At 38.8% G+C, this 72,089-nt stretch overlaps 2 protein-coding genes across 3 annotated transcripts; both read left to right on the top strand.

Moving 5' to 3' along the window:
- Positions 1 to 5,077: 5,077 nt before the first annotated feature.
- On the top strand, positions 5,078 to 8,023 carry LOC110777431 (uncharacterized). The gene is made up of 3 exons (XM_056841807.1): positions 5,078 to 7,207; positions 7,286 to 7,642; positions 7,970 to 8,023. The coding sequence occupies exons 1-3, from the start codon at positions 5,078 to 5,080 to the stop codon at positions 8,021 to 8,023; spliced, it is 2,541 nt and encodes an 846-aa protein (XP_056697785.1).
- Positions 8,024 to 37,244: 29,221 nt separating this feature from the next.
- LOC110777549 (uncharacterized) lies at positions 37,245 to 61,256 on the top strand. Of its 2 annotated transcripts, none has more exons than XM_021982154.2 (9): positions 37,245 to 37,421; positions 40,432 to 40,885; positions 43,391 to 43,459; positions 44,989 to 45,104; positions 58,619 to 58,673; positions 58,810 to 58,930; positions 60,279 to 60,326; positions 60,410 to 60,504; positions 60,583 to 61,256. In XM_021982154.2, exons 2-9 carry the CDS (start codon positions 40,766 to 40,768, stop codon positions 60,682 to 60,684), a joined length of 726 nt encoding a protein of 241 aa, XP_021837846.1. In that variant the 5' UTR covers positions 37,245 to 37,421; positions 40,432 to 40,765; the 3' UTR covers positions 60,685 to 61,256. The 2 variants fall into 2 exon arrangements, with proteins under 2 accessions (XP_021837846.1, XP_056682405.1); XM_056826427.1 differs by lacking the exon at positions 37,245 to 37,421 and adding an exon at positions 37,656 to 39,165.
- Positions 61,257 to 72,089: the final 10,833 nt, after the last annotated feature.

Genomic DNA, 72,089 nt, shown 5'->3' with positions numbered 1-72,089 from the left:
TTGGAAATTACCAAAAATAGAAATGTTTAATTAAAATAATTCCTTACAAAAATTATCGTTAACGAAAAATAAATTAATTTTCGTTTATAAATTAATCGTTTAAAAATAAATCGTAAAACGTTTAAATTAACGAAATTCGATTATTCGTAATTATTTAAAACGAAATTAAGCTAATAAATATTCTTAATTTTAATAAATCATGTTTAAAATTTCGGGGTATTACAGTAAAAGTATATAACTTACTAAAAACATTTAATTAACTATTTAAATCTTAAAACATAAACTAGGTGGAAATTATTAAAGTGAAATCCTCGCCAATACTCGTTCCCATCGTTCCCAGCGGTACCTAAAACAGAAAACAAAATAACGGTGAGCCGAAGACTCAGTAACGAACTATTCTAGCAACGTAAATTCATTTCAATTCATTTTATTTAATAACACAGGGAGAATAGAATAATGTAAAACATTTTATAAAGTCCTTTATTTAATTCATTTATAACTTTAGGGTGCACATGCTAGCCGTGGCAAGTATATCATGGTGGAACGTCTTCCACGATGGAACGCTGTCCATTAAACATGGGGCCTTGGCCCGAAAACATGAGAGCCTTGGCTCAATGGGCGGATGCCCCATGGGTACATGCATGACCGAGAATCGTAACCTGTGAACATATACTGCCAAACGGACTAGGTCTTTCACTTTTATTTATCATGTTTCGTTTAATTTTACATTTTAGCCTTTTACTTCAGTTGAAGTAACATAATTCCTTTGGATCATGTGATCAAAATAAATCATCATTCCTGTCATGGATTCTTATAAACATTATTTTATAAGAACATTCAATTAATCATAATATAAGGAATAATTCCATCAACTCATATTATAATAAATAATTCAATAAACTCATATTTCATTTCCCGCAATTCATAAAACATGTCAAAACATTCATTTAATAAATCAATCATAACGTTGTAATTTCATAATCGCATTTATAAGGGAATTGCGGGTACTAGCAATAGCCGTTACCTCAGTTCCGCGATTTTTGCTAAGAATTTTCCTTGGTTCGTTCGTCCTGAGCTCCGAGTCCAATTTCTTTCAAGATATTGAATTAGTACTAAATCGATAAATAATTTAAAATCAATATTTTATAAGTAATAAATTTTATAAGTAATGGTTTTATAAATAAATATAATTTCATAATTTAATGAAAATATTATCAAACGAGATTTTAATCGAAATTCATTTATATATTTCATAAATCGATTTATATGAAAATATTATATAAATTCGATTTTTGTCAAATAAAGCTAGTAATTTATTTTATTAAAAATCGATAATTAAACCTGAAAAAAAATATTAAACAATTTTATTTAGTAAATAATTAATTAATCACTGTTTATTAAAGCATGCAAATTATAATTAGAAATCTGAAAATGCAATTCAGTTTTTAACTTACCAAAGAGCCCAAATTAGATTGGCCCAACTCGTTTAAAGGAAAACCAAAGTTTCAAAATGAAACTTGGTTTTGGTTTCCGGAAAAAGGAAGCCAAGAAACAGGGGAGGGGGCGCACGATGAGGAGCAGGGGAGGAAAGGAGGGAGGAAGGGAGGAGAGGACGGCTGAGTTGGGTGGCGCAGCAGCGCGAAACTGCGACGGAGGTGGTGGTTTCTGGGCGGTGCAACAGCGAGAGAGGAGGGTGATGTGGGTAAAAATACCCCCTACGTGGCATCAATGTCACGCGACACGTGGCACCTGATTACTGGTCAGCTGCATATCTTGGCTGCCACCCAAGGATCAGCCTATGCTGATGGAAAGAGTCCCTTTTGAGGCCCATGGCCCAACAGGAATGTTGTGATAGTGACACATGTCATCATCTAATGAACTAGCCAATCATGTGACATGATTCTAGGGTTTTCCCCTAAAAAGGGGGAGACTATAAATACCCCCAATTCCCAAGAAAGGGACACACAATTCTAGATCAAGAAACATTCTACTACTCACTTTAAATGCTTTCTGTTTATTAATTACATCTTCCTTAAAACCCGTGTCTTACTTAAGCATCAGAGGGAATATTCCTACGGGAATATTCTTGTTTTGTAGGTGCGCCGCCGACGTGGACTGGACTCAACGCTACGTGGAACCTGATACCTCCTCGTCATCATCCAAGGAAAAACTCCCACAACATTTGGCGCCGTCTGTGGGGAGGTAAGGTAACATGGTAGACGTCCAGCACTTCGGAGACGGGCCCATCAGTCGAAATGAAAACAATGAATCTGCAATCAATGGTGATCGTCCTCCTCGAGGGAGGGACGACAGAAGCAATCCGTCTGTAGGGCAAGGTGGCCGTCCTGAACCTCCTCCTGAGCCGCAACTTGAGCAGGTTCAAGTAGACGATGAGACGGGTCAACCTTTGCTTCCTCCAGGCGGCCATTTGAGAGCTGATGCCGACACAGTTATGGAAGAAAACCCAGACTTGCCGGTGTCTGCTGGGCAGCTTAAAGATATCCTCGCTGGATTCAAGGCGCAGATGGACACTCTACAAGATGAGATCAAAATTATCCGTTCTCAGTCTCAGGGGACGGGAATACCATTCTTTAATGGACTCACTCGGTCTAATGTCTGGCGGCAAGACCAAGCGCGAAATGACGATCATGTCAGACGCGTTGATAGAACTAGAACTTCCTTCCAGCCCATAGCTCCGCGTCGGGTTCTACCAGCGTTTCGGCCTGAACCCGAACCGTCCAGAAGAGTACCGATCATTCAGCTGGATAGGCCTCAAGAAAATGAGCTGTCAGATACTGGTTCCACTCCCGTCATGCAAGATTCACCCCTCGCTGCCCCTTCGCGCCGTCTCACCAAGACTCATGTCAGCCGTGCGGACAGCGAGCGGCGTAGGACATCCCAGAATAGGAGGCAGGATCCCATATGCCATATTCAGCAGGGAGTGGCCGGCATTATCCTTGATTACACCACTCCATTCTGTACTGATATCATGAACGCTCCCAAGGAGCCTAAAGTGAAGCCGCCAGCTATTGACGCCTATGACGGCACGTCTGACCCTGATGTGCATCTCTTGGCCTATCGGCACCATATGTATGTACAAGGAACCACCGATGCAACCTGGTGCAAATACTTCCCGTCCACTCTGAAAGGAGTTGCCTCAAAATGGTTCGAGAAGCTGCCCGCGGGAACGATCAATACTTATGCGGAGTTAGAGATGTTGTTTTCTGCAAGATTTATGGCTTATAAGGAGGAGAAGAAGACGAGCATGCATTTGGGCCGAATACAGCAAGGGAAAGATGAGTCCTTGCAAAGCTATGTTCGACGATTCAATTTGGAGTCTGGACAGATTCCAGACTTACCTGACGGTGTGGCCTTTGATAATTTCTTCAGAGGACTTAAGAAGGGGTCTTTTAAGTTTGACTTGGTTAAGAAAAGCGTTAGAACTATGGCCGACACTCTAGATGAGGCCGAATCCTTCATTCATGCCACTGAAATCTGCTCTGTCCCGAAAGAGTCCAAGGGAACAGAGACCACTGACCATCCGCAGCGAGAGGACAAATCGGACAAGAAGACCAGCCGTCCGAATGGAACATGGGCCATTGAAAAGAGAGGTTATCAGGCGACTCAGTCTCAAGGACTGAAGAGAGGACGTCCCTATGATAAAGAAAGATTCGAGTACAACACTGACCTGTACACAATACTGCTGGATGTCAGCGATAGATATGAGATTGACCGTCCGTTTCCCATGAAGTCGCCGGTGGAAACTAGGGACATCTCTCTTTATTGCAAGTTCCACTGTGATGTAGGGCACGAAACAAAAGATTGCAAGAGTTTGCGAAGGGCTCTTGATGGTTTAGCTGCCAAAGGATTCTTGAAGTCGTATCTCAGTTCAAGTGCAGGAGGAAGTGGTAAGAAATTCTACAAGAAAAGCAAGTCACCGTCATACCGCCGTGACGGCAATGATACTGATCCAGAAATTGTGGCCGTCATTTCTGGGGGTCTGGCCGCTGGTGGCCCAACAATGAGAGGTCAAAAGGACTATGCAAGCCGATTGGGACAGGTCATGTTGTCTGGAAAAGCCCCAATGGACCACTTCCCTAAAGTGGAGATTTGTGAATCAGACAGGGGCAAGATCGCCACTCCGCACGACGATGCCCTGGTTATTGAATTGAAGGTAGCAAACCTCAAGGTAAGGCGCATATTAGTAGATACGGGGAGTTCGTCTGACATTATCAGCACAGCTTGTCTAAATCGTCTTGACCATGACCCCAAGACCATTGAAAAGATACATTACCCGATCATTGGATTCGGAGGCGGCATAATTCATCCCCAAGGGATAATCACTTTGCCCCTACGAGTGGGAGGTCGGCATCAGAGCAGGAACCTGAACGTCCGATTTCTAATTGTGAAAGACCTCACAGCCTATAACATCATATTAGGGCGTCCAACTTTAAACCAGGCCAAAGCGGTGGTCGTCACTCATCTTATGCTTATGAAATATGTTTGCGATAAAGGCCAGGTCGGCACTATTCATGGTGATCAACAGCTAGCAAGAGACTGTTATCTCACTACGCTAAGCCCCAAGGCTTGGGGAAAAACCGACGAAGCACGAACAACCTCTAAAAGAAAGCTAGATGAGATAGAGGAGAACGTCAAGAAAGAAACCTTCACCATTGCCACTGCGCACATGGAAGCCAGACGACCTGAGCCGGTTGGTGGACATTATGAAATCATCCTCGATGAAGCACGTCCAGATAGGACGGTGCCAGTAGGGGTCTCTCCTGACGACCAGCTTGGGGCACATTTGGTCACTCTCCTGAGAGAATTCCAAGACATTTTTGCCTTTGCTATGGAAGAAATGTCGGGCATCGATCCAAGCATAGCAGTCCACAAGCTCAATGTAGATGAGTCTTTAAAACTTGTTCGTTAGAAGAAGAGAAATCATGGGGAGGCAAGAAACAAAGCCGCAGCGGAAGAAGTTCAGAAGTTGTTAGAAGCTGGGTTCATTCGGCCAAGTCAATATCCAGATTGGGTGGCAAACGTAGTGTTGGTGCCAAAACCCAACAAATCCTGGAGAATGTGTATGGATTATAAAGATCTAAACAAGGCTTGCCCAAAAGACAGCTTCCCTTTGCCCAAGATAGACCGGCTGGTAGATTCAACGGCAGGTCATGCTTTGATGTCCTTCATGGATGCATACTCGGGTTTTCACCAAATTCCCTTGTGGCCAGATGATCAAGAGAAAACGTCATTTGTTACTGAGCAAGGCCTCTATTGCTACAAAGTGATGCCATTCGGCTTAAAGAATGCGCCGGCCACATTTCAACGTCTGGTCAACACTGTCTTCTCTGGTCAGTTAGGGCGCAATATTGAAGCCTACATTGATGATATGATAGTAAAAAGTAAACAACGTGAAGAACACTTGGCTGACCTAAGAGAAACTTTTGAGACGCTCCGAAAATACCAGATGAGGTTGAATCCAAAGAAGTGTGTTTTTGGGGTAACGGCTGGAAAGTTCTTGGGATTTCTCATTGATGAAAGGGGAATCGAGGCCAATCCTGACAAAGTACAAGCAGTAATAGATATGACGTCGCCAAAATCAGTCAAGGAAGTCCAACGCCTGACGGGGTGTCTAGCAGCCCTAGGGCGGTTTTTATCAAGGGCGGGTGACAAGTGTCATTACTTCTTCGACACGATCAAGAAAAAGAGCAGATTTGAATGGACTGAGGCGGCAGAAACTGCCTTCGTCCGATTAAAGGAACACCTCCACACCTTACCTCGGCTTGTCAGTCCTCTCCAGGGGGAAACTTTGTATGTATATTTGGCCATTTCCGAGTGGTCCTTGAGTGCTGTCTTGCTGACTGAAAGGGAAGGAGTGCAACTCCCCGTCTATTTTGTGAGCCATGTCCTGCAGAACGCCGAATTAAGATATTCCCCAATTGAGAAGTTCGCACTTGCGCTGTTTATGGCCAGCAAGAAGCTGCGCCCTTATTTTCTGGCACACAAATTAGTGGTATACACAGACCAACCCTTGAAACAACCCCTTACTAAACTAGACGCTGCTGGGCGAATGCTGAAATGGGCAATTGAGCTAAATGCATTTGATATCTCATATGAGCCTCGAAAAGCTATCAAGGGACAAGCATTTGCTGATTTTATTGCAGAAATGACGAGGCCGAATTTTGAAAAGAATGTGGCGACTCGCTGGACAGTCTACGTAGATGGCTCGTCAACCCAGAGCGGGTGTGGAGCCGGCATAATATGTCAGTCTCCTGAAGGAGACAAGTATGAATATTCCATGAGATTCAACTTCCAAACGTCCAACAATGAAGCAGAATATGAGGCTTTATTAGCCAGTATAAAAATGTGCAAAGCCGCTGGAGCTCAAGAGATACTTGCCTTCTCTGACTCTCAGCTCATTGTGAGCCAAGTGAATGGGGACTATGAGGCAAGGGACCCTAACATGATCAAATATATGCAAGCTGTGCATCAAGAAGTAGAACATCTAAAGAGCTTTGAAGCTAAGCAGATTCCCAGAACGGAGAACAATCAGGCCGATGCCCTGTCGAAGCTGGCTAGCTCGGCTTCCTGTGATACTCCGCGTCACGTGTTTTGGGAAGTAAAGGATAAGCGAAGTATTGAGCAGGAATTGTGCGCTCCTACAGTAGCTGTCCTAGATCGGTCATCAACATGGATGGACCCTATCATTGCTTACAAAATGGACGGTACTCTTCCAGACGATTCAAGTCTGGCTGCCAAACTACAAAAAAAGAGTTCTTGGTTTGAATGGTGGAATGGAGTTTTGTACAAAAAGTCATTTTCCAGACCTCTCCTGCGGTGCGTCACTCCCGAGAAAGGAAAGGAAATTCTAGACGACTTGCACCAAGGATTATGTAGTTCCCACATTGGAGGACGAGCCCTAGCAGAGAAAGCTTTGCGAACTGGTTATTATTGGCCCACTTTGAGAGAAGACGCCCTAGTCATGGTGCAAAAATGTGACAAGTGCCAACGGTTTGCTCATCTCATCCACAGGCCGGCCCGCCCACTCACTCCTATTATGAGTCCCATTCCGTTTGCCAAGTGGGGGATGGATCTGTTAGGGCCATATACAGCGGCCCCTGGAGGTCGGCGTTATGTGATAATTGTTGTTGATTACTTCACCAAGTGGGTTGAAGCAGAAGCTCTCAAAAACATAAAGACAAGTGATGTGAGGGCGTTTATTTGGAAAAATATCATGACTCGCTTTGGAATACCACAAGCTATCGTCTTTGATAATGGGCCTCAGTTTGAGACGCCTAAACTGAAGGAGTGGTTAGCAGATCACGGCATACACAGCTGTTTTGCCTCAGTAGGACGACCTCATGCCAATGGCCAAGTCGAAGCATTTAACAAAATCATCTCCGAGGGGATAAAGAAGAAACTAGATGAGGCCAAGGGTCTATGGGCTGACGAGCTGCCAAACGTCTTGTGGTCCATCCGCACCACTGCCAAAAACTCAACCGGCGAAACCCCATTCCTGCTAGCCTATGGTGCAGAGGCCGTGTTGCCCATAGAAATGTGTGAACCTACACTAAGAGTCATGTTATATGACGAGAATGCCAACTGGGAAATGATGAAGCTGGCCCTTGATTTTTTACCTGAAGTAAGAGGAAATGCAGCGTTGAGGCAACAGCTGTACAAGATAAGGATGGCAAGGGAATACAACAAGAAAGTCTCTAAAAGAGTGCTCAAGGTAGGAGACTTTGTTCTCCGAAAAATGGAGTCTGTGGGACGAGCCAATGAACAGGGTAAACTGACGCCCACTTGGGAAGGACCCTATGAGATCTATGACGAAGTCAGAGATGGAACCTATCGCATTCAGGACATGCAGGGACGGCCTATTTTACGCACCTGGAATGCAGACAATCTCAAAAAATACTTTTTCTAGAGTTTATTCTGACTATCTTTTATGAAAGAATCTGTGGTCTAGACAACGGTTGCTAATGGTCCTAATGGAGTAGTAGTCTCTCTTGTAACCGACTAAATTTGCCTTACAAAGTATAAATAATACTACTCTTGTTTCGTCCTATTTATTACTCTCTACTAATCTAACATATGCATGCAAAAAGCCTAATCGAATAAGGGGCCTAAGAAGTGGCCCCAGATTAGCACAACATTTACAAGCCTAATCGATTGAAGCCTAAGAAGTGGCCCAGATTAGCATCAACATAGGCTGATCACCTATTAATTTGTAAAAACCGTTCCCGAAAACGCGAGCGTCTTAATTTTTAAGGAAAATAGGTTCATTCCTATACGCCGCGGCAACAAACATGCCGCTTCACAATTGACGGCGGCGCAAAACCCCCCATAATTCAAGTGCTGCGGCAACAAACATGCCGCCTCACATTGACGACGGGGGCAAAACCCCCACCTAAGTCATACGCTGCGGCATCAAATATGCCGCGCCCAATTTGCGACGGGGGCAAAACCCCCCATAATTCAAGTGCTGCGGCATCAAACGTGCCGCGCCCAATTTGCGATGGGGGCAAACCCCCCCATAATTCAAGTGTTGCGGCATCAAACGTGCCGCGCCCAATTTGCGACGGGGGCAAACCCCCCCATAATTCAAATGCTGCGGCATCAAACGTGCCGCGCCCAATTTGCGACGGGGCCAAACCCCCCCATAATTCAAATGCTGCGGCATCAAACAGGCCGCGCCCAATTTGTGACAGGGCCAAACCCCTCATCATTTGTTGTTTTTTCAGAAAACATGAATATTATCTAAGGCAAATAGGTTCATTCCTATATGCCGCGGCAACAAACATGCCGCCTCACATTGACGACGGGGGCAAAACCCCCACCTAAGTCATACGCTGCGGCATCAAATATGCCGCGCCCAATTTGCGACGGGGGCAAAACCCCCCATAATTCAAGTGCTGCGGCATCAAACGTGCCGCGCCCAATTTGTGACGGGGCCAAACCCCATACAATTTGTCGTTTTCCTAGAACAACGAATATTTTTCTAAGGCAAGTAGGATTACTCCTATATGCCGAAACAAAAAGTAACCCAGCTGTGAGAAAGCCGCACAATAATCCCCATACCCAAGTTCAGCGGAAATCATACTGATTGATTGACTTGCGTCAATCAATCAACTAAAATAAACTTAGGCATGGGAGTCTGATCTAGAGACTTGCAAACACCTGCTCTGGGGCATAAAATGGACGGATAATCATACAAGACATCAATAACAGAGAAGGCGTTTAAAAGTCTCAAAACGGAAAAAGATAATATAAAAAGGTGACGAATCACCACTGGTCCGCGCTCAAAACGGCGCCAAATTCAAACAAAAAATTAAAAATTATCCAGACAAACGCCCTAGGCGTTAAAACAGAATTAAAAATTATTCATTACAGACGCTCTAGTCGCCATAAAAACTGATTGATTTTGATAAGGGGGAGTGGAGTTAGGATCCAGCAGGACGAGCGGCGGCAGAATGAGCGGAAGTCGACGTGCCCACACCATCTGGACCGTCGACAGCAGGCTTTGAGGATGGCTGAGCTAAAATCTCCTCCTCCTGAGCCGGTGAGTTCACCTCCTCACTTTCGGCGTTGGAATCCTCGAAAACGGGAGGAGGAAGACCTTATCTCTCGGCCTCAATAATTGCACCCTGCTTTTGAATTTGCCGCTCAAACCAGGCGAATGAGAAGTCCTCCATGCAGGCGTCCCAGGCTCGGCGAGTTCTCTCTCTCACCTGCTCCGCGGCCAACTTGGCCAAGGCCTTCACCTGAGAAACCTCGGCCTGAGAAGCCGAGACCATCTCTTCAAGACTGGCCACTTGCTGGCGCAAGCTTGCAGCTTCCTTCACCTTGGCCTCGGCCTCCTGGAGGAACGACTGGGTAGAGAGTGCTTCGGCATTCAGGGTCTCAATAGCTAGAACTTGTTCATTAATCTTGACCAAGCACTGCTTCTTGTCACTCCTCAGGACGGCCAGCTCCTTACTCTGAGCTTCAATGGTCTCCTGCATCTCCAGCCGAACCTTCTCTACCGTCGCCATGGCATAATCACCAGCATTGGTGGCCTTATGCACCTGCCGCTGAAGCTGACTGGTGACGTCAGCTCGCCAGCGCTTAAAGCCCTCGGCCTTAATAAGCAGCTGCGAGAAAAATACAGGTAAGAAGGAATAAAATTGCTAAGTAAAAGGATGAAGAAGAAAGTAAGATGCTTACATCCAAAAGAACCGCCTGCATAGCCCCAAACTGGGCATCCGCCGCCGGAGGGAATTGGTCCACATATTCCTTCGGCACGGCCTTGATCACTGAAGAAATGATCTTAGCCTTATCTCGGGATGAGAAATGCCGAGACGGGGGAATATTGCGGACCTCCTCGTCCAAAGCTGCCTGCCGGCCAAAAGTTGTACGCAAGAAAGGCAAGAGTATTACACCAGTCCTTAACCCAGAAAACAACTAAGCCTAGAAGGGTACTGAGCATACCTGGATCGTCACCACCTCGCGGAGGAGGACGAGGCGCTTCTGGGGCTTGGGCTGCCTGAGCTGTTGGGTGATCATCCTCGCCGTCGAGGATCTCAACCGGCGTAGGAGACACAGCCCTCCTGCTGGGACCAACTCCTCCCCTAGCATCCCCCCGTTTGGCCGAGCCTTCTGGAGGGGGGTGCTGTCGAAGAGGAGTCACAGCCATGGGGACGACCTTGACCGGAGAATCCGTAGACTTCTCCGGCACGTCCTCCTTCTTGGGACGCCGGATCCCCGCCTTGACTTTAGGACGCTTCCCCGCTGCGGAAGCATCCCCCTCGTCGGCCTTGCGCTTTGAGCCAGCCGGACCCTTCTCACCCTTCTGCAAAAACAGACACAGGAACCATAAAGAAAATGACGAACCAATAAGACCAACCTCAGTGAAAGATAATTTACCTTCGCCGGGGCACCTCCGCCGAGTCCTCTCAGCTTCTGGTCCACCATCTGGGTTAACCACTCCTTGGTGTTAATGACCCCCTTCTCTTGCGGCGGAAGCTTGGACATGGCAACGGCTGCAAAAGGCGATTTTATAGAAGTTAGAAAATAAATAACATCCAATGCATAAAGACAGTAAGGCCAAGATACCTTGGTCCAACCCATGGTCTAGACCAGCCGCCGCCAGGAACACAGAGTCCCTGAGCTGAGAACTTGACGGAAGCCAGGATAGGGGAATGTTCAAGTTCTTGGCTTGGGCCGTCACGGCCTCAGCCTGGAAATGGACCGTGATTTGATCCCATTCCTGCGCCGTTAAGGCCGGCAACTCCTCGTTCCCGCCGGCAAAGTGTGGATTTAACTGCCAACGGCTAAACTTCAGCTCCGCCTCCTCATCGGCGGTCCACATCACCACCCACCTCATTCGCCAGAAATGGTGTTTTGACGGCTTGTCAAAGGTGGTGGCATACTCCCCTTTGTTAGCCAACTGGAACCAACCTTCAGCTCCCTTCACCTTCTGAAAGCGCACCAGCCTAAGAAAGGCATTGAAAGATGGCTTAAGGCCTAACAGCTCACACTTGGCAATATATCCAAGTACGTTCGTCCAAGAGTTGGGGGTCAGTTGGCAGATACCAATGCCGAACCCATCCAACACCTCCTCCACAAAAGGGTGGACGGGGAAGCGTAATCCACTCTTAAAAGCTCCGGCATACACACGGAACTCGCCTGGGCCCACGTCAAAAATAGTGGACGTCTCACTTTCAGGAAATCTCATTTCGTAGCCTGGGCCCGTATTCATACCAGCGGCATAATTTTCTTTATGCCTATCCAGCCATTTAAGCCACTTCGGGTCAGCCCCAATATAACCTGCATCGACTTGAGCATTCTCACCCTGGACGCCCCCGACAACAACCTGAGGCGCTCCAGCTATCTCTTCAGCTTCTTCATCCCCAGCCTCGCCGCCGCTCTCGTCTGGCTCCGACTCATCGAACGAGGCGGCAGGCTGTTCCGATGGACTGGCTTCCATCTCTTCCATCCAGAACTCGTCAAAGTAAGTACCCCCATGACGAGCACTACTAGTCTCACCTGGGGGGGTCCGGCTTATTTCCCCCGCCGGCACTTTGATGGATCTCCCCCTGAGAAAGAAGGGTCCATCTGCTGACCTCTAAGCCGCAAGTCAGCAATATTTGCCGTCTTTTTCGTCCTCGCCATCGTGTCCTACATAAAGACGCAATGGGAGGCCGAACTTAACGACGGGCTTAAAAGGAAACAATGATGGATATTGGTGCGGCGCAGATCAGACCACCATATCCAGGAGCTCCAACCTTAACGGCTCGAGAACCAAGAACCATTGTTCCGAAAAGAAAAAATAGACGACACCAACATTGACGAATACAAAACATACAAAAATAACTTATTGAAATCAGGACGTTACCTCAAAAAATAACGGAGATGATGGCGTCACAGGTGAACGTCACGAAAAGAAGACGAAAGGCTCGTACAGTCTTTCCTTCGTCTTAGGATATGGGCCGAATAGAAGGTTGCGTCAGAAATTTCTGTAGATTCTCTCCCAGAAAAGCACAGAGGTGAATTTTGCAAAGTGAAAAATGAAAAATTTTACCCCCCTCACCTATATATAGGTAGGACAGAATAGGAAAAGTCGCCACGTGGCGCACTCTCCCTGGTTCAAAGAATCTGATCAGAAGATCAGCGATCAAGAACGGGCATTAGGTAGGCCATCTTACCTTAATACCCTTCTTGAGGGGCAAATGATGTGGGTAAAAATACCCCCCTACGTGGCATCAATGTCACGCGACACGTGGCACCCGATCACTGGTCAGCTGCATATCTTGGCTGCCACCCAAGGATCAGCCTATGCTGATGGAAAGAGTCCCTTTTGAGGCCCATGGCCCAACAGGAATGTTGTGATAGTGACACATGTCATCATCTAATGAACTAGCCAATCATGTGACATGATTCTAGGGTTTTCCCCTAAAAAGGGGGAGACTATAAATACCCCCAATTCCCAAGAAAGGGACACACAATTCTAGATCAAGAAACATTCTACTACTCACTTTAAATGCTTTCTGTTTATTAATTACATCTTCCTTAAAACCCGTGTCTTACTTAAGCATCGGAGGGAATATTCCTACGGGAATATTCTTGTTTTGTAGGTGCGCCGCCGACGTGGACTGGACTCAACGCTACGTGGAACCTGATACCTCCTCGTCATCATCCAAGGAAAAACTCCCACAACAGAGGGGAATTAGGTTGAAGCCTTGGCTTCAACAATCGATAGGAGGCAATGGAAACAAAGGTTCACGGGGGTTCTTTCTGAGAAAGAGTTCGAGATCAGAGAGGGCAGACCGGCCACAACGTCTGGCATAGTAGGAAATGGTGCCCTTGGCTCAGTCCTGCCAGCAGTAGTTCTTTCGGCCTGAAAAAGCGCCCCCCTATCTTTCTTTACTATAAAGCGATGTGGTGTCAGACTTCTGAAATAGCTGGACCAGCTATTTCATCTTTCATGAAAAGATTAGGGGGTCTTCCCATAGGGATCGGGATTAGGCCAGGAAACATCAAGGGATGGATTTGTGATTGAGAAATACAATGCTGCATCCCTTCCGAGACCAGGACCTTTTATCATGACTTCTGTAGTTGTTTTATTTCTTCCTGTTTCTTTTGAGTTTTGTTAGTTTGTTTCTCTTTGGGGCTTTGCCCTAAGAATGCATTATTCAAGTCAGTTGGAAAGTCGCGACCATAGAGAACATTCATCACTGTTGTAAATTGTAATCACACTCTTGCTGGTCCGAGGGAATTAAGGTTGTCGAATCGAAACCTCGCTCTTCGGGATCGGTCAAAAGTAAGAAAGATAAGGTAACTCTTATAGTCTCTTCTGACAAGAGAGATCATAAGAAGACCGAACAAGCCACGGGCGAAGTTGCGCTCACGCGTTTTCTTGCTCCATAGCCGAATGCACATTTGTTTGGGTTCAATCTCATATTGAACCTTTTTCTTTTTTACTATAAGAAATCCACACTTTGACACGAACTAGCTTACCAGCTCGACCTTTAACGACGGGAGTTCCCCTTGCAGGAAAGAGAGGTCTTAGACAGGGCTTCGCTTAAGCGAATACATACGTAAAGTAGGTAAAGTAGGCATACGAATTTCGCTTTGCCTTAGACTCTTTTGGAACAAAGCAAAGAAGAAGGCAGAATGGAGAAAGGAAAGGGACAAGGGCGGGAAAGGAAAAGGGGAGTTCCAAATGAAGGACCCAATCTCAAGGCTCGGCAGACCTCTCTTAGCTTAGTAAGTGCACTTCTAGTCTAGTCGGCTCCTTCCTTGACTTCCGAAGTGGAACGATCGAAGAAGGCCGCCCCGTATGAAGTCCCTTATGCGAAGCTTATGGAGCAAGAAAACGCGTGAGCGCAACTTCGCCCGTTGCTTGTTCGGTCTTCTACCAAGGGCGGTTGGGGGGTTGAATGTGAGAGATATGACGGTTTGGAACAAAGCAGCAGTGGCCAAGCGTTTCAGTAAAAGCCATGCTGTGAACCTTGTCTGAATCTCTAACGAAACCAAGAAATAACCCCTCACATGCGAAATTATAGAAGATCCCCTTTAAGATCAAAGAATTCCCTTCTTGGTGACAGGATTGATTTCGTGACCAGCTTTTGGCTATTAAAGGTGTAATCGTAGCTTTATCCATCACCCCCCCGCCTTAGAAAGAAAGAGGCTAAAGTTTCCTGCGCCTACGCTCCCGAAGAAGCCGCAAAGGACTTCTTTAATCAAAGTCGGGATTCGCTGGACCGGTTCTATAATCTGCAGTTAGGGGGGAGGACGGACGCTAAGACTGGATCTAACAAAAAGAAATCTCGAGACTTTTGTGAAAATATCGGCAAACTGATACCGGGAAGGAACATGTAGGACCCGAACCTGACCCAATGCTATTACTATGTTCTCATACGCAGGAATACCCCCGTTAGCCGCTGGAACGATAAGGACTACCACCCTTCCTCTTTCCGATTGAAGCTTTGAACTTCTTTTAAAACTTTTTTTGGAGTTACAAAAATCTCAATAGGCATGTTCCCCCTCTTCCAGGTCCATCACAACGGAAGCGAAACCCAAGATTTGCTTTATCCGGTATCAAACGAGAGCTACGAGCAAATAGAACGCCTTTTAGAAGTATTAGTACCGTCACATGATAAGACTTAAGCGAAGATTTTGGGAGTTGACTCGCATTTTGGCAAAGCAGCAGTGGCCAAGCTCTTATGGGCTATAACTTTCAAAAAGGAGAAAATGTGGAGCAGGTGGATGGATAGTTATTACATCAAGGGACGGACCCTCCCTTCAGCGCGCCCTTCCTTGAATTATTGTTCACCTGTGTCGGTTTGGGGTACGCTCAGTTCACCGGGAGGATCGCCCTCCCAATTTGAAGTTTTTTCCTGGAAGCCTCATTGTTGGTTAACATGAAGTCTACATGCTTTTCCTCCCCTTTGGGGGTAAATTCCACCTACGGCCGGCGGCCGCTCAACTGTTCGAGCGCAATGCAGTGGTAGTTGGTTCCGATTCGGTTGGAGGAAGAGACTCAGCTGTTTTCGTTTGTGAAAGAACGAACAGATCTTCATTCCGGGAGAGTAACTACTCGACGAGTTAAGCGAGACAAACCCCAACGACCAAGTACTCCCGCCCCAAAAAGCGGAAACTGAACAACCACCCGACCAGTGTCCCCCTCCTTCCCCCGTCGCCTTCCGACCCGCGCTTGATAGAGCATTCATCACCTCTTGCAAACATAAGATGAGATTCTATTGGTTCTTTTTTTTTTCAAAAAGCTTTTTAGGAAGAGTGAATAGCACTTCTCGGGCAGTTTCCTTTCTTGCTTACTGGCTTAGCTCTGCAGAACCAATAGGGTTCCATTCTCCCTCGACAGAAAGGTACGAGTGGTCGGCGGAGTCATCCTCTTTCATCCAGTCCAACCAATACCCGAAAGGAGTTGGGTTATCAGTCTAAAACTTTCTTTGGCGTTCCATAAGGAGCTTGAGTGACCCTGGGAACCCAAGCCTTTTTCTGTTGTTGTGGCTGTGCAGGCCTTCTCCTCTCCTGCCTCTCTTGAATAGCTTTTTGGGAGCAATATCCAACAGCTACAGTCCTTCTGGTTTGCATTAAAGTTCCTTAAGTTCGAGGAATCCTTTTTTTATCTCCGTCTGAGCTTTCAAAGATATACCGACGGTCGTCTTCTAACATTACCTACTTTTAAGGGTTTTCAAAAATTTCACATAACATAAAAGCTCTTTTCATCATAAGAAACAACCTGATTTCCGGCCTCTTGCATCGCATTACCATAACGACAAGAAAAATTCATTCAAAAAAGAACGATTGCTCTTGTGACTTGGAATGAACCTTTCTCGGTGGAGGAAAGGAATAGCGATGGATTTTGATAGAGCATCCAGGAACAAGAGTTGATGGTAGAAAAAAATGAGGGTAGAACCCGCTTGGAGCATCTCGCATGTATATACGATATAATATAAACTACCTTTTGACTCGACATCAATCAACCTCACCCCGAACCCAGGGCGTGCGATTCACTACTTTCTTTATTCGCCCACGAAAAGAATAGAAGCAGAAGATGAACCACTCAGTGAATTGACATAATAGGTAGTACTGCTGCATTCCGTAGAATTCCGGGAATTAGAACTGGCAAAAGAGGAGACGGGAGAGGGCTCGTTCTGAAGGAAGAAGGCGAGCAGCAGAACGGACTTCTTCTCCTGCGGAGCTCTGATAAACGGTGGCGGGTTAGGACAGTTCTCTTGCTGCTGATTTGACCCTGCGCTGATTCAGGAGCTTCTTCTTTAGTCTAGGTTATGAAAAAAAAAAAAAAAGGTAGTTGACTTGCTTACTCGGCAAGAGTAAGGTAGAACTCTTGCTTAGTGCTTGCAAGCTCGCCGCAAGAACCCAATCGAAATAGAACTCTCACCCACAGAAGATTCAGGGACCTCCTCATCTCAGGTATGGGTTCCTCCCCAGCCAAAGAATCGAAGGCGGATTGAGATAGTCGATTCTTCAACGGAAAAATGCCTTTCAACCCAGAGTCTGGGACCATCCAGAAGATCTACTACGATAGTTCGAAGAAAGCAACCTCTAGAACCGAAGGAAGCTACGATTGCACCTTTAATAGCCAAAAGCTGGTCACGAAATCAATCCTGTCACCAAGACGGGAAGGATCTATGCACGACCTGGCCCAAGAAGAAAGGGTTGCCGATCAAGCGGAAAAGGTAGCCACACAGCCGGAGTATGATCTTCTCGGTCATCTCAGTAAGTTACCTGCCCACATATCTATCTTGGAGTTGCTGAGAACGTCTCCAAAGCATAAGGAGTTGTTCTTCCATTTCCACCAAGAAGCACAGGTTCCTGCAACCCTGACGCCTTCTATTATATCCTCGGGGGACCCCTTTATCTAAGTCTAAATATCAAGACTATCTCTACGTTATGGAAAACTATGGCACACACCGTAGCGGTCCATATCGTCGTATCACGAATGCCATTTGGAGATCTTTCGTTTCTCTTTACAAAGAAGAATCTCCATGAAAAAAGGGGTGTGCGCGATGAATAATCGCTTTTCTCTTCTTTCTTTCTTTTTTTGACTGTACAACAACCTTAACCGCACAAGCCTGGGCTGGGCCTACTTCCATCCCTAGAGGAGCCGTATGAGGCGGAAGCTCCACGTACGGTTTTGAAGCCGAGCCTTTCCAGCAATGGGGCTTAGGGACCGAGGGGACCAGCAGAGAAAGAAAAGGTGACTATCAACTAAATGAAAGATCTGCTTCGTTGCACTACCTTAACTGAATCAAGACAAGCGCTTATTTCGTTCTTACTTGCTTTCATTCTGTTATGAGAGAGAGCTGTTATACGTCTATTCTCTTTAGACAAATGACTGTCCGCCTTTCCCTTCCCTCAAGAGCGAAATCGACTGCGGATCTTAGCAGCATCGCTTATTCCTCCAACTCTTTTTATACTCAAAATTGAAAGAAAGCCAACAAAAAGAAGGCACGTCGATATCGGCAAGAGAAGAGAATGCCCTCGCTACGCCTTCTTTTGAAGCTCTAGTTCTCCCTTTGAGCGCGGATGGTAAAAAAATAGCGCAATTACAACAATGTGAGTTAGATTTGCTTGCGGAAAAATGGGTTGCCTATATTGTCCCCATAAATCACAATGAATCAAACCAAATAAATCATCTTCTTTATTCTCACTTAAAGGGAGGCAGGGTGCACCAAAAAGGAGAAGCAGGGGATTTGGGAGTGGGGTGGTTCAGGGAGATGCGTTGCGGCGTTGGTTGCGGCCTGCGCACAGAGGAGAGGGAGGGTGGAGCACGGCGGTCACGGTGGTGCCGGAAGCTGAGCGCGAAGGAGAGAAAAGGCAGGTGAGTTGAACCGAGAAGCAGGGGAGTTTTTGTGCGATGACGTGGTGGTTATGGGAGGTGGTTGTGGTGGCTTGACGCTGAGGGTGGAAAGGGGGATTTATTCCGGAGGTGGTGAGGTGGCCGGGAGTGATGGTGGCTGCGGTACGGTGGTGCAGCGAAGGGACGAAGGAAAAAGAAAAAGAGGCAAGGGAGGGGAGCAGGGATGCGACAGAGGAGGAAGCAGGGGGAGTATGGTGGTGGTCGAGTGGTGGCCGAGTGGTGTTGCGGTTCTTGAGATGGTGTTGAACGGTGGTGGACAGTGGTGGTGGCGGTGGGGGTTGGTTTGAATCAAAGAAACAAGAGAGGAGAGAAATTGTTTTTTTTTTTTTGTTGAATTCTTCAATCTGAATTTCTGGTTTTGAAAACAGGTAGAGTGAAGGAGAAGCAGAAGAACTTGGGGCTTAAGCAAATGAATGTGGACAGGTTCAAGGGAAGAGAGGAATGAAGGAAATTGCTTCCTTCTTACTTTGTACGTGGAAAGCAAAGAGAATAAAAGAAATGGAATTTTGGCTCTTCTAAGGGCATTTTCGTAATTTCCCAAGATTAGGCTAAAATTTCTGAAATTTGTTGCCATTTTTGGAAACTACTAAAAATATAAATGTGTAGTAAAATAATTCTTAATAAAAAATATCGTAAACGAAAAATAAATAAATTTCCGTTTATAAATTTATCGTTTAAAATAAATCGTAAAAAGTTTAAATTAACGAAATTCAATTATTCGTAATTATTTAAAACGAAATCAAGCTAATAAATATTTTTAATTTTAATAAATCAAGTTTAAAAATTTCGGGGTATTACAGTAACCATTGAAATGGGGGTAACCAACAGAATCAAGGTGGCTTTTAGAAGCATAAGGACACTGGGAATTTTCAGTTCAATGGGAATATAGTGGAAATCATAACTTCAATTGTGGGAATAAGAATCAAGCTGGAATAAACGCATATAGAGTCTTATACTGCTAGAGGTACCCAAAGAATTACCCTGGAAACGATCGTAGTTGTAACTTAGTTACTTACACAATCTATGGGAAGCAAGGTCACAAGGGAGTACGAACGCTACTCTAAAGATCAACCTAAGCCTGGCTAGGATAATAACTTTCAGAATCGCAAGGGTGGAAATTCTAGACGAAATGGAGGTCATCAAAGGGGTTACAATTGTGCCTGTCCTTAACACATATTTAAGATCCATTAGAGACTCTTTTGTGTATATAGTAGCGTAGTTTAGTTCCATATAAGTTGTATAGAGATATTCCTGTTCTATTTTCTTTCTTTGCTTGTTTTATATATAAAGATCATCTCTCCCTATTTTCTGGCCAAGCCAAAGCGACGCAAGGAATATGGATGTCCCCCTAATCCGAAAGAGAGAAAAACCACAATCATGAGGAACGAATGTAGCTTCACGACCTCCTCATTTCTCCACCTCATCACCACTATCAATGACTCATATGAAGGAAAAGAAGCAAGAGTAGAAAGATTCACCAAGTCGACCATATATGGGCTAAGTAGTAAATCACATATGTGAAAAGGATAAGATAAGAATAGAAGTGGAGTAGTTAGGGACACGGTCCTTACACGGACCGTGCATCCCTTGCATTCACACCATGTCCATATCAGCCAAAGAGAGCATCGACACGGACCGTGAAACACATGCAAGGTGTGTCATATGGATCGTGAAGGAAATAATGCCCTTGGTCCAAGTATGCATATAATGTTAAGTCTAATAAATGCGGTTCAGTATTAATTAACAAGTTAATAATTCAGTGAGATCAAGTGAGCTGAATGCCTAGCTATAGGCCGCTTCAGTTCAAGTGGAATTAATGATATTAATCCACAGCTTACTCTTGACTGAACGCGTAGGGTCACACAAATAGTACGTAAACGGATCAAGTATTTAATGGCTTTAAATACTCTATCTATGGATATTCGGAATCGACGGATCTTGGTTTCAGTGGGAGCTAAGATTATCACAAGCAAGAAATGAATCATGACAAAGCAACTTTTCTCTAAAGTTGGAGAACGAGCAACTGAACTATTGGGTTTAATCCATACAGATGTATGTGGACCAATGAGTACAAATCCTAGGGGTGGTTTCAGCTACTATATCACTTTCACTGATGACTTCAGTAGATATGGTTATGTCTACCTAATGAAGCATAAGTCTGAATCCTTTGACAAATTCAAGGAATTTCATAGTGAAGCAGAGAATCAATTAGGGAAGAATATTAAGGCACTGCGGTCTGATGGAGGCGGTGAATATCTGAGTTATGAATTTGATGACCATCTGAAAGAATGTGGAATTCTATCAGAATTGACTCCTCCTGGGACACCATAATGGAACGGTGTGTCCGAGCAGAGGAACAGAACCTTGCTAGACATGGTTAGATCAATGATGGGTCATGCCGAACTTCCAATAGAATTTTGGGACATGCACTAAATACAGTGGCACTCACTATAAATAGAGCTCCGTCTAAACCTATTGAAAAGACTCCATATGAGTTATGGTTTAGAAAGCCTCCAAAAGTGTCTTTTCTTAAGATTTGGGGATGTGAAGTATACGTCAAACGATTAATTTCAGACAAACTTCATCCAAAATCTGACAAATGTATCCTTGTGGGCTATCCAAAGGAAACAAAGGGGTATTACTTCTACAATACATCTGAGAACAAGGTGTTTGTTGCTCGAGATGGTATCTTTTTGGAAAAGGATCACATTTCCAAAATGACAAGTGGGAGAAAAGTAGACCTCGAAGAAATTCGAGTCGAACAACAAACTCTAGAGAATGCTCAAGATGACATTCAGGATGAAACTCAGAGATCTTTAGAAGTTTCTGGTGAGAATCATGGTCAATCTAGAAATGTAACCCCGCGTAGATCGCAGAGATATAGATCTCAACCGGAAAGGTACTTAGGTATTTTGACGAACGAGAGCTATGATGTTCTATTACTTGAAAGTGATGAACCTGCGACTTACAAACAAGCTATGACGAGCCCTAGCTCTAAGCAATGGCAAGAAGCCATGCAATCTGAATTAGACTCCATGTCTGAAAACCAAGTTTGGGATTTGGTCGATTTGCCAGATGGCTACCAAGCCATTGGAAGCAAATGGGTTTTCAAACTGAAAAAGGACAAGGATGGGAAACTTGAAGTTTTCAAAGCTAGATTGGTTGCAAAAGGTTACAGGCAAGTCCACGGTGTGGATTACGATGAAACCTTTTCACCAGTTGCAATGCTTAAGTCTATTCGGATAATGTTAGCAATCGCTGCATATTACGATTACGAAATATGGCAGATGGATGTCAAAACCTCTTTCTTAAACAGCGTTTTAACAGAAACTGTGTTTATGACACCGCCTAAGGGTTTTGAGGATCCAAAGAATGCTAAAATGGTATGCAAGCTAAAGAAATCAATCTACGGATTGAAGCAAGCATCCAGGAGCTGGAATATACGTTTTGATGAAGCAGTCAGTGACTTTGGTTTCATCAAGAACGCAGACGAATCTTGTGTATACAAGAAGGTCAGTGGGAGCAACATTGCTTTTCTAGTATTATATGTCGACGACATATTACTTATCGGAAATGACATTCCTATGTTGAACTCTGTCAAGATTTGGCTTGGGAAATATTTTTCGATGAAAGATCTAGGAGAAGCACAGTACATATTGGGCATCAAGATTTACAGAGATAGATCTAAAAAGATGATTGGACTTAGTCAAAGCACTTATATCAATAAGGTGCTTGATAGGTTCAAGATGGCAGACTCCAAGCGAGGCTACCTACCCATGTCTCATGGAATGACTCTAAGCAAGACTCAGTGCCCAAAAACACTTGATGAGCGTAGACGAATGAATGGGATTCCGTATGCATCATTGATTGGTTCAATAATGTATTCTATGATATGTACACGCCCGGATGTTGCGTACGCACTCAGTGCTACGAGCAGATACCAGTCAGACCCAGGAGAGGCACATTGGACTGCTGCCAAGAATATTCTCAAGTACGTGAAAAGGCACAAAGATGACTTCCTGGTCTATGGTGGAGATGATGAATTAATTGTTAAAGGCTATACGGACACAAGTTTCCTAACCGAAAAAGATGATTTCAGATCACAGTCTGGGTTTGTCTTCTGCCTCAACGGAGGTGCAGTAAGCTGGAAAAGTGCTAAGCAAAGCACCATTGCGGATTCTACAACTGAAGCGGAGTACATTGCTGTTAGGTTATGATACATATGACAATACATAAATCATGCGGAAAAAACCATAAAGCCAGGAAAGCATATTATTTACACATAATCATTTAGCATAATTTAGGAGCATACACTTTGTAGCGTGCCCTCCCTAGCTGCGCCCGAACCGAACAAGAACAAGTCTTTAGGACTCCAAATGTCGTCCCTCCGTAGATAGTCCACAGTACGTCCGGATCCGCCTCAAGATTGACCAACTAGAATCGCCCTTAAGGTGCTAGGAATTTTCTGCTATTGTTGTGCAAGTGTATGGCTGAATTTTCTTTCAAAAACTTACCCTTTGAATACTTCAATCGTGTCTGTAAATAATGACCCTAAGCACTTATTTATAGAGGTATGGAAAAGGAACTGGAATCCTATTAGGATACTAATTAATTTAATTAGAATCCTGCTAGGACTCTATTAAATAAACTTTATCTAATAGGTTTAGGATTTAATCTTTTATCGAATCCCGATAGCTTTAGGATTCGCACACGAGCACCGTACACCCGCGCAGGCCTTGCGGCCCACGCTGAGCGCACAGCGCTCGGCCCATGCTGCTGTCCGCGCGCGCCCATGGCTTCGGCTGGGCCTGGCTTGCGCTGGGCCTGGTCGAGGCTTGGCGTGTGTTGGTGATGCGTGTGGCTTGCTGGGCGATGGCCTGGCTTCGTGCTGGGCCTTCGTCTAGCGAGCCTCGTCCGACGCTAATTCGTACGATACACTTCCGATTAAATTCCCGATTTCGGAATTCATTTCCGATACGAACAATATTTAATATTTCCGATTCCGGAATTAATTTCCGTTTCGAACAAATATTTAATATTTCCGTTTCCGGAATTATTTTCCGATTCCGATAATATTTCCGATTCAGACAATATTTCCGTTTCCGGCAATATTTCCGATTCCGGCAATATTTCCATTTCCGATAATATTTTCCGATACGTACCATGTTTCCGTTTCCGGCAACATCTACGACTTGGATAATATTTATATTTCCGATACGATCTATATTTCCATTTCCGGCAATATCATCGTTTGCGGAGTATTCATTTCTTGCTTGTGACGATCTCAGCTCCCACTGAAACCAAGATCCGTCGATTCCGAATATCCATAGGTAGAGTATTTAATGCCATTAAATACTTGATCCGTTTACGTACTATTTGTGTGACCCTACGGGTTCAGTCAAGAGTAAGCTGTGGATTAATATCATTAATTCCACTTGAACTGAAGCGGCCTCTAGCTAGGCATTCAGCTCACTTGATCTCACTCAATTATTAACTTGTTAATTAATACTGAACCGCATTTATTAGACTTAACATTGAATGCATACTTGGACCAAGGGCATTATTTCCTTCAGTCTCCCACTTGTCCTTAGGGACAAGGTGCATTTCCTAATTCCTTTGTCGCTCGATGCTTGCTCTTGAACATAAGGTAAGAGTTGTCATCCTCATTATGTCCAGAGGTGTTTCTCGGTTTCAGAGTTCAACTGATCAAATAAGCAGATAATCATAGCCTATGATTCATCTGAGCACGGCCATGCATTTCACAGTTTCTAGCTCTCCGAGTGGCCTTGTACAACTTTTAAGCATCTCATCCCGATTTATGGGAGGACAATCCCAATCTTGCGATCTTGAGATTAGACTTCGTTTGATAGGTGATTACCTGAGCGTTGCCTTTATAGCCTCCTTTTACGGTGCGACGGTTGGTCAACGTCAAAGCAACCAGTTCTCAAACAAGTAATCTCAAATCACTCAGGTATTGAGGATTTAGTGTCTAATAATTTTAATGAAATTTACTTATGACAGATTTTCATCTCTTACAGTAAAGTTTCATAGGTCTGTCCGATACTAGTCTTCCCAAAGTAAGTATCTATGCAAATGATTATGACATTGCCATGTCCACATAGTTCAAGAAACAGAACTACTAGTCATCTTGCATTCTAGTCGTCTAACGTTTTCTATGCGTCCAATTTTATAGAAAACTCCGACCAGGGACCATTTTCAACTTTTGACATTCAAGTTTACTTGATAGACATTTCTTAGTCACAGGACTGGTCCTGACAGTCTATCTTGAATATATCGTCAAATTGAAGGGACTCATCATTTAATACTAAACCAAGATTAAATGGAATATGAAAAATACATTTCATATATGATAAATGTTCAACCTCAACATTTTACAACCATGGGCCTCTAACCCATCTTTAAAACATTTCATGGAATTCAAAGCCATGCTTGATTTCCAGTGCTACAATGTGAGTGTTGCTTCTCACTTGTTGCATAGGTTTAGTTATCATGCTTTGCTAATCTTAATATCCCTTTCATCGAATGTTTTTCGAGATAGGATGATAAGATCTTTTGAGTTTGTTTATTATGTGATCTAGTCTTTCTTACTTAAATAGTGGTTCTACGCATTTTGCAATGAAGAACCATCAAGTTAGCAGACATGTGATCCAGCCAAGTTCAGTGAAGAACTTTTTAATGTAAACAACTCAGTTTTATTGCTTCTTAGGAAATAAGTACTTCTACTTCAACTGTATAGGTTGCTAGTGATGCTTTGGTTTGGATTTATTTATCCAAGCAGTTCACGGATATGTGGAAGACTTTCCAGCTGTATCTTAGAACATAGAAATTAATATTTAATTTCCCACGCAACAACTCATGGTCTCCAATCCATGTTGCCATTTCAAAACACGATGCTCTATAGCTCGTCCTTATCAATGGTTAAGTCCAAAAGGGTCTTGCTTGATCCTTTGCCAGTGTTTATGCGTGTAGCATCAATATTTAGCATATCTTTATTTCCTTGAATCAAGAACTATTCCTATGTACCTTTTCAAGTACCATAAGTATTCTTGATCTCAATCTAGTTGATCTTCACTTAGATCAATAGAGATTGGTATATGTGTTAGGTTATGATACATATGACAATTCATAAATCATGCGGAAACAACCATTAAGCCAGGAATACATATTATTTACACATAATCATATAGCATGGTTTAGAAGCATACTCTTTGTTGCGTGCCTTCTCTAGCTGCGCCCGAACCGAACAAGAACAAGTCTTTAGGACTCCAAGTGTCGTCCCTCCGTAGATAGTCCACAGCACGTCCGGATCCGCCTTAAGATTGACCAACTAGAATCGCCCTTAAGGTACTAATAATTTCGGCACTTTTAGGCAAGGTATGCGACTGAATTTTTCTCTCAAAAACTCACTTTGAATACTTGAAAACTCGTTATAAATTGTGAACCCAGGCCACATATTTATAGGGGTATGGAAAGAGAATTGGAATCCTACTAGGATACGAATTAATTAAATTAGAATCCTAGTGGAACTCTTATTTAATTAATTTATCTTTTAGGATTAGGAATTTAATCATTAAACGAATTCTATACGCTTTAGGATTCGAGTAACACACTTCGAGTAATACGCTAGCACCGCACGCAGGCCTTGCGGCCCACGCACAGCGCCAGCCCACTCGTCGCAGCCCCGCGCGCGCGCCCAAGCTTCGGCTGGGCCTGGCTTTTGCGCTGGGCCTGGTCGCATGCTTGGCGTGTGGTTGTTGCGCTTGGCTTGCTGGGCGATGGCCCGGCTTCGTGCTGGGCCTTCGTCTGGCAGGCCTCGTCCGATGCTAATTCGTACGATGTGCTTCCGATTAAATTCTCGATTCCGGAATTCATTTCCGATACGAACAATATTTAATATTTCCGATTCCGGAATTAATTTCCGTTTCGAACAAATATTTAGTATTTCCGTTTCCGGAATTATTTTCCGATTCCGATAATATTTCCGATTCTGACAATATTTCCGTTTCCGGCAATATTTCCGATTCCGGCAATATTTCTATTTCCGATAATATTTTCCGATACGTACCATGTTTCCGTTTCCGGCAACATCTACGACTTGGATTAATATTTATATTTCCGATACGATCCATATTTCCGTTTCCGGCAATATCATCGTTTCCGGAGTATTCATTTGCTTGCCTTTGACGATCTCAGCTCCCACTGGAACCAAGATCCGTCGATTCCGAATATCCATAGATGGAGTATTTAATGCCATTAAATACTTGATCCGTTTACGTACTATTTGTGTGACCCTATGGGTTCAGTCAAGAGTAAGCTGTGGATTAATATCATTAATTCCACTTGAACTGAAGCGGCCTCTAGCTAGGCATTCAGCTCACTTGATCTCACTGAATTATTAACTTGTTAATTAATACTGAACCGCATTTATTAGACTTAACATTGAATGCATACTTGGACCAAGGGCATTATTTCCTTCAATATGTTCGTCATGCCTAAAGTCATACGATACGTTTTTGGCGATCCTCATATTATATCATACATGATAAATTCTTTTGCAGAATAATTCCCAATTGAATTCTATTCATGTAACTTTAGCTCATCTAGTTTCAGCAGATACTAAATCCAGCTAAATTCTTTGACATATAATATAGGTTAAGAATTTTACTTAGATCATTTGATGTTTAACTTAGTAAATGCTTATACATAGTTCAAACATTCTTTACTTAGATTTATTCACATGGGTCGAATATCTCCAATGGAGTCTTTCGTGTTTGATTTAGTAAATGCCATTACTTAATCCAAAACATTAATATAAGATCTTTGTAAATAGATCTTAATACCCAGTATGTACTAAGTTTCGCCTTGGTCCATCATTGATGAATAATTTCAAATCTAAGTCATTAGCATTTGAATGTTATTTCACAATAGAGAGATATGTGTGTGATACACACAGGACCAATTAAGTTTTTATGTACTCCCACTAAACTTCTTATATATCTATAAGAATCATGTACATTTTATGAAACTAAAATACTTATTAGCTTCACTAAAATACATTTCTAATTCCCAATTGCTTGCTTAAATCTGTACTTAGATTTCATAAGCTAGCTTTCTTTTTCAAGCATTTATTTGGATCCACAAATCCTATGACATACCATGTACATAGTTTATTCCAACATTTTATTGAGGAATTGTTTTGTCATCCAATTTCCATATGTACCAATATGCAATCATTGCTTGATTTATAGACTTGAGCATTACGATTATGCATGAGGTTTCAACACAATCCATGCCGTGAATTTGCTTGTAACCTTTAGCAACTAATCTAGCTTTGTGTGTGAACACAATTTCATGTTTGATGGTTTTTATCCTTAAAACAAACTTGCAACCAATAGGTTTGAAACTATTCTTGCAAATCAACAAAATTTCAATTTTGTCATCAAAACATTGAGTATGTTTTATGGCCTCTAACCATTTAAAACATTTGAGTCTATATATGGCCTCTAACCATTTTAGGGAATCTGGGTTTCGTCATAGCTTTCTTACAGGTCACAAACTCATTAATCTACATGATAATAGTTTCACTGCAAGTTGTAGGATTCTTCACTATCTAATAGAAGAATTGCATAGTTTCAGTGACCTGAACTCCATGTTTCTTCACTATCTAATAGAAGAATCTCATAGTTTCAGTGATTTGCACTCTATGCCTACTTGGGTATAGAACATCAAACAATAGAATATCAATAGCCACTTGAAAGTCCTTTGAATATTCTGTTCTCCTTGAAGCACTTGTAAAGTCTTCTAAGAGATGTCTATTCTTTAAAGCCACTTCTAAAGTCCTTAAAGAATAAGTTCGGATTTTCTGAAGCACTTCGAAAAGCCTCTGGAATGTCCGTTTATGTTTGTTGTTCGCCTCGAAAACTTTCGAGGTCTATTTTCTCCCACTTGTCATTTTGGAAACGAATCTCCAAAAGGACATCATTTCGAGCAAACAAACATTGTGTTCTCAAAAATTCATGGTAGAAACAATACCCTTGTGTCTCATTTGAATAAATCACAATGAAACATATATCTATACTTGGGCCTTAGTTTGTCGAATGACAAACACTAAGCTCCCACTGAGTTTTGCAACTCTCTAGATATATTTTATGAAAAGTTATTCTGAAATTACTTTTCAATAGCTTTGACGAATTTGGTTTAGTTTGGTGGTAGTTGAGCATTTTGTTTTAGAAATTATAGGAAAAGTCTTTATGATTCATCATTAATCGAATCAAGTACTAATTGACTTCGATTATTCCAACTAAGATATGCCATATCTTACGGACCTAGATTGTGAAATTACAACACACAATCATTGATTATCATATTTGGTCTCAAGTAATCATCAACATGATCTAACCTAGATCTTTATGATTTCTTGCCAAGTGGATTTTATACTTCTGAATCTTTGAACTAGCCAAACAGATTCAACTTATATCACATTTGAGTAAATAAACCTATATTCACTCAAATCCATGTGAAATAATAAAGTCATAAAATCTTTCTTTAGCTTTGAACTCTATTGTCTAGGCTTTCTAACAATAGTTCATATCTTTTGTTACTTTCAACAAGTAAGACTAGTCGTCTTAAATTGATCTAGAAATCAATGAACTTTCAAAAGTCCATTAAAATAGAGCTTTTGAATGTTAACTTGTTGATATGGTCAAAGCAACAATGCCAAAGATTAGTGGAACTCAAATCAAGGGGTTGATTTGAACCTAGTAAAGTTCTTTAAAGAGTTGTTTGTTTTAATCAAGCATATTGACTCAACCTGTAATTGACTATTTCATTCAAATAAACAAACAAACATTGTTTTTGTTTTTCTTGAATGTGAGTCTTTCTGTGTTTGAAAACAGAAATTTAGGTATGTTGATTATGGAACAAAATAGCCATTAAGTTCCAGCCTTTGAAAGGACTTAAAACAAACTAGATGACCCTACAACTAATGTAGCATTGCCATGCTTCATTTCCCACTTGTAGGTCATTAGTGTATCCTAGCTTCCATTGTTTGAGTTATTACCGAAGTAAGAACCTCAAGCGGTATATGATACCAAGGAAGTTTGATTGCTAGGTCACTTCTCTTTAAACATAAACTTATAGGTAGAAACGGAATCGTAAATTCCTTTCATTTGTTCCTCGTTTTCCTATTTCTTGTACCCTTTCTTATAGTCTTAAGAATTGAATTCTTTAGTGTTGACTTTCATACTTTGTTAGACATGTCCAATGTCACTCCAACAAGGTTCTTACCATTTAATTTATGTTGAATATTCTGTTTCAACTAGATGATCTTACCAGAAGCTTCTAAAGTTCTCTAAGCATCGATCTATTCGAATGTCTAGTGACTAGACTCATTCGAGAATTAAATGGACAAAGATATTAGGTTGTTAACCATTGGTAAAGCTGAGTGTTTAAACTCAATGCTTTGTGATCTCAAAACTACATTGTATTTTGAATTCACAAGCACCAATCGGTTTGCCATTCGATTTTGATACTCGAAAACAACCATAAAAGTCACTAAAAGAAACGTACATTTAAATTGCTCATTTTCTCTCATTTCCGTGAATCGTTCTTGGATTCATTACCAATCGAGGAAATTTACTGTTACCTTTCTAAAAGGATTTACCGCAGTGCAAGATATTTAATTATAAACAATAATTAAAACCTACATTGAAGCATGCAAAGTCTAAACATTTATCATGAATAATAACTTGAAAATTAAAGCAATCATGCAATTCAAACAAGTTATTAGAATTTTATTCGAATTTATTGTTCCGGCAGGTGTGAATAAAATGATTCCAAGATCCTAAAATCCATTGAAGAATTAAGCACAGTTTGTCGACTCAATCCTAAAACATCTTAGGTAAGCAAAAACCTTTTGCTAATAGTCTAGAAACTATTCTTGGTTGATAGGCACGTCTAAGAACTTATTAGGTAAACCTATCAATTTTGCCACGACATAAAAGGACTCCTTACTTATATCGTTGATTTTCACCAAAACTAACATGTACTCACAATTATTTGTGTACCTTGCCCCTTTAGGACCAATGAGTAACACCTCGCTGAGCGAAAACTATTACTAGATTGATGTAAAGGATATTCAAGCAAGTGTATATTTTGGCATGGCACCTTTTAACTCAATTTTTAAGTTTGGAACTTAAGGCTCTTACTATGTTGGTTAGATTTTAAGTGAAATAAAATCCTTAATCATGCAACATAATCAAGCCACAATCTCATGCATAATTAAGACATATTTAAAGCAATAAATAACTTAAAGCATGCATAAGATAAATGTGATCTAGTATGGCCCGACTTCATCTTGAAGCTTCAACTTCAAAGTCCGTCTCGAAAATCTCCGTGGGAGGCACCATTTTCTTCAAATAGGATAAGCTATAATTAAACTAATTACAACTATTTGATGGTACGCAGACCATATTTGAATTGAAAAGCAATTTTGGTACTTTAGACCAATTACATTCAAATTAATGGTACGCAGACCATATTTTCTATCTTATTTGGGCCATACTAGTGACTTCATAACCTGCAAAACAGTACATATACAATATATACCATTCACCCATTCATTATCATGAATGGCCCACATAGCTGGTTAGTAAAACACGTTATGCATCACATAAATATTTGCAGCAATTAATCAAGGGCACCAATAATCTACCAATTATTCAGTCCTTATTAATTCTAATCAAGTTGTTTAAACCTTAAGGATTTGTAGACCTAATCAAGAGTTTATGACTAAAAGGGCTCCCACTTAAACCAATAGATTCATATGCTTTACTAATTTTAAACATAAAAATGTATTTCTAGTCTAACCGGAAACATACAAATTTAATTAAAATTTAAAGCTCATATAAATTTATAATTGAATCCACATATTTAATTTATTTACAGTCGTATTTAAATTAATTCATGATTTTAATTTTAGTAAAATAATTAGAATAAATGAAATTTATTATAATTATAATATTCAAAATTAAAATCCAAGAAAATAACTTAAATTATTAATTTTTAAATTAATTAAAATTACGTAAACTGAAAATTTCAAATTAAAATTTTAAAAACGATATAATCGTAACATAAGGTGCGCAACATCATCACGCAACGCACAGCCATAGGCCACACGCACGCAGCCATCGCTGGCCATGTGCGCGCAGCCTATGTGCTGCGTCGCATTCGTCGTTGCACACCATCGCAAGGTACCATCGAAGCACACGAGGCAACTGCTCGCTGCGCGCGCCAGCGCTCGATGCACGCGAGCCATCGCTCGCTGCGCGCTGTCGTTCGATGCTGGGCGTAGCGCTCGTCGCACGCGAGCCAACGCTCGCTGCGCGCGAGGCAGTGCGCGTTGCACGCGACTGCTCGCTGCCTTGCTCTCGCCCTTGCCCACTCGCCCATCGCTCACAGCACACGACACAAGGCAGGGCTGCTGCCTTGTGCTCGTGCACCATAGCCTTGCTCATGGCATTCGTACCGCATGGGCGACGAGCTCCCTTGCTCGTCGTCGCATGCCCGCACTATACAACACCCCTTAAGGGTAACACGTAGCGTCCATTGCTTTGTGCGTGCAAGTTATATGAGCGAATCGCATAAAAATTAAAAATTTTATTTTTCAAAATTTATGACAAATTAATAAATCATATTAATTTCATAATTTTAGGGCGAAAAATCGAAAATTTATTAATTAATTGATTTCCGATTAACATGGATTCAAGTCTAGGTCATAAAAATTTAAAATTTAACACAAATTTATAATTATTATGGTGGCTTTTAATCATAGGTATCTAATTAAATTATTAACTAATTATGAAAATCAAATTAATTCAAAATTATTCCAAATTTCAACAAATTAATCATAATTACAAATTAGATTGCATAATTAACAAGGCTAGGCATTCAAACTTGTCAAACATATACAGTAGGTCAATCAAAAATTCAAGATTTATCAACAAGAATCGCAAATATTTAATTTAACATCTTAAATTTACAAAATTTTGCGTTCGAAAAACTAAAACCTCCGAAAAGTCATAGATAGGTTTCGAATTTGCTGGGTTCGGCCGAAAAACACTATTTTTGTCAAAATTTTAGAATGCCTTTTACATGCGGAATTGACACAAAAATCACTCGATTTGGATGAGTAACGAAGAAACTGCCGAAAAACTGCGTACATATAATTAAATAAACGCAATTTGCAATTAATTAACAATTACGAAAATTAATCACCCCTTTTAATTCTTGCAAATCTGTAATATTTAACCATGTTTATGCAAATTAGATTATGAAAATAATAAGAGGCTCGTGATACCACTGTTAGGTTATGATACATATGACAATACATAAATCATGCGGAAAAAACCATAAAGCCAGGAAAGCATATTATTTACACATAATCATTTAGCATAATTTAGGAGCATACACTTTGTAGCGTGCCCTCCCTAGCTGCGCCCGAACCGAACAAGAACAAGTCTTTAGGACTCCAAATGTCGTCCCTCCGTAGATAGTCCACAGTACGTCCGGATCCGCCTCAAGATTGACCAACTAGAATCGCCCTTAAGGTGCTAGGAATTTTCGGCTATTGTTGTGCAAGTGTATGGCTGAATTTTCTTTCAAAAACTTACCCTTTGAATACTTCAATCGTGTCTGTAAATAATGACCCTAGGCACTTATTTATAGAGGTATGGAAAAGGAACTGGAATCCTATTAGGATACTAATTAATTTAATTAGAATCCTGCTAGGACTCTATTAAATAAACTTTATCTAATAGGTTTAGGATTTAATCTTTTATCGAATCCCGATAGCTTTAGGATTCTCACACGAGCACCGTACACCCGCGCAGGCCTTGCGGCCCACTCTGAGCGCACAGCGCTCGGCCCATGCTGCTGTCCGCGCGCGCCCATGGCTTCGGCTGGGCCTGGCTTGCGCTAGGCCTGGTCGAGGCTTGGCGTGTGTTTGTGATGCGTGTGGCTTGCTGGGCGATGGCCTGGCTTCGTGCTGGGCCTTCGTCTAGCGAGCCTCGTCCGACGCTAATTCGTATGATACACTTCCGATTAAATTCCCGATTTCGGAATTCATTTCCGATACGAACAATATTTAATATTTCCGATTCCGGAATTAATTTCCGTTTCGAACAAATATTTAATATTTCCGTTTCCGAAATTATTTTCCGATTCCGATAATATTTCCGATTCAGACAATATTTCCGTTTCCGGCAATATTTCCGATTCCGGCAATATTTCCATTTCCGATAATATTTTCCGATACGTACCATGTTTCCGTTTCCGGCAACATCTACGACTTGGATAATATTTATATTTCCGATACGATCTATATTTCCATTTCCGGCAATATCATCGTTTGCGGAGTATTCATTTCTTGCTTGTGACGATCTCAGCTCCCACTGAAACCAAGATCCGTCGATTCCGAATATCCATAGGTAGAGTATTTAATGCCATTAAATACTTGATCCGTTTACGTACTATTTGTGTGACCCTACGGGTTCAGTCAAGAGTAAGCTGTGGATTAATATCATTAATTCCACTTGAACTGAAGCGGCCTCTAGCTAGGCATTCAGCTCACTTGATCTCACTCAATTATTAACTTGTTAATTAATACTGAACCGCATTTATTAGACTTAACATTGAATGCATACTTGGACCAAGGTTAGACATAATGCCCTTGGTCCAAGTATGCATATGGTTTGAACGTGGAACCTCCTTTAGAATTGATAAAAGAGAAGAGAGTTAAACACTTAATAAGGACAAGGGACTATTCTCCTTATTTCCATATGGTTTGAACGTGGAACCTCCTTTAGACTTGTTAAGTGGACTCTCTCTCTTGGTGACGGGTGCGGCCCAGACCCGTATTTAACATGGTATCAGAGCCAGACCCACAGCTGGGACCTTACTGTACTGTATTCTGGGCCAAGTGAATGAGATCCATGTGAGGGGGAGTGATAAAGACACTCTGACCCATGAAACATCACATGTGACCGACATTGAAAAGGGACCTCACACGTGAGGGGAAGTGTTAAGATCTGAACCATGAAACATCACGTGTGAGAATCCCACATTGATAAAAGAAAAGAGAGTTAAACACTTAATAAGGACAAGGGGCAACTCCCCTTATTGCTTTATGGTTTTAAGGTGGAACCTCCTTTGGACTTGTTAAGTGGACTCTCTCTCTTGGTGACGGGTGCGGCCCAGACCCGTATTTAACATGGTATCATTTACCCATTCATTTAACGGATATTTCATGAAATGACCCCGAGTTTTGCCATAATTCACCAAACGCCCATCAAGTTTCAATAATTCATAAAATACCCCTCACAATTCGTACAAATACCCAACATACCCTTACTAATAACGGGCCGTTAGTCCGCCGTTAGCCAAGTTTCCAATTCACCCAAATGCCCCTATTCTAAAACTTATTTCACCAAATGCCCCTATTATGAAACTTATTTCACCAAATGCCCCAAATTTAAATATAGCTATTATGATGTTCCGACGGCTAGTTTTTGTGTTTGAAAAGTGGTTCTTGGTCATGGTTGGCTATAAAAACCCCTTTGCTGAATGGTTCTTGTATTTTAGATGTTATTTTACTTTACTTTGCTAATTTCATAAGATTTGTGTCATGAGTTTTCTTTCAAAATCATCTTCCACACCCAATGAGTCCACATATATTAGGGTACCTAACAAATTTTGTTATTGTGGTAGGAATAGAGGTTGAAGTGGTGTTCCACAAGCTCTTCTGGATAGCTGCTAATGCTTTTTGGGGTAGTTTTTTTCACATCTGTTTTGATCTTGCACATATTCATTGAGTAGAAAATATATAACATTAAAAGTAGTTGGTGCAAAGATGTTTTGTAAGTGAAGCTAAAAACAGGAATGCTTCCCAGTTTGGTAATTTGTGCAGATTATGCAACATCAATTATTTATGAAATGTGAATTTGTTTCTCATTATTTGTGTTTACTTCATGATTACAAACAGTAAAATTACAAACATCAATATCCCCATTTGTATTACAACTTTGACTACTTTTTGTTGTTGTTTTAGCTTCTTCTTCATTTGCTTCAATTCTTCTTGCATCTTACTGTTTCGCCTGTTTTCAATACTTTCTCCTTCGTCTAAGCTTCCCCCGCATTGTCCTTCGTGTTGTTGCCCCTTGTTTTCTTGCTCAACTACTCCCTTGTACCATCTCAGATTGTTTCAAGGATCACATTTGTAGTACAACCTTTGTGGATTGAGTGTTATATCAGAGCTTCGAATGACAAATTTCCTACCACAATAACAAAATTTGGTAGGTACTCTAATATATGTGGACTCATTGGGTGTGGATGATGATTTTGAAAGAAAACTCATGACAAAAATCTTATGAAATTAGCAATGCAAATCAAAATAACATCTAACTTACAAGAACCATTCAGCAAAGGGGCTTTTATAGTCAACCGTGACCAACAGCTACCTTTCAAACACAAAAACTAGTCGCTGAAACATCAAAATAGCTATATTTAAGTTTGGGGCATTTGGTGGAAATAAGTTTCACAATAGGGGCATTTGGTGAAATAAGTTTCAGAATAGGGGCATTTGGGTGAATTGGAAACTTGGCTAACGGCAGACTAACGGTCCGTTATTAGTAAGGGTATGTTGGGTATTTGTACGAATTGTGAGGGGTATTTTATGAATAATTGAAACTTGATGGGCGTTTGGTGAATTATGGCAAAACTCGGGGTCATTTCATGAAATATCCGTTAAATGAATGGGTAAAAGTATGTATACAAGTGTTATATAAGTTTTGTCATCGTTTGCATAAATACTGTCATTATTGTATTAAAATACTGTCATTGTTGTACTAATTACTGTCATTTTTGCTCATATGTAGTACTTTGTTTGACTTTTCAACTCATGAGATGAAATTACCATTTTACCCCGGATATGGAGTAATTGTGCCGCTGGTTACCGGCGATGTAGCCTCCCTCTCCATTATACTAAAACTTTTCATATTTGACATCATCCTCATGCACCGCGCGTCGCTTTTGAGCGACAGTCTAGCAACCATTGTACATTTGTACACTACAAAAGAGTCTGTGCAACGCACCACATCTCCAAATTTCGATTTATTTCAATAAGATGTGGCTATGTTTTATGTTGTCCTCACCGCAATCCTCCTCGAGGTTTTCTGAATCTATACTAGGTATACCATTAAAATGGTATACTAAGGTCAAAATAGTAACTTCAGTCGGTATATTAAGGGCTAAATGGTAAGTTCAAGTAAAAAATTGAGTCTGGCTCACGAAAAATAACATTTATCTTTGACTTGTGAGTACCAAACTATGTTGTTTGGAACCAAATAAAACTGAAACCACGTTACCAAACTATGTTGTTTGGTATCGCATGAGAAAATACAACTACTTTTCTTGTATCAAATTATGTGGTTTGGTACTAAATAAAAATGCAGAATATTAGTATACCATTTCAATGGTATACCCAGTATAGATTAAGACTTCCTCATCCTCCTCCGTCATTTGTGCTTGAGATCGACTGTGAATGTCATAAAGTGTCACTCAGACGCGGAGTAAAATAAAATTTGCCGAAAAATGATGCAAAACGAGGACTTTTGTCAACCATCCTAGTACTGTCTCACTCAAGCACACCTAATTGCGGAATTCTAATAAAAAAAGTTGCTAAAGACAAAAGAAGGAAAACAAATCTAAAAAAAAATTAACCGACTTGGACAAGTACAAATTAATCCTAAGTGTCAAAAGATTTTCTCTTACCATTTGCGTTGTCTTCCTCTCAAAATTTCAAAATTCCCATTTTTTATTCACCTAAAATATATCATCTTAAAAACCATAAACGTAAAAAAATTAAAAAAATAAACCATTCTCTCTTTTTCTCTTGCTCCACCTTCAATCATTTTTCTTACCATCTTTCAATTTCCCCAAAGTGCTGCACTAAAAGGTAAAAATATTCCCTTTGTTGCTTTTCTGGGCATTTCATTTTCACATCCTTTTGTAAAAAATGTCTTATTTTTCTAACGCCTTTATATTCATGTTACAGAATATTAAAATATATCAATTTTTTTATTTTCCTTTTCATTGTGTGTAAATTAGAATTTATTTTTCCCTCAAAAAAAAATTAGAATTTATTTACCATAACTTTTTTTTGTGTATATGAGATATTGATAGAAAGAAACATAATTTCTGAAATGATTATATACTTTGATTCCAATCCTTTATTTAAACACATTTTATATTTTTTTCCCTTCATATTTTTAGGGCTACAAAAGTCAGAAATTCCATAAATTTGAAGGGTTTTGGAATGAGATTAGGCGTCTTCAATGCATTACTTGTTATTCTTCCCACCGTAAATTAAAGTATGCTAAAAACATAATTAAATTTAAATAAACTACGAAATTCAAATGGTTTTTCTTAAATTTATTACTTCAAATTAATGTTGGCAAAAAATTAATTCCATTGTTATATATTGATTTTTTGGTTATATTATTCTGTTGGTAACGTATTTTTATTATTTTTTAAACATTTACATATTGTTCTTATATAGATAACATAATGTCTCGGCAAATTTGTATACTATTCTTATATGTGGAAGATGTTTAAATATTTATAAAAGTATTTAAATTTAGGTTAAGGACTTTGCAACCCTTTTGACAACTTTTATGTAGAAATTTTCACCTTAACTTGAAGTCAATATGATTGTAGTTATTTGGGAGTTTATCGGTTTTTATGTTTGTTTCTTGTTTTTATTTTATCAACTTAATCAACGATCTTCTACAATTAAATGTATTACTAATGTTTGGATTCCTTTGCACCTTCAATTTGTTAGGCAGATGATAGGGTGTACAGTTAGTCGGAGATAAGCCCTGTGTTCTAACATTTACAAAAAATCATAAGGTTAGATTTTCAGTAGGTTAACTCACCTTTATCTCTAGGTTCGCTATTCAAACTAATAAAATTTTAAAAAATCAATCTATGAGTGACGAGTTAATGCAGAATATTATTTGTCAATTTGTCAGTTTTTGAGAGTTTTATTGGGTTTATTTTGTTCATCTTTAGATTTCAGTTAATGGGTACTAGTTGATTTTGTGTGAGATTAATGATTGAAATTTGTTAATTTTCAGATTATGTATGAGATAATGCTGCTAAATTTTATTGTTTTGTGTTGATTTTGATTTTTTATGGTTGTTTGAATTTTTGTGTTTTTTATGTTTACTTTGTGATGTTTATTCGTTTATGACATGAGTGCGATCTTTTTGCATGATTTCTGAATTGACTGAAAGTAACATGACGTTCGTTTCGAATGAGGATGCTTTTATAGGGGTGAGGGGTGACGTGCAGTGATAGTTTAATAGGTTGATATAGGGTACAAAGTATTTTTAGACTGTGGCTCGTATACTCATTTTCTTGTTTTAAACCAAATGGACTTGATCGGGTCGGGTTGTCCTAAATGGGCTATGACACGACCTGACCAAATATGATTTGTGTATACATAACCCAACCCGACAGGTTCCATTTAAGTATGGGCCTGACGTGTCTTTGACAAGACCCATTTTATAGGTCTGTTTTTTTTTTTTTTTGGTGCGAATGAGCCACAAGGCCGGGGATGAGAATCGATTCCAGAATCACCTGTAACGGGGATGAAAGCTCTAACCAACTGAGCTATCCATTACTCTCCAATTTTATAGGTCTGTTAAAACATTCACTTGAATGTTTTTGGTTATTTTGGGTTTTATGTTAAATCATACGGAATATCTATATTAGAAATTAGTTACTTAATATTTTTTTTTATCAAATTACAGCTGAATTGTGAATAATAATGGACAAACTCCGATCCATTAATAAAGGAAATACAGTAAAATTAATGTGGTGTTGGTGGTTTCCGATAATGTCGGTTTAAGAGAGGAAAATTGGAGGAGAGAGAAAACAGGAGGAGTAAGAATAACAAGATTAATTAGTATTGTACTTTTTGCATGAAAAAATTATTATTATCGTATGTCTTAACTCAATGAACTATCCTTTCTTTAACTTTGACTGGGAAAGGGAGATGAGATGAGATGAGGTCCCAATTATTCACTATATTCTAGAGTCATGTTATCTAAGTACCGGAAAGAAATATTAAGCATTTGTTAAATGTGTGTAGTTAATAACGGATAGAGATTGAATATTTTAATTCTATGTAAAATAGACTTCTAGTCGTCTTAGGTTTCCTGATCCAATTATGATTAATTTACGTTGTAACTTATCTCTTATGATTTTTGCACTATTCACATAATATAAATTATTTATTTTTATGATCTATACTTAAAGAATAATATGTTCAGGTGGAATATTGTTAGATTGGTTTAATATATTTTACAAATATCAATTAACTAAAGATATATATATTGGTAAACATGAAAAATAAAGTGCCGTAAGTGAAAAGAAAAGGAGGAATTAGTTTTTACGGTCCTTATGGATGGTTGGTGTGAAATATTTATAAAGTGTATAGGATGCAAGGTACCTAATTAGGAAATATGAATTTTAATTCATAACGAACTCCAATTTTGCGCAGGTGGATGAAGATGATGTCATAATTAATGTTATTTTAAAAAATAATTACAAATTTCTATAATTTCTATAATGGAATTAAATCAAAAATAAAATTTAAAACTAAATAAATCGAAAAATAAGAGTTATAAAAAAATTATCGAAAAATAATTGTTTTATAGATATTATGTAATTGTTTTTTAATATATAACATTATGACATTATCTTTTATTGGTTTTTGTCGAAAAATGACTTTAAGGTGTAATTTAAGATGGATATATAAATTTAAGGTTGTAATTGGTTAAAATTAAAAGTTTAGGGTTGTAATTGACAAAGATAAAAACTTTATTGGAGTAGATTGTATTTGCCAAATTTATCTAAACATATATGAATTTTAATTGTTACCAAACTCCAATTTCGCGCAGGTGGATGAAGATGGAATTTATGGGATAAATAAGAGACACGGCGATGACTGTGAAGTGGTGCATATTATCTTAGCTTATTATTTTAGTAACTGAAAATTAAAGTAGCATCTAAAACTTGTTGAGTCTCCACTCGACAATGTCCAAAAGCTATTAAATTATTTAACTATAGTTTTCAGTTTTCTCCATATACAGAAGTCAGAAGTAGTTTTTTTTTTGTTTTTCTTTTTTTTTAGACGAGCATAAAGAAAAACAAAATAAAACACTAAGTAAAATTATTAAAAAAACAGTAAAGATGAAGCTGCTTCCCAGAAGTTGTTATTGATATGTATGTGGGATGGTTCTAGCTAATGATATGGTTGGATCCCGAACATGGTTTGGCGGAATTCTTCAACGCACCGGTCTTAGACGTAATGGAGGTGACAAGATTCTTGACTACACGTTAACTCTTACTGAGGTAAATTAGTTTTTGAGCCTCGTTCAATGAACGAGGAATTATATAGTGGTTTTCAAATCGTCTTTTAAAGTGATAATTTTATTGAGGATTTGTGATTTTGTGGGATGTATGATTTATATAGAATTTAAATTTAAAAGTTGAAATAATATTTAAATTAGACGGTGAATTAATATTTAAAGAAGGAGATGGAATGGAATGGAAGAGGGGTTAAATAAATATATGAATTAAATGTTAAATTAATGTATAATACTTCGTATAACAATCAACAAAAAATAAATTGAAAAAATTTAAAATACATGTATGAATGAAAGATGGTTGACACGTGTCATCTAATCATTAATGTATTTTTTTAATACTAGGAATAGATTATGAATTGTTTGAATTGCTACGTGTTTCTTAATTGAAAACATCATATACTCACTCCGTTTCGAATATGGATATTTACATATTTCACAACAACCAAGATAAATGATTTGAAAGTAAGGAACAAGTATTAGAAAAAATGAAATGTAGCGAGAAAAGAATAAACTCACTCGGTTTCGAATAGGGTTACTATATTCACAACAACCAAGAGAAATGATTTGAAAGTAATGAATACGTATGAGAAAATAGTGAAACGTAGCAAGAAAAAAATAATAATAAATTAGGTTGGGTGGAATTGTGTAAGAAAAGAATAATAAAAAAACGAAAATGATAAAGGTCGCAACATGAGACCTTTAACCCATGTCACAATGATGACATGTCATACTTATATGTCATGATTTAAATTGGAAACTAAATATTTAACTTATATAACCTATTATACATGTTTCAAAAAAAGTAGGAAAATCTTAATATTCTAATTTGTTTTCTTTTTTATAGCGACTACCTTATTTACATATTTTCATAGTAAAAATATTGCATTGATAGTAAATATATTTCTGATGACGCATAGTCTAAGTGACGCTTATATGTACCCATTAAACTTCGACACGTAAAATTGCGACATTTATCATCATCCATAAAAAATAGATTTAGTGAAAAATTATGAATAAAAAGATAATATAAAAATAGATTGAGTGAAATGTTGTAATAAATTTGAAAAGAGAGTATTAACACATTAAATAATTAGATTTCATTCCAAAATAAAATAAACTAGATTTTAGCCCGTGCGATGCACGAATTTTGTTAAATCGTTAAGTTAAAATAAAACTACTATTATAACTGCTATATTTTATATATTAGATTAAATTAGTATTTATGTTGGGATGAGAGGTTGAGTTCTACGAAAACTCTACGCCGTCGGTGAGGAATTTTACTTAAAAGGTAAAATATTAAATTATAAATATATTTTAAATTGGAAACATATTTTCTAATAGAAGATTGATTTATTATTTAAATATTTGGGTAAGTCGTAATAATTACAATCGGAGATGATTGTTTATTAGTAGAGTATGTATTTTAGTATGAAAAGGAATGTAATTATGAAGAATGTATCTATTCATAATTCTAGTAGTAGAGTAATTAGTAAAATCTCATACAGCTTATTTGGTATGCAATTAGCCAGTAATAAGATAAAAATTGGGAAGTCTATTTGTACTTTAGCATATCATAGTCGATTATTTATCATGATTGATTTTTACTTATTCAGTGAAGTTTTAATCAACTACGATTATTATTGGTGTGCTTAATTAACGCTTTATTTAGAGCGTTATATTATATTGTACGGAGTAAAGACTATAACATGTATAGTATACTTCGTATAAGAAAATAGACAATATTAGAAAAGTATAACTCTAGTTATTATTGAGATATTTGTCATGATTTTATTTGATGTGAATAACAATAATGAGATACTCCCAGTTATTTATAACCTTAATATATTGGGTTTAAGTTCTTTGCTTTGGATACTTTTCTCCTTCGTATAGCCTAAGTACGTATAGATCCCGATAGTTGGTATGATCAAACCCGAACCAAAAGTTTTCCAACTCCATTCAGTTCAATTTAAAAGAACGACATTGTGTTCATTTTTATTCTTTAATGATCTATTTTATTTATTATATAAGTATTACTATTAATTATATATAATGATTTTCATTTTATTATTATTATTATTTAGTGTTTGAGTTTGGACAAATTTTTATTGTAGGTTACTGTTTGATTTTGGATTAAATTTTATTTTTAATTTATTTTTAATTATTAGAATATTTGATTTTGGATGGAATTGTATATATTATTAATTAATTAATTAAAATATCTACTTGGCACCTAATTATTTATCTATGTGGCACTTGATTTTTTTTAATTCAAAAATAAATTAGAAATCTTATTTTTCATTGGCCGAAACCCGTAGTAATTCTTGGTGGCGCTCTAATATTTCAGCAAATATGCCTCCTTTATATATATATTAGAGTATCCCTATTATTTTAAACACCTACTTATGAAAATCGTACATATTACTTCGAAAGAGGAGGTAGTATGAGGTTGACGTACAACTTCTTTCTTATTTTTCATCTTAATTTTCAGGAGAAAAGGCTGCAAAGGTTGCGAGACAGATGTCTAGTTCCTTTTGATGAAACTCGGCCTGATCATCAAGTATGCTACGACTAGTACAACGTACTTTTATTTTCATCATTTTCTTTTTCTTTTCTATTACAAACCACTTATATTAATCAAGTGAAGTATAAAATTTTTGTTAAATAATTTTAAACATATTAAATATGAACAAGTATATGGAAATTAAGGCTAACTAGGTAAACAAAAAATTACTTATTTTTCATAATACATGTATTATTTTTTATTTAGGCACTATTAATCAATCAATTTTGACAAAATAAAATAAATTACCATTATATAAGATAAAATATAGTCAAGTGTCATATTGTTAAATTTGTATCAATTACAAGATTTCAAATACCAATTTTTATACACATTAAGAGAAATCAATGTCCAAAGAAGCGTGTTCAAATACGTACAAAATAAATGTTGCATGTATTATGGAACAGAGATAGTTATTTTCTTTTTTGTATTTTTTAATTTTTTTTTCTTTTTGTTATGTCAATATTGTACGCTTGTATGTATTTTTTGGTCCTACGTATCTAGGATATGCAAATCTATACCTCTATACCTCTATACCTAGAATTTAAAAACTCAAACCATATTACATCACTGACATGTGTCACCTTCCCCATTATCTTCCTCCTTTTTTTTCCTTTTTTAATATTTTTTCCTGATTTCCTTTTCTTTTTTGTTTGACTCATTAATTCAATACTTTGTATTAAACTTACTTGTATTAGAACAAAGAAAACTCAAAAGACATTCATGTATATAAAAAAGTATAAACAACTTAAAAGACACTTATAATACAAATGTAAGTATAATCACTAATCAATGATCTAACATAAATTGTGATTAATTATTAATATTTCATACCTATAACAACAATAATTTATATTGGTAGTGATACGTTAATACTTAATACTTTATAAGCATAATCACTAGTCTTTTTATATTCAGAACTTATAAAATAATAAGAATACAAGAAAACTAAACATCTTTTCGCAATAAACCATCAACCTCTCATCTTCCATATATGCCACCTTATATATAAATTTGACTATCAACCATTATTCTTAAATCATTCACACAATAAACTATATTACCAAAATATTTTTCAAAGGTAATATATTTTTACTTTATGTGTGTTCCTTTTTTTTTTCCATGGTATAATCTCAAATTTCTTCATCAGTTTTGATTATTTTAATTGCTAATAATTTTTCTTTTTTATTTTAGAGAAATTATATTGTATTTTAGATTATCCCTCAAAAAATACCATTGCCCTTGATTATTTTCCCCAAATTTTGTATGAAGCGATTTTATGATAGTCGTACCTTAATGTAAAGAAAGAATAATAGACATAAAATGGTTCTATTTAGACTAATTAAATATTTGTGATGCTATAAACAAAACAAATTTTGTGATACCTAAAAATTATATATCAAACAATTTAAAATTTTCAAACACTTTATATAATATTCTCGTATATTATACGGCCAAAATTGTTATTATATTTCAAAATCCTACACTTTTTGTATTGGTTGTTAATAAAAAATATTAATGTGCAGGAATCCTTAACAGCTTTGTGGTATGTTGCTTTTCCAAATGTTCGTCTCACGGGTTTGGTTTCCGAACAGTGGAAAGATATGGGCTGGCAAGGCCCAAACCCATCCACTGATTTCAGGTACATTTACTTTTTTGATGCCGGATCATATACATGCATTTACTAGATTAAATTCCGTGTATGCACAAGTATCAAAAAAATATTATTTTTTCGTGTTTTTTTATAAAATAAAAAACTGTTCAAGTAGTACGGAGTATAAACGATGTAGCAGATTTGCAATAGATTAATAAAGTTATGATATATGTTATGACTTTACAAATATTATATTTGAGAAATGAAATTAATTACAGTTGAAAAATTATATTGAAGATTAAATAAATAGAGAATGATAAAATTTTAGTCAAAATACTGAATCTTTTCAATAAAAGTTAATTTAAATAAATAAATGAATAAAAAAAAAGAAAACTTTTGACGGGAGATTTTTTTACACTACTCCCTCCATCTTTAAAAGATTGCCCCAATTATTGAAAATAGATGTCCCTGTCTGGTTAACCCATATCATACTTGGCAACTCTTCCTACTTGCAACCACTTGTGTCCCCACTACTTAGGGAAGAAAATAAGGCCAAAAACCTTAATAAATTAGGGTGGTGGGATACATAATGAGAGAGATAGAGAGAGCAAGCATAAAATAGCCAATTAACCAACGTGCTCAACCTTTTCTCTCCAATTAGTGACTTAAATACTTTAATTACACTAGGAAGAGACAAAATAAGAACCCATGTGCATTTCTTTTGCCTTACCTCATAAAAAAGTGCAATTGGTCTATGTGACAATCTTTTAGGGACAGAGTGAGTAACATTTTAAAACACAAAAATTGTTTATCACTTATCGCTAGAGATATCGATTCTCAACCCGAACCGTTGAACTCGTTGTGTTAGTCCGATCATTTAAAACTCGAACAGTCAATAACCCAGGAGCTGGAATCCAAAACCCGATTCGAACGATTATATTCAACCCGAACCCGAACTGACTCGGAAATATTGACCCAATTAAGACACGATACCTGATAACAAACCGTTATGCGACAACCCGAACCGTTTCTATCCAAACTGAACAGATCAATAACCCTTGAATGACTAGATCCGTTTCAAACCAAACCGTATCCGAGAAAATTCCGTTTACAGAATGTTTACAACCCGAACTGCTTACATCCTAGACTATTTCAACCCGAATCGTTTACAACTCGATTTGTTTAACCTCGTACTGTTTCAACCCAAACCCTTTACAACCTGTAACTCGTTTAACCCACACCATTTAAAACCCATAACTAAACTAAATTGATCTAATTCAATATGTTATAAGCTTATAACCAACAAACTAATCGAAAAACTACATTGTTTTAACTACATCGACTTAATTTATTAAGAGTTGAACTTGCTTAATTGTCTCGTTTCGTTGTTGAACATGTGAGTATTGTCGCTGTTTAAACCAATATGAATTTATGATAGACTTGCATTTACAAATTTATTAGATGTTAGTTCACCATTATCGATTATTAATTACTATGTTACTAGATATTAATTTTTCAATGAATGATTCATTAATACAAAGTGTTAAATAGTTATTAGTTCATCGTTATCGATTATTAAACTAAGTTATGTACAATATACTCACTAACACTATTGATTTAAAATTTTAAAACTTTTAAAAGTTAGTTATCGCTATTTTTCCCTAATTAAGACATCGAAATTATAAATTATTTAATGTATTGAAAATTGTATTTTAGTAATAACCCGATATTGTTTATAATTTGGATCTGAATTGACCTCACCTGAAGCACAACCCGCTATGCATTTCATCCCTATTCTGAACTAGCCATATGGTATGAACCCAAACCGATAAGAACCCGAAATGATAATAACCCGAACCGAAAAGAACACAAGGCGATTTACTTGCTAATATGGGTTTATTGGGCACTAGTATGTATATATATATATATATATATATATATATGTATATACATATATAATTATTTTTTTAAATGGGTTATTTGTTAATACAAAAGATTAAGAAGTTATTTAATTTTTAATCAGACTTACATGTGGTATGTGGATTGGGTTACTTTAAATTTTTTTTTTTTTTTTTTTGCTAAGCAAGAGAGAATAATATTAATTAGCAAAACACCATTACAACTTAAACCAACTCAAAATGATACAAACCAACTAGGTTGGACCATATACACAAGGAGCCATCAGAACACAAAGCTAACAATGAAGGGTTATGAATAATATAAACAATATAATTCATGCGGAAAAACCATAAAGCCAGGAATCCAAAATAATTGCCACATAGTCAATTTACATAATTAGGATACATACAATGTGATGCGTGCCTTCCCTAGCTGCTCCCGAACTGAACAAGAACAAGTTTAGGACTCCAAATGTCGCCCCTCCGTGGATAGTCCACAACACGTTCGGATCCGCCTTAGATTCAGCCAACTAGAATATTTTCTAAGGTATTATGTGCACTCGGGAAACTCACAATAAAGTTAGGCAAATATTAAATGCTCTCTTGAACTTAATGTATTAGAATACTTATGAATTGCATTATAAATTGTGATCATGAACCACATATTTATAGGATGGAAATAACGGATTTTGAATTCTACTAGAAATCGAATAACTAAATCCATTAGAATTCTAGTTAAACAATATCATTAGAATTTTACGTTTAATCAAATACCTAATTATTTTAGATTTAACAAAATTTTCAATTTGAGTAGAATTAAGAAAACGCGATTACTTGCTAACGAAGTAATCCTAACCGGCCAAGGTAATGGCCGTGTAGCACACATAGCCCGCAAGTAAACATAATTCGCCAAGAAACAGAAATGATGTTTTTAGTAAGACTTGGAACATAGAAACACTCTTCTAGTTCCAAAACTAGCCCAGAGGGCAACGACAAATAATAAGTTCCTACAGCTAATGCAGCAATCCTTGCTCCATTTCCCACTCGTAGGTCGACTTCACCCTTGCTTAACCTTCTACTTCTTCTTAGTCCATGTGAATTGGAACATAAGTGTGAGCCACAACCTGTATCTAATACCCAAGAAGTTGAATTAGCAAGTATACAGTCTATAACGAAAATACCTGAAGATGGAACGACTGTTCCGTTTTTCTGATCTTTCTTATATTTGGGACATTCTCTTTTATAATATGGCCGATATCATCACAATAAAGACAGCTTGATGTGGACTTGTCCTGCTTTGTCTTCTTTTTGGGAACTGACTCAGCATTTCCCTTGGACCTTCCACCTTTCTTAAAGGGTCTCCTTCTAGCCATGAGTAAATATTTGGCTTCACAGTCGAGTACTATTTTAGCATTTTTGACTAGCCGAATAAACTCGCCGATTGTCTCTTCTCTTGGTTCACTCATGTAGTATTGCCTGAAGCGTCTAATCCTTCATGAAGTGAATTGAGTAAGACGGAGACAACAATCCTTTCGCTTATTGGTGTACCTAGCAGACTCAAGTTATCAAACAATGATAACATGTAGTTCACATGATCCCTAAGTGGCTTACCAACTCTTTGTTTAGTGCGAAGGATTTGAGCATGCGTTTCCTGGACTTCTTGCCTGAAACATCTATTATGAAGATCAACCTTCAGCCCTTTCATCGATTCAATCAACTCATGGACATTTAGATCTCTTTCTTCCGTGCTTCCACGACAGATATCCCTTAGATGCCCGAGAAGCATATATGGTTCGTAAGCTACAAACCTTCTATGCCAATCGTCAGGGATGTTTCTCAGCATGAGACTCATGACCTTTTGGAGATCCGCATCCCAAGCGGCGTGTCTTTCAGGAGTCATGTCTCTTGCATAATAGCTTAGCATGGGGTAGAACAGTGCATACTCAATGCCATTGAGTTTCACTACCTCAACCAGCTTGTCTTGCCATTCAAGAAAATTCGTTAGGTTCAACTTGATCATAAGTTTAGAACCCTTGATGATGTTTTCATTGTTGTTTGCCATAGTTAAAACTACAATTGAAAAGAATAAACAAATAAATAACCATTCAGAGTTTCTCTTAATTAACTTAAATTCTAGCATTCATGCCTAATTCAATATTTATTAAGCATTTTATTCGATTTATGTGTTCCGATAGGTTTGAATAAAATGAATCCAAGATCCTAAAATCATCGAAGAATTAAGCACATTATTTATTTAGACTCAATTCCAAAATATTTTAGGTAAGAAAATCCTTTGCTAATAGTCTAGAAACTACTCTTGGTTGATAGGTACGTCTAAGAACTTATTAGGTAAACCTATCTGTTTTGCCACGACATATAAGGACTCCTTACTTATATAGTTGAGTTTCACCAAAACTAACATGTACTCACAATTATTTGTGTACTTTACCCCTTTAGGATCAATAAGTAACACCTCGCTGTGGCGGAAAACTATTACTAAGATTGATGTTAAGGTTATCCAAGTAAGTGTTATTTTTGCATGACACCTTTTTACTCAATTTTTAAAGTTTGGAACTTAAGACTCTTACTATGTTGGTTAGATTTTAAGTGAACTAAAATCCTTAATCATGTAACATAATCAAGCCATAATATCATGCATTATTAAGACATGTTTTAAGCAATAAATAACTTAAAGCATGCATAAGATATAAATGTTATCTAGTATGGCCCGACGTCATCTTGAAGCTTCAACTTCAAACTCCGTCTTTGAAAATGGATTGGAAACTCCATCTTGAATTTCACCATGGGAGGCGTCATTTTCTTCAAATAGGATATGCTATAATTAAAACTACTTGATGGTACGCAGACCATATTTAAAATAAAAACTTTGGTGCATTAGACCAATTTTACATTCAAATTAATGGTATGCAAACCATATTTTATATCCTATTTGGGTCATACTTGTCACGTTCCATAACCTGCAAAACAGTACATTTACAATATACCATTCACCCATTCATTTATCAATTAATGGCCCACATAGAAAGTTAGTAGAACAAATTATGCATCACATAAACATTTGCAGCAACTAATCAAGGGTTCCAATAATCTACAAATTATTTAACCTTATTAGTTCTAATCGAGTTGTTTTAACCTTAAAGGAATGTAGACCTAATCAAGAGTTTAATGACTCAAAGCTCCCACTAAAACCAAGAAATTTACATGCTTTACAAATTTTAAACATAAAATTGTATTTCCTAGTCCAACCGGAAACTTACAAATTAATTAAAATTTAAAGCTCATATAAAATAATATTTAAATCCCTTTATTTTATTTTCAGATTATTAAAATTAATTAATCTAAATTTATCAAGGTTTTAATTTTAGTAAAATAATTATTACAAATAATTTATAATATTTAAATTAATCAAAATTAAATTCCGAGAAAAAATTAAATTACGAAATTAATTTTATAAAAATCGTTTACAACCAAAACATAAACTAAACGGCCCATCGTGCCAAGGCAAGGCCATAGGCCGAAGCCCATGCCTCGCCAAAGCACCAACTCCGCAGCGCCATGTGCCGCGTGCACGAAGCAGCGCCCAAGGCCCACGTAGCTGTGGCCGAGTCATGCACCATCGCAGCGCACAGCTTCGTGCTGTGCCTGCTGCTCGATGCTCGATGGCTGGCTGTGCGTTGGGCCGTGGCATGCGAGCTCCCTTGCTCGTATGCTGCTGCCTTGCCTCGTGCCTTGCGCTATGATGCATCGCTGCCCAGTTTTGCTCGACCATCCACACGGCACACACGGCACAGGCCATTGCCTGCCGCGCATGCCTTGCTTGCTCATTGCCTCGTACCGCATGGGCGACGAGCTCCCTTGCTCGTCGTCGCATGCCCGCACTAAGCAACACCCCTTAAGGGTAACACTTAGCTTCGATTGTTTCGTGCGTGCAAGATTGGTGATCGGTTTTATAACAATTAATAATTTTTATACTTTAAATTTAATCGATAAATTAATAAATCATATTAATTTCATTAAATTTGGGCAAAAATGAAGTAATATTTATTATTCAAATTAATTTCCGAATACATTTACTTTTATGGATTCAAATATAGGTCATAAAATTTTAAAACTTTTAAATTTTAACAAATTTTATGGTGGTTTTTAATCATAGGATCCTAATTAAATTGCCAATTAATTTTGAAAATCCAAAACAAATTCTAAATTATTCGAAATTCAACAAATTAATTACAAGTACAAATTAGGTTGTATAATTAACAAGATTAGGCTTTAAAATTGTTAAACATATACAGTAGGTCAACACATATACAGAAGGGTTATGAATAATATACACAATATAATGATGCGGAAAAACCATAAAGCTAGAAATCCAAATTAATTGCCACATAGTCAATTAGCATAATTAGGATACATACAATGTGATGCGTGCCTTCCCTAGCAGCTCCAGAACCGAACAAGAACAAGTTTAGGACTCCAAATGTCGCCCCTCCGTAGATAGTCCATAACACGTCCGAATCCGGCTTAGATTCAACCAACTAGAATATTCTCTAAGGTATTATGTGCACTCATGAAACTCACAATAAAGTTAGACAAATATTAAATTCTCTCTTGAACTTAATGTATTAGAATACTTATGAATTGCATTATAAATTGTGATCATGAACCACATATTTATAGGGTGGAAATAACGGAGTTTGAATTCTACTAGGAATCGAATAACTAAATCCATTAGAATTCTAGTTAAACAATATCATTAGAATTTTACATTTAATAAAATACCCAAGTATTTCAGATTTAACAAAATATCCAATTTGAGTAGAATTAGGAAAACGCGATTACTTGCTAACGAAGTAATCCTAACCGACCATGGTAATGGCACTGTAGCACGCACAGCCCGCAGCACGCAGCACGCAGGACCACGAGTGGCGCTGCTGCTTGCTCGCTGGCCCAAGAGCGCTGGCAGCATGCACGCGGCGCACTGGGCACTGCTGCTGCTCGGCCTGCTTGCCTCGCTGCTTTGGCGCTTTGGCGCGCGGGCTTGCTCGGCGCTGGGCCTTGCATCTCGCAAGCTCGTCCGTCGATCGTTCGTACATCGCGCATCTGATTCGTTTTCTGATTTCGGAATTCGTTTCCGATTCGAACAAATATTTAATATTTCCTATTCCGGAATTTATTTCCGATTCGAACAAATATTTAATATTTTCGTTTCGGGAATTTTTTTCCGATTCCGACAATATTTCCGATTCCTGTAATATTTTCGTTTCCGGCAATATTTCCGATTCCGGCAATATTTCCATTTCCGATAATATTTTTGATACGTACCATGTTTCCGTTTCCGGCAACATCTACGACTTGGATAATATTTATATTTCCGTCATGATCCATATTTCCGTTTCCGACAATATCATCATTTCCGGAGCATTCTATGTTTTGCCTTTTGACGATTTCAGCTCCCACTGGAACCGAGATCCGTCGTTTCCGAATGTTCATAAATAGAGTATTTAATGAATAACATATTCACTTAAATACTTGATCCGTGCACGTACTATTTGTGTGACCTACGGGTTCAGTCAAGAGTAAGCTGTGATTAATATTATTAATTCCACTTGAACTGAAGCGACCTCTAGCTAGGCATTCATCTCACTTGATCTCACTGAATTATTAACTTGTTTCAATCAATTAATATTGAACCGCATTTATTAGACTCAGCATTGAATGCATACTTGGACCAATGCCATTATTTCCTTCAAACAAAGCTTCAAGCCAACAATGAGCATACAACTAGTCTTACAAAGATAAAAACCAAATACTATCTCTCTTGCTAACATTTCTAGGTAAAACTACTTGGATTCTACTTCTCACAAGTTGCTTCAAGTTATCCACAGTGTGACTAACACTAGGAATATAGCTTTCCCAGAAACTTGTGTTCATACACTTCCAGATAAGAATATACTTTTAAATTTAATGTTGGACATAGTTTCCACTAATACTATTAAGGACTATTTCTATTTGCAATTGGTTACTTTTATTTATAATTTCAGTTACTGTTACAGTCACACTATATGTGACTGATTAATTGATCAGTTATTACTGATCAATCGAGGTGAATGAATAGAATTTAGAGAAAGAAGAAGAGAAGAAGAATAAGAAATTGAGAGAGAGAATAGAGTCAGAATGAGAGAAGCAAGATAGAGTTTAGGGAATTTTATTTATGAAAAATTGATGATCTGATTACAATCAGCTGTAAAGTATTTATACAACGAAATGTAAAAATTATACAATGAAATATAAGAACTGCCAAGTCAGCAGTTAGTTACAACAGGTTCAACAAACTTTAACAACCTTGCTGATATAAAAGTCAACATTTTTGCTGTTGACTTATTATACCTTAACATTCCTTCCCCCTTGAAAAACAACTTGTCCACAAGTGTTAAGGCAACTGAAAAGTAGGGAACTGTATAAAAAAATCAGAAGCTACCTCCCAAGTAGTTTCATGTATAGGACTGTCCTTCCATTTCACCAGGTATTGAAGCTGATTTTGTCCTTGCTTACTGTCCACCTTACTGTCTAGTATAGCCAAAGGTTGACTCTTAGCATTAAGATCATAGCCTTGAAACTAGCTAGGGATATGAGTTGCAATAGGTAATGTACCATAGAAGGCTTTCAGTTGGGAAACATGAAATACATTATGTATTTTTGCATCACTTGGTAACTGGAGTTTGTAAGCCACCTTTCCTACAACAGCCGTCATTTGAAATGGTCCATAAAGCTTATGAGATAATTTCTGATTACCCATGCGTTGGACTGAAGTCTGTCTATAAGGTTGCAGGTTAAGCCACACCCAATCCCCCCACTGCAAACACTCTGTCAGTTCTGTGTTTATCAGCTTGAAACTTCATCTTGTCTTGAGCCATTAACAGATGATATTTGAGTAGAGAAACCATGGATTCCCTTCTCTCCATACTCCTGTCTACTTCCCAATTTGCAGAATCTCCAGGTAAATAAGGTAAATGTAAAGGAGGTGGTTGACCATACACAACCTCATAAGGTGTGAGTTGAGTTGCTGAATGGAAATGGGTGTTATACCACCACTCTGCCAACGGCAGCCATGCATTCCAGTCTTTTGGATTGTCAGCACACATACACCTTAAATAGGTTTCTAAACACCTATTAATCACCTCAATTTGGCCATCTATCTCTGGGTGATAGGAAGAAGACAACAAGAAAGCAGTGCCATGTAAGCTAAACAAGCCTTGCCAAAATTGACCGAGAAAGATTGCATCTCTATCACTCACAATGGTTCTAGGCCAACCATGCAACTTGAAGACATTATCTAAGTAAGATTGGGCCACCTGTACTGCAGTAAAAGGGTGAGAGAGAGACATGAAGTGGCTGTGCTTACTTAATCTGTCCACAACAACAAAAATAACTTTGTTTCCTCCAGATTTAGGCAATCCAGTGATAAAATCCATAGAAATATCAACCCAAACAACTTCAGGAATGGGCAAAGGTTGAAGTAAACCTAAGTATGCAGATGTGTCATACTTTGCAGTTTGACAAACTTTGCAAGACCTAACAAATTGCCTCTCATCCTTTGTAAGCCCTTTCCAATAGAACAGATTTTTGACCCTTCTCACAGTCAAATCCCTGCCAGAATGGCCACTCTCAGGTTCTGAATGCATCCAAGTTATGATTTTAGTTCTTAAGTTATTGTCTGGACCCACCACTAGTTTATGTTTCCTTCTCAACAACCCATCAACCAAGGTAAAATTATCCACTGCCACTGTATCAGGTTGCTAAAGTGATGTGAGTGTTGCAATTAGACTGTCATCAAGTGAATAACTGGCCTTAATCAATTCAGTCAAATCAGAAGAAACCACTGTAATAGCCAATTGATGACCCTTGAACCCTAGACAAAGCATCTGCAACTACATTCTCCTTACCACTTTTGTACTGAATTTCATAATCAAATCCCATGAGCTTTGAGAGCCAAAACTATTGGAATGGAGTTGATACTTTTTGCTGTAAAAGCCATTTCAGACTTTTCTGTTCAGTTTTAATCACAAAAGAGGTGTTCATAAAATGTTGCTCCCATTTTTGGACTGCAAAAACTATTGCCAACAGCTCCTTCTCATAAACAGAAAGCTTTTTCCATTTGGGACCCAATGTCCTGCTGATATATGCTAATGGATGATTATCTTGCATCAAAACTGCACCAATACCCTTACATGAAGCATCAGTCTCAACAACAAAAACCTTAGAGAAGTTAGGCACTGCCAAAACAGGTGTAGAAACAAGAGCTTATTTGAGAAGAACAAAAGCTTGCTGCGCTAGATCATTCCAGTGAAATGCCCCCTTTTTTAACAATTCAGTCAAAGGTTTGCATATAAGGGAATAATTCTTCACAAACTTCCTGTAATACCCTGCTAAACCCAAGAAACTTCTCAACTCTTTCACAGTATATGGAACTGGCCAACTGTCCACTGTAGAGATTTTGTGTGGATCAGTTTCTACTCCTTTAGCTGAAATGTAATGGCCTAAAATATTCCACCTTTACCATGGAAAAACTACACTTGTTGGCCTTAGCAAACATCATATTCTGCCTCATTAGATCAAACACCTGAGTTAGATGTTGCCAGTGATCTTCCAAAGTTTAGCTTTACACTAAAATATCATCAAAGAATACTAATACACACTCACTAAAATATCATCAAAGAATACTAATACACACTTTCTCAAGGGAGGCTTAAAGACACTATACATCCATCCTTGGAATGAGGCTGGTGCATTGGTAAGGCCAAAGGGCATTACCAGAAATTCAAAATGGCCAGAATGGGTTTTAAAAGCAGTTTTGTGTACACCATCATCATGCACTCTTTATTGATGATAACCAGCCCTCAGGTCCAGTTTACTAGACACAGTAGCACCTGCTAGTTCATCAATAAGCTCATCAATAATTGGAATAGGGAATTTGTTTTTGATAGTTTTTCTATTCAACTCTCTGTAATCCACACATAGCCTCCATGTTCCATCTTTCTTTCCAACCAGAACCACAGGAGATGCAAATGGGCTTGAACTATTCTGAATGATACCTCTGTCCAGCATTTCTTGGACCAATTGCTCAATAATATCCCTTTTCTTGAGTGGATATCTATATGGTCTTATATTTATTGGTCTTGCATTAGGTTTAAGGGGAATGGTATGATCAAAGACACCCCTATGAGGTGGTAAAAGTCCAGGGTCAGCAAAGATATCTTTGTAAATGCTTTTCAGTGATTCCATCTCACCTAACATTGGTGTGGCCAAGGTATTATCCACCCTCATCTCATTAAAGGACACATCCCTGACTTGCAGCAAACACAGTTGAACTGCATTCTCTATTAGTTTTACAGTAGGTGGACCCTCCAACAACTTGACCTTCTGTGGATGAACCCCCTTTAACAAAAACTGATCACCCCCCTTGAGTAAACACCATTTTTAGTTCTTTGAAATCCCAGCATATAGGCCCCAATGTGGCTAACCATTGAACACCCAAGACCATGTCACAACCTCCTAAACAAATCAGCATAACATCTGCTACAAACACTTTACCCTTCATTTCCCACTTGAACCCTTTACAAACATGTTGACACTTGAGGTGATTGCCATCAGCCACTGTGACATGTTGAGCAGGAATGCTCGCAATTGAACACCCTATTTTCCTAGCTAAGTCTAAATCCAAGAAATTGTGAGTACTCCCTGAGTCTACAAAGATATGAAACATTCTAGACCCCTTTAACCCCTTAACTCTCATATTTTGAAAATTCTGGTTGCCTGACAATGCATTGAGTGACAACACTGGTTCATTTACATCGCCATCTTCATCTGTATCAGCTTCCAAGTCACATGTACTATCAGTCTTATCTTCACTACTACCAGCAATTTCCACAGTAAAGAACTGGGGTTCTTTGAATTGACACTTGTGATTCCTATCATAGTGCTGATTACAGTAATAACAAAGGCCCTTAGCTATTTTTTCAGCTCTAACATCAGCAGGCACATGTCTAAAATTTCTGTTGGGTTTGTTGTGAAATTTGGTGACAGGAAGTGGTATAGGTTTTGTAGATGGGGTAGGCAACAAAGCTGGTTTACTAGTGTTCAAAGGAACAACTTGTATATCTTTGTAATTCTGTGAATAGGAGTGTGTTTTGGTTGGTTTCTAAGTTTAAGCTAGGTTATGTTCTTCTTGGAGTCTTGCAAACTCCACAGCCTCAGCTATGGTATTGGGTTTGAAAGCTTTCACACATGGTTTGACCACAGGATCAAGACCACCAATAAAGGTGTCCAATATAAACTCTTAAGGCAAGTTGTGATGGGTTTGAAGTACACCAGATTTCAAATCTTCAAACTCATCCAAATCGGTCTCAATTGAATCAGTTTGTGTCAATTTGTTAAACTTCTCTACAGAATTAGTTCCCCTAGTATCTTTAAATCTAGCAGCTAAGTCAAGAAAAAATTCATGCCATTCCACATGATCCCTAGCAGACAAATAGCTACTGACTTAACTTTCAGCCTTATCAACCATGTTTAGAGAAGCCAAATCACTTTTTTTGATCATCAGCAATTCTACACAAGCTAAAATACTTGCTACATTTCCTAATCCAAATTCTGCAATTAGTGCCATCAAATTTAGGAAATGACAACTTTGGATTATATCCTAAAGATTTCTGCGATGAGTTAATTTCATGATTACCTCCACTCTTAGAACCTATAGCAGTGGAATCCTTCCATTGATTCTTCATCTCCATCATCATAGCTAACATATCATCAATCTTTCTTGATTGATCCAAAATCTGTGCAGATTGTGTTTCAACCCTCAAGGACTGTTCATGGAATCTTTCCTCAAGCTGCTTCAAGTGATCCTCCATCACTCTCCGTGTTGCAGGCGCCATTTTTAATTTTACACAACAATCAATTCAAGAATGTCACCCAAATTGATCAAGATTTTCTTACTGTTCGAAGCTTGAACCAGGTGCTAATTCAATATTTTTTTTCCAGAAATAGTTCCCAGGTTCGCCGAAGACCATCAATGATTGAAGTTGATTGATTGATGTCAATGGTTGCTCTGATACTAATGTTATAGTCACACTACATGTGACTGATTAATTGATTAGTTATTACTGATCAATCGAGCTGAATGAATAGAGTTTAGAGAAAGAAGAAGAGATGAAGGATAAGAAATTGAGAGAGAGAATAGAGTCAGAATGAGAGAAGCAAGATAGAGTTTAGGGAATTTTATTTATGAAAAATTGATGATCTGATTACAATCAGATGAAAAGTATTTATACGACGAAATGTAAAAATTATACAATGAAATGTAAGAACTGCCAAGTCAGCAGTTAGTAACAGCAACTTCAACAAACTCTAACAACCTTGCTGATATAAAAGTCAACATTTTTGCTGTTGACTTATTATAACTTAACAGTTACTTTTATAGTTTTAATAGAGTTTACTTTCAATCTAGTTACTTAGAACATTAGGAAGTAACTTTAGTGTTTAACATGGTTACTTTTGATATATTAATGATATTACTTTTAAACAATAGACACAATTATTACTGATATATAAGTATGAAATTGAAATCGCTAACGGTTATGTAACCAGGGGTTGCGGATTTACATCATTGGAGAATTTGCTATTTTTCGCTCGAACATACCCAGTACGTTCTAACTCCGTTCTACGAGCCTTAACTATTTGTGACAATGACTCCAATAATTTATTACGTGTAACTAATTTTGTATTTGTTAGAGTATAAGTTGGTTAAGGCTTTTGAATTTCCGACCTGCAAACTGTAGGTCTCTTTCCACAGGTTACTTCACAAGCAAGAGGGCAAGAGAGCATTGTGGGAATACCCCTTCGCTGTGGCTGGGATTAACGTGACGTATATGTTGATTCAGATGTTGGATCTATTTTCAGGTTCATTTCATTTTATCTTGCCATTCTACAAAATCATTATTGTCCCAAATTAATTACAAAAGTCTTGCATCGCACAAGTTGTAAAATAAATTATCGTATATCAAAATAACTTTACCCAATTATTTGTACCTTTTAATATGTTTTGATTATCATTTATATTTTACAACTTTTAATATGTTTCCATTTATATTTTACCAACATAAAAAAAATTACCTTTAAATTTTTTATAGATAAAAATTTTAAAGGGTTAAATTGATTAATATTATACATTATTAGTGATTTTGAATTTCTTTTATTAACATGAATTTTTTTTTTCACTAAAACATAAATAACATTTACCTATATAAGTATACAGCGCGTCTCCTATGAGACCAGTCACACCATCAACTTGATGGTGTGACGAGCGCGAAACCAATAACGTACCTCCCCTAAAACTATAAAAAAAAGTAACAGATCTAAACTATATAAGTAACATACCTAAACTAAAAAAGTACCTCCTCTAAAATTATAAAAAAAAGTAACATGTCTAAACTATAGAAGTAACATACCTAAACTAAAAATGTACCTCCCCAAAAACTAATCCGTATAAAAAAAGTAACATGTCTAAACTATAGAAGTAACATACCTAAACTTTAAAAAAGTACTTTCTCTAAAATTATAAAAAAAAGTAACATGTCTAAACTATAGAAGTAACATACCTAAACTAAAAAAAATACCTCCTCTAAAATTATTAAAAAAAAAAGTAACATGTCTAAAACTATAGAAGTAACATACCTAAACTAAGAAAATATCTCCCCTAAAACTATTCCGTATAAAAAAAAGTAACATGTATAAACTATAGAAGTAACATACCTAAACTAAGAAAATATCTCCCCTAAAACTACTCCGTATAAAAAAAAGTAACATGTATAAACTATAGAAGTAACATACCTAAACTTTAAAAAAATACTTCCTCTAAAATTATAAAAAAAAAGTAACATGTCTAAACTATAGAAGTAACATATCTAAACTAAGAAGGTATCTCCTCTAAAACTACTCCGTATAAAAAAAAGTAACATGTATAAACTATAGAAGTAACATATCTAAGCTAAAAAAGTATCTCCTCTAAAAAAAAATAAAAAAAATAACATGTCTAAACTATAGAAGTAACATACCTAAATTCGCAAGTGTAAACTGGTCTCACCATCAGTTGATGGTGAGGATAGTCTCATGTAAAAATTTGGGATAAGTATAACTTTTAAGCATTATGAGTAAACTTTTATTTCGATGTAAGATATTTATTGTACCCAATTATTAATAAGAATTTGCAAATTCATTACCCATTGCTCTAAGCTAGATTAATGTGCAGATAAACCAAGATGCATTCCGGGAATGAATTTTGTGAAAATGCTTGGAGGTGAGTTAAACTTTTTATTAAATACGAAGTAAGTATAAAAGTTAATAAAATAATATTAATCAACGTAATTTACCTGGTTGCAGAAGACGAAGAAGCATTTGACGTTCTTTTTTGTATAGCTTTCGAAATGGTGGATGGCCAGTGGCTAGCTATGAATGCTTCATACATGCAATTCAATGTACTAATTACTTTTGTTTAATTGATTGCTCTCGTTCCTTGCTTTCAATTTTGCACTCACTGTTGCTCATTTGTTCAGGATGTTTTACAAGCAACACGGATACAATTGGAGAGGGAATTGTCCTTGGAAGATACACACAGAGTACAAGATCTCCCAGCTTACAACCTCCTTTACAAATAATCACCTCCATGTTTAATCTGCTTTCTCACCAACGTTTTCAAGGGTTTATGGGGTTTAAGAGAATGGGAATTACTTTTATCTACTCCGTGTAATTGCTATATAGTTTCTTGATTAATGTTATGCAAGTTTCGTTATCATTGTTCTTACTTCTCGCCCCCATCCCTACGGTTGGAAATAATGCAAAGAAAGAGTTTTACCATTTTGTGAAAATGTCCCACATTGGTAGAAATGAAAAGTAAGCATTTCAAGTGGAGTATTTAAAGAAAAGGGTTTTGTCCCACATGGAAAGAAAATGAACTTTTCTTTTTGTTTAAATATAGGGAAGTAATGTTTATACTTAGAAGTATTTCCCCAAGTGGTGTGGGTTAGAAGGGGGCATCCCCACGTGCCACCACTGTCTGGCTGGTTCGTGGGCGCGGGCGTGGGGCCTTCTTTTTTGGGCCAAGACGTAACTGACGGTCCAGTTATTATGAGACCGTTCAGTTACGTAGCTCACTCCGTAACCTTAATGACAGAATCGTAACCGCCGCTTGATTTACGTTAAACGGTCCCTTGATTCTTGCATACGTTTTTATCTCCCATTTTAATTTTGATCTTCGGTTTTAATTACGTCATTAAAATGTGATTTTCGATTACAAAATATTGTTGCTATATAAATCAGTTTTGGGATCATTTCAAAAGTACACCGAAAATTTGCATTTTCGCATTTATCGTTACATTTCTCGTCTTGCGTATATTTTAGTCGTTTTGCTCTAAATATGCCTTTTGTGCGCATTCTCATTGCGCAAGGTTGGTTTTGAGTATTAACGTGTTAATATTGTGTCATTATGCTTGTAGACGAGTTATATGTTTTACGATTTGCAAAAATGTTAAACGAATTAATATTTTGATTTACAATTTTTAATAAAATGCTTTACGATTTTATTGAATGTGCTAGGCGAAGCATTTAACTTGGCTGCTGTGTTTGAGTCTCGTCGCTGCCCACAAGTGCACTCGCAGCTAGATAGACGCAAAACAACAGCTCGAACAGTAGCTGTACACTCACGGCAATGCACGAGTACACTTGCAGCGGCTCTTGTGCACTCACCTTTGCAGCAGCTTGTGGACTCTTCACATGGCTGCTTTGAAGTGTATACCCAACAGCTGTACATTAGGGTAGTGGCAGCCACAGCATGGCACATCAATGCAAGAGCCAAGGCACAGCAGCATCACAGAACATTGCAGCAATAGCTCAAGCGAACAACAGCAGCAATAGCTTAGCATGGCACGCGAGCTAATCAGCCACAGCAGCAACTCTCTTGCTCACCTTTAAGCCATCACACAGCAGCCTTGTGCTCTCCATTCAGCACGTACACACAGCCACAATAAGGCAAAGCAGTCGCAACAGACCAGCACAACAGAACAACACGCAAAATAGCGCAGAACAGCCCTGCAGTTCTGTTCGGTCGCACATGAAGTGCTGTGCGATCGAACAAGGCTGTGCGAGCGAACGTGAGCTGCTATGCGAGCGAGTTTGCAGACAGAACGTCCTGATTTTGGTAAACGATCGAACACTCTCCCTTGTACGACCGCACAGACCTTGTGCGACCACACATACCCCCTATTCGGTCGCACAAGTGCGCGGGGCTGACCCTTTAAAACCAGAAAATCGCAGCATTTGTAATCAGGCTTTCATTACGTAATTTTCATTTTTTTTAGGCTTAGCTTAGAATTCTCTCTCTAGAATTAGTTTATGGATTATATTAGAGATTAGGATTAAGGATTCTTAGCCTCAAATTCTTGATTCAAAATTCAATTCAATCTTTAATTTGCAGATTTCTTTCCTCTTTCCTCTTTGCTTTGAGTTTTGTTCTTCATTTTTTTTCTTCAAAGTTTGATGCAAATTCTTCAATTCAAGGTATAATTCTACTTTTCTTTTTGATTTTGTTCTTTCAATTCTTTAATGCTTCATTAATTTCGTTTATGCTTTGATTTCATGCTTGAATTCTAGGATTAGTTTGATATTTTGAATTTCATTGATTTTTCCCCAATTTTTGTGGTTTGAATTTTCTGATTTTTCTTGATTCAATTAGCTTCATTAGTTCAATTAGTTTCATGATTAGGATTAATGTTAGTTTAATGTTGATGTTAATCATGCTAATTGAGTAGTTTAGTCTAGAGGTTAGGGATGAAGCCTTGGCTTTGAATTTGGGGGAATTTTAGGGAAATTCATGATTGATGTTGTGATTAAATGTGATTTAGTGATAGGACATCCATGACTAATTGATTAGTAGTCGCGAATGATATTTGATTGGGATTTGATTGGAATGCATGAGCTAGGGTTGGCAAGACATTGTGAGCTTAGTTTGTGCAAGTGAATAGTAGTTCCTATTATATGCAAGTAGTTTAGTCTAGGATTAGGCGAAAGCTCTTCCATAGATTAGACGCCTCGCGTGCTCCATCCGAGAGGTGGCGAGCACGTCATTAGTTTTTATTTCCCTATGTGCTAAGGGAAGGAAATAATGCCCTTGGTCCAAGTATGCATTTAATGGTAAGTATAATAAATGTAGTTCAGTATTAATTATACAAGTTAATAATTCAGTGAGATCAAGTGAACTGTATGCCTAGCTAGAGGCCGCTTCAGTTTAAGTGGATTAATGATATTAATCCACAGCTTACTCTTGACTGAACCCGTAGGGTCACACAAATAGTACGTAAACGGATCAAGTATTTAATGGCATTAAATACTCCATCTATGGATATTCGGAATCGACGAATCATGGTTTCAGTGGGAGCTGAGATCGTCAAAGGCAAATAATGAATACTCCGAAAACGATGATATTGCCGGAAACGGAAATATGGATCGTATCGGAAATATAAATATTATCCAAGTCGTAGATGTTGCCGGAAACGGAAACATGGTACGTATCGGAAAATATTATCGGAAATGGAAATATTGCCGGAATCTGAAATATTGCCGGAAACGGAAATATTGCCGGAATCGGAAATATTACCGGAATCGGAAAATAATTCCGGAAACGGAAATATTAAATATTTGTTCGAAACGGAAATTAATTCCGGAATCGAAATGTTAAATATTGTTCGTATAGGAAATGAATTCCGGAATCGGGAAATTAATCGGAAGCGCGTCGTACGAATTAGCATCGGACGAGCTTGCTAGAAGAAGGCCCAGCACGAAGCCAGGCCCACGTCCAGCAAGCATAGCGCACCGCACAAACAGCCCAAGGCCACGCCAGGCCCAGTGCAAGGCGAGGCCCAGTGCGCGCCTAGGCTGCGAGCACAATGGCAGCTTCATGGGCTTTGCGGATGCGCGGGCATGGCCTGCGCGCATGCGGGTCATGCTCGTGTGTGTTTGTGCTTACGTACGAAACCTAAACCATGTAGGATTCGTTTAAGATTAAATTCCTATATCTACTAGATATATTAATTAATAAAGTTTGAATTAAATTCAAATTAATTAATTCGTTTCCTAGTAGGATTCCAATACCTTTTCCATACCCTATAAATAGGTGATTAATGCTCACAATTTAAAACGAGTTTTCCAAGTATTCAAGAGAGTTTTAGGCATAAAATTCAGTCATCTATTAATACCGAAAATACATAGTACCTTTGGGGCGATTCTAGTTAGTCAAACCTAAGGCGGATTCGGACGTGCTGTGGACTTTCTACGGAGGGACGACACTTAGAGTCCTAAAGACTTGTTCTTGTTCGGTTCGGGCGCAGCAAGGGAGGGCACGCTACAAAGAGTATGCATCCTAAATTATGCTAATTGTTATGTGGCGATTAATTTGGAATCCTGGCTTTTATGGTTTTTCCGCATGATTTATATTCATTTATATGTATCATAACCTAACACTAAGTCGTTTTTCGGCCGAACCCAGAATTCCCAAATTCGAAGCCAGAATTCCCAAATAACTAAAACTCTTTTTCGGCCGAACCCAGAATTCCCAATTTCGAAGCCTAACTATGACTTTTCGGAGGTTTTAGTTTTTCGAACGCAAAAGTTTGTAATTTTAAGATGTTAAAATAAATATTTGCGCTTCTTGTTGTTAAATCTTGAATTTTTGATTGACCTACTGTATATGTTTAACAAATTTGAATGCCTAAGCTTGTTAATTATACAACCTAATTTGTAATTGTAATTAATTTGTTGAAATTCGAATAATTTAGAATTGATTTGATTTTCATAATTAATTAACGATTTAATTATGTATCCATGATTAAAAACCACCACAAAAATTGTTAATTTATGATAAATTTTAAATTTTTATGACCTAGATTTGAATCCATGATAATCGGAAATTAATTGATTAATAAATTTTTGATTTTCCGCCCTAAATTTATGAAATTAATATGTTTTCTTAATTTGTCAATAAATTTGAATTAAAAAGTATTATTTTTTATGAAATTCGCTCATGATTGTTGCACGCACAAAGCAAAGGACGCTACGTGTTACCCTTAAGGGGTGTTGTATAGTGCGGGAATGTGACGACGAGCAAAGGAGCTCGTCGCCCATGCGGTACGAATGCAACGAGCATCAAGCAAGAGGCGCGCGCGCGAAGCAAGGGAGCTGGACGTGTGTGACTCGATGGGTGATGGGCGATGGGCAATGCGGGTGCCAGGCGAGCAGTCGCGTGCGGGCAGCAAGCGAGCTGCGCTACAGCGCGCGCTGCCTCGCCCAGCGAGTAGACCAGCAGCGTTGAGCAATGCGGGCTGCGCGCAGCGTGGCCTGGCATGGCTGCGATGCGTGTGGCCTGCTCGTGCAAGCCGAGCGATCAGTCGATGGGGCGCATCTGCCTCATGACTCGATGGGGCTTGGGCGCAAGCCCAAGTGCCTCGTCGTGTAATGATTGATGTGTTTTGAATTTAATTTTGAATTTTCAGTTCGCAAACGATTTTAATTAACTTTAAAATTCGTAATTTAAATTGTTTCTCGGAATTTAATTTTGAATAATCTAATTATTATAATTCTAATTTATACTTATTATTTTACTAAAATTAAAACCTTGAATAAATTTAAATTCATTTATTTAATTCAACTGAAAATAAATTAAAGGATTCAATTATAAATTTATATGAGGTTTAAATTTTAATTAAATTTGTATGTTTCCGGTTAAACTAGAAATACAATTTTATGTTTAAATTAGTAAAGCATGTAAATTTATTGGTTTAAGTGGGAGCGTTTTAGTCATAAACTCTTGATTAGGTCTACATTCCTTTAAGGTGTGCAAGTGGGTGTACAAGACAAAATATATGTCCGATGGGTCAATTGAGAGACATAAAGCCCGACTAGTTGTGTTGGGAAATCATCAAAAGGAAGGAGAGGATTTTTCTGAAACATTTGCTCCTGTGGCTAAGTGTTCGTACTTTCCTTGCAGTAGCAGTCGCAAAAAATTGGGAAATACACCAACTTGATGTTAATAACGCCTTCTTACACGGCCACTTGAACGAAGAAGTATATATGAAACTTCCTCCGGGCTTCTCTTCATCTACACCTACAAAAGTGTGCCGACTCCGGAAGTCACTATACGGTCTTCGTCAGTCTCCAAGAAATTGGTTTGCTAAGTTGGCCACAGCTCTTCGATCCTATGGGTTTTATCAATCTCATGCCGACAACACTCTATTTACTTACCGGAAAGGAGAAGACTCTCTCTCTATTCTTGTTTATGTTGATGATATCCTTGTGGCAGGAAATAATCCTTCTCTTTGTGCTTCCTTCAAGCAGTACTTGGATAAATGTTTCCAATTGAAAGATCTTGGGCCGCTAAAATATTTTTTGGGCATAGAATTTGCTCGTTCACCGGAAGGATTGTTTATGTGTCAATGCAAATACACCTTAGACAGTTTACAAGAAACTGGTCTTCTTGGTGCTAAGCCCATCGACACTCCTCTGCAACAACATCACAAACTCGGCTCCTCCACAAGCCCTCTCTTCAAGGATTCGGCTCTTTATCGTCGTATTATTGGTCGTCTCATTTATATCACGTTGACTCGCTTGGACATTTCTTATCCGGTTCACCTCATTTCTCAATTTATGCAAGCACCTCGTCGGGATCACTACGATGCTGCAATTCGTGTGCTCAAATATTTGAAGGCGAGGCCGGGCCAGGGACTGTTTCTACGAGCAGATAACGACCTCCAACTCTACGCATTTTGCGACTCAGACTGGGATAGTTGCCCCATTTCTCGCTGGTCTGTCTCTCGTTATTTTATTGCACTTGGCAGGTCGCCTATTTCGTGGAAAACTAAGAAGCAGACCACCGTTTCTCGGTCCTCCGCGGAAGCCGAGTATCGGTCAATGGCTTTCACATGTGCTGAGGTAAAATGGTTGAGAAGTTTCCTTGCGGCCCTTGGAGTATTCCATACTCAGCCGGTGCGCCTTTTCTGTGATAATTAAGCTGCCCTCCACATTGCTGCTAATCCGGTATTTCATGAACGTACGAAGCATATCGAGATCGACTGTCATTTCGTCCGTGAACTCCTCACTTCTGGTGTTATTGCTCCTGCTCATGTTCGTACTAACCATCAGCTTGCCGACATTTTTACCAAAGCTCTTGGCAGTGCGCAGTTTGCCTTTCTCTTGTACAAGTTGGGTGTCCGAGACCTACACACTCCAACTTGAGGGGGAGTATTGGAGCAATGAAAGGGCGTAACCCATGTTAGTGCAGCTAAGCGTTTTTGTCTGTTGGAGTTCTACTGTCTTTTGGTGTTCTAGCTACCTAGCATATTAATTAGCTTGTACTTTATACTAGGCTCTAGCTGTATATATACTTCTGTTTGTGGAAAGGTAGCAGCAAGGAAATGAAAAACAATTCATTCTCTCTATATTTTATCATATACCCACTATAAGCTCCCACTTTGACTGAGGTTTTTTGGTGAGGAAAAGCGCAAGTCAAAGTATATTCAACATTTGCTATGCATATGCAGACTCGACTTAGGACGCCGATCTAGGACTAGAATGCTTGAATTTCGAATAATTGAAACCAAAATCTGCCCGAAGCGTTGATCCGAACTGCTTGAATTTGTACGGCTTGCGGCTTTGGAATCTTGAATAATGGAGGTTAATCCTTTGTTGTCCGAAACACTAAAGAGTGTGTACTCGGAGTCATAAAAGAGGACAGTGGCCTCGTCCTTCGCTGAAGGCCCCTGCGCCTAGCGCAGGGCGTGGCGTCTGGCGCCAGTGTGCTGCCGTGCAAGCCGACTTTTGTATAAATAGGGAGTATTTCGAATCATTTCTTGCATCAATCCTTCCCTGCTATTCCTTGATACTGTTTCCTCACGAAAAAAGATAAGAGAAAATGGCCATGTCCTTTGAAAATTCCTTGAACTCGTCGCTTGGTTCGCTAGGCAAATTGGAGAAAAGGGAGCTTGATGGCATGCATCTTGGGCTGCTCGCCTTCTTCCGGTTTGTAAAGCTGGATGTGCACTTCATTCTTGCTGCTTTGGAGGCTTGGGATCTGAATCATCATGTCTTCCGCTTTGGGAATAATGAGGCATGTCCCCTCCCTGAAGAGTTTAGAGCCATATGGTGGTGGCCCATAATGCCGGAGCCATGCATGCCCAATGTTGAAGAACACTTTTTCTTGGGTTTTGAAAGATATTTGGGCTTGAAGCCCCCACTTTTGAGGCTGTTGTATATGGCAGAGGGGTGGATTTGTCCCTCCTTGTCACCTACTTTGTTGGGCTTGATGTTCCCAAAGTTTTCCGCTTGAGGGCCTTGAGTTTTTGTATCTTTGCTCGCTTCCTCTTTTCGAAGCAGGGGTTTGGCAATGGTGATGCCTCCCTAATAGAAATCGTAGAGCAGTTTGCTAATGGTCGGGACCCAATGCCGCTTGTGATTGGCGAAACATTGTTGGGCCTTGACTTGTTGAAGTCGGACCCCTCTTCTTTCTCATCGGGAAGTCCGGTGTTACTCCAAGTAAGGATCTGGAGCTTTTCTTGTATGTTGAATTTGTATTTGTATTCGAATTTTGAATGTTGAAATTTGAAATGCATTTCTTGTATACTCCCCACGGTTTGGCTTATGAAGAGGCTCATGCTGGTGGCACCACCGGAGAACATGGAAAGCTATAATAGAAAAGGGTTCACTGTGCGGCCTATGATGTATGGCCGGCTTTCATTGGACGAGTTGCGAAGCGCACTCTCTGGAATTGAATCTTGTATAATGTGGGTAGTTCCTTGGTGGGGAATCGCTGCCATGAGACATGCCCCTGCTTCTACTGCTTTGAGGGTGCCAAGCCTCACAATGCTGGTCTTCTACTCGCCTGCTCGAGTGATGAGACAGTATGGATTGAAACAGGAGATCCCGGACTGTGCTGAAGAGAACCCGAAACCAGTTGCGCTGAATGCCAATCGACTTGAAGTTTGGAGGCGGTATTGGGTCGCCAAACCATTCCTGAGTATCCAGTTCCCACCTGAGTCACTTACTCTGTCTGCGGGGTACATTGTATGGATGAGAGGCCTAAGCCAGAGGGACATTTTTCTCTCCGGACTAGCTAGAGTCCGAGGTTCTAGAGCTAGACGTCCTGCATCAACTGACTATAAGGAAGGTGACACGAGTGTGGCCCATCCGGTGCTTGACCGTTCGGAGTCCAAAGGAGGTTCGTCGTCCTCCCGTCTTGGAAGGCTAGCAAGTTCCTTCTCCCGCCACTTGGGCAAGGGGAAGATTGATGATTGATTGCGGGAGGAGCCAGGGGATAGTACTCAAGGTGCCAAGACTCGAGAGCATAGTCGTCCGACCCTAGATCTTTGTAGGTTAAATGTGTTTGAAATCGTATTGGAAAGAATTGTGTTTAGAATGTGTTTAGAAAATGTGTTTAGGAAGTGAAAAGGCTTTGAACTTTGCTTCACTTGATCCTGACTTTGTATTAGCTTTGAAGGCCTTAGAGCCAAATAAAGAGTTATTGTGTTAAATTCCGCTTGAACATGCTTTGCTTTGAATTGGCACATTTGGAATAAAGACAACAACAATTGAGTTTTGAAATTTGATTTGATTTTTAGGATGCCCTTAATTGAGGAAATTTTGAATTTTTTGTATTAAAGTGGAAATTTTGAATTTTTTTTGTATTAAAGTGACCGGGCCTCGAAATGAGGTTGCCTACGTGTCCCGTTAGGGAATCAGGCTGGACGTAGTTCTGACTACCTTACAGGACTTTGAATTGGATTCTTGAATTTGAACAGGGAACTTAGACATAGAACTTCTTGAGTTGATCGAGGCTTGTCAGAGATCTGAATTCTGTTCCATCGACGTCTGTTAGTTCGACTGCTTCCCCGGAGAAGATCCTCTTGAATTTTCCCCTTGGGTCCATGGTGCTTTTGCGAAGGGCTTTCAGGACAAGCTCGCCTTCTTTGATGTTTCGGGTTCTGACCCTTTTGTTGAAATGTCTGGCCCCTCGGCGCTGATAGACTTGTACATGGTGAGCGGCTTGAAGCCGACGCTCATTGAGCATGACTAGCTCGTCATATCTTGCTTGTACCCATGTAGCTTCTAGGATTTTGCTTTCGAGGACTATCCTTAGAGAAGGTATCTCCAGCTCGATAGGTTGTACCGCCTCCATTCCATAGACCAATGAAAATGGGGTTGCACCAGTTGAAGTGCGAATTGAAGTTCGATACCCCCACAATGAGAAATGCAGCTTCTGGAGCCAGTCCTTGTAATTGGTAGTCATTTTCATGATGATGGTCTTGACATTCTTGTTGGCTGCTTCGACTGCCCCATTGGTTTGTGGGCGATAAGGCGAAGAGCGATGATGTTGAATCTTGTACTCGGTGAATAGATCTTCACACTCTCCTTGAAAATGGGTTCCCTGGTCACTGATGAACTCGTAAGGAACGCCGTATCTGCAGATGATGTTTTCTTGTATGAACTGGGCCACTTGCTTGGAACCCAACACTTTGAATGATCTGGCCTTGACCCGTTTGGTGAAGTAGTCGATAGCAACCAGTATGAACTCATGACCCCCGGTGCCCGTTGGAGTGACTTTGCTGATGACGTCGATACCCCAGGCTGAGAATGGCCACGGTGATGATTGAGAGTATAGCAATGATGAAAGAATGTGCTTCAGATTCGCACACTTTTGGCAGGTAGGACATTTCTTGACAAAGAAGTAGCAATCCCGTTCAATAGTATCGAGCCCTGATGATCTTGAGGGCTAGCATCTTCCCGTTCATGTGGGTGCCACAGACTCCAGCATGTATGTTGTCCATGACTCTTCGAGCTTCGTGCTTGTCAACACATCGGAGGTTAGGACCGCCAAGGGACCTTTTGTATAGAATGCCGCCTTCTATGACGAAGTTGGCTGATTGTAGTCGTAGAGCCCTTTGATTCTTGCTTGAAAAGTGCGGGGGATACTCTGAATTTTGTAGATACCTTTGAATGTCTGTAAACCAAGGTTCATCTCCGTCTTGCTCGACGTCGTCAATAGCATGGACATATGCTGCTTCTCGACGTGTTTCAATTGTAAGTGGCATTTCGGCCATGCCATTTGGAATGTTGATCATTGAGGCCAGCTTTGCCAGCGCATCGACGAATAGGTTTTCCTCTCTCGGGAGGTATGTATAGCGAAGCTCTTCAATTTGCTCAGACAGCTGCTCAAGGTAGGACTGGTATGGAGCCAAGCTCTCGCTCCTTACTTTCCATTTGCTGGAAATTTGATTGATGATTAGGGAAGAATCCCCGTACACTCGAAGTTTCTGGACATCCAATGTTAAGGCGGCTTCCAGGCCCATGATGCATGCTTCATATTCTGCCGCATTGTTTGTGAAGTTGAATTGCAGTTTTGCTGACATAGGAATGTGAGTGCCGGCTGGGGCTACTAGAATTACTCCAACACCACACCCGTTCTGATTCGAAGCACCGTCGAAATGCATTCACCAACTGTCATCACTGGTCATTAAAATTTGCTCGTGGGGTAAGTCGTAATCCTCCTCTTCTGCCTCGATAGGACTGTCGGCTAGGAAGTCTGAGACTGCTGAACCCTTGATAGACTTCTGCGGGATGTATTTGAGATTGTAGACACCTACTTTTGTCCCCATTCCCGAAAGGGAAGGTTCGATGATGAGAACATAAATCTCCACTTGACAACGTATCTCCTATAAAATAACGAATCTCAATTCCCCTTTTCATTTCACCCGAAACCTGCTATTTATAGAAACCTGCTATTTATGGAAACCTGCTAAAAATAGTAACTGCCGTAATGGGTAGTTGTTAAAAGTGGCAAGTCATAAAAGATAGAAACCTGTCAGAATTAGGTGTTGCACTCCAACATAAATCCTAAATGAGATAGAAATTGCGAGAGAATCCTATTCCTAATACGATTCGAAAATAAGAGTTACGTATTAATTAAAATCCTAACGAACCTAGAGTTCGTAACGGGCCCAGATGAATTCCGTCATAAAATTAATAC

The sequence above is a fragment of the Spinacia oleracea genome, chromosome 4, assembly GCF_020520425.1.
Source record: "Spinacia oleracea cultivar Varoflay chromosome 4, BTI_SOV_V1, whole genome shotgun sequence".
NCBI classification, from domain to species: Eukaryota; Viridiplantae; Streptophyta; class Magnoliopsida; order Caryophyllales; family Amaranthaceae; genus Spinacia; species Spinacia oleracea.
Note: the sequence above shows the minus strand (reverse complement) of the source record. Positions and strands in the feature narration are given on the sequence as shown.

Bases quoted from the DNA above. Each gene is read 5' to 3' on its own strand.
- LOC110777431 (XM_056841807.1), top strand. From the start codon at position 5,078: ATGTGTATGGATTATAAAGATCTAAACAAGGCTTGCCCAAAAGACAGC. The intron at 7,208-7,285 runs GTGAGGGCGTTT...AATGGGCCTCAG, and splicing joins AAAACATAAAGACAAGTGAT to TTTGAGACGCCTAAACTGAA. The intron at 7,643-7,969 runs GTAAGAGGAAAT...TCTGTGGTCTAG, and splicing joins CCCTTGATTTTTTACCTGAA to ACAACGGTTGCTAATGGTCC.
- LOC110777549 (XM_021982154.2), top strand. From the start codon at position 40,766: ATGGTTCTAGCTAATGATATGGTTGGATCCCGAACATGGTTTGGCGGA. The intron at 40,886-43,390 runs GTAAATTAGTTT...CTTAATTTTCAG, and splicing joins ACACGTTAACTCTTACTGAG to GAGAAAAGGCTGCAAAGGTT. The intron at 43,460-44,988 runs GTATGCTACGAC...ATTAATGTGCAG, and splicing joins AAACTCGGCCTGATCATCAA to GAATCCTTAACAGCTTTGTG.